This window comes from Vanacampus margaritifer, chromosome 1, assembly GCF_051991255.1.
Source record: "Vanacampus margaritifer isolate UIUO_Vmar chromosome 1, RoL_Vmar_1.0, whole genome shotgun sequence".
Classification (NCBI taxonomy): Eukaryota; Metazoa; Chordata; class Actinopteri; order Syngnathiformes; family Syngnathidae; genus Vanacampus; species Vanacampus margaritifer.
Window position 1 is genome coordinate 62,396,456 of NC_135432.1, and position 72,089 is coordinate 62,468,544.

Here is a 72,089-nt window from a genome sequence, read left to right on the forward strand (position 1 = left end):
AACCATTCCTATTTAAATTATGCAGCTCATTCTTATATAAAAAAAGAAGATTAAAAAAGGCCCAAAATTAAGTAGTTTTTTTTTTTTTTGCATTTACCTCTAATTTAAAATTCCTTGACCAATTCAAACATTCCAATTTCAAACTGTTTAGATCATTCCTATTCCAGAATTTGTTTCAAAATTTCAAAATAAAAGCCCAACATTTGACAGTGCTTTAAAAAAAAAAAAAAACGCAGTGGTGTATTTTGATGATGTTTGTATGATAATTACATTTTGTGGAGAAGGTGCGCCAACTCTGTCAGCATGTTGATAGCGGTGTTTTCATCATGTTTGCATAGAAACTGGCTATAAACAGGGGGTGCGCCAAGACTATACTTTGTTGCAGAAACACTACAATAACCAGTTACCTGTCCACTGTAAAAAATAACGACATCTACTTTGAAAGCTTCCTTAAAGAGACTTTTTCCAGTATTTTGGGTGCGTTTTTCCTCTTCGACTATTCAAGTTCGTATCGTATCAAAGCGTCTTGCGTCCGTCCGTCTGTCTCCTCTCTCGTGTGTTGGAGCCTCACAGAGAGGCAGCTCCCAGTGGGTTAGGCAGCAGCAGACGAGCCGCCCTTCCAGAGTAAACATGTAATCATCGTGGAAGACGGCTATCATTAGACGTGGAATAGGAAGGGAGACAAGCTTGGCAGATGCATGTCAGAAAGAGAGAGAAAAAGTGTGCTTAGAATTGGTTTCAAATCTGCTTGTGTTTGATTTAAGGTGTACCGTGTCGCAGAAAAAGACGTTTTTCGTTAGAAACTGAAACTTTGGGACTCAAAGCATGGAAAAATCAGTCCTGAATCTTAAGGAATAATGAATAAAGTTTCATGTTCTTCATTTTGTCTTCTCTAATTGCATAAATGTTCATCGTTCCATAATTTGTTAGTTTCGCGCCCTTAGCAAACTGAAACAGCACATACTTTTCTTCATTTATTTGTATGCTTTACTGTAATTTGTCCCTTTTTTTTTTCTTTTTCTTTTTTTTTCAGGAGAGCTCAGTATTGTTCATTCGATTTGACATCATCATTGCTCTCCTTTTTTTTAAAAAAAACAAACAAATCAATTAAAAAAAAATTAATAAATGTTTTTTTTTTTTAAATATATATACGTATATATATACATATACACACATATACACATATATATTTATTTATTTATTTTTTTTGTATGTGGGTGAGTATGTGTATGTGCGTGTGTGTGCGTGCGTGCGAGCGTGTGTGTATTCATCAGTTCACCTAAAGCCCATTAAAAAAAATCCCATACTAATAATATAATATAATAATAAATTGCCAAATGCAGAAACATCACTGTAATTTGTCCCTAATGTCGCGCCTGCATCTTGAGCTGAGGCACAGCTACAGTGAACAGTCACACAATATTCTTGAGATTTAGGACTAAAAGGTGACGCTCCTTCCTTCTAAATCTAAAAGAGAGAACTACTCGGACCTTTTAGCCTACTGTATGCAACCACATCTGTATGAGATGGTTACCTAAGGGTATGTTTCATTTTCCTTTTTTTTTTTTTTTAAAGATACCTTTCACAATAACCAGTGGGTGGTTCCGCCATTAAGCCTGTTCTTTAATCTGGCTTCTCCAGAGAATAAATTTTTTTCCCCATCGCCATTAAAATTGTATTCATCGCTCTCAAAAGCCGACGCATCGCTATCTGTTTTCCTTCGCATCAACCTGACTCACTTTGAAAGCAGCCAAGCCTTCTTCTTCTTCTTCTTCTTCTCCTTTTATGTAAAAGTTGCCCTCTAATTTGCTCCCGTTCTCAGATCATCTTGAAAGGGGGGCGGGACTCAGTGGTGACATCACGCCATTTAGGCAAATTAAACGCACGCAAACAGGCAGGGGAACAACTGAGGCTATTCGCCATTAGAGTTGTTTCCAAACTTTATAAGCTACCTTCAACATCCTAACACTGTCAAATATGCCCAAACAAAGCATTTTAAAAAACAATAATCATTCAAATATGATTTAAAATAAACACAACAAAAATGTGCCCTCCTTCCCATCACTACAATTTATGAGTATGAATATGATTCTGAACACAACCGCATCCCCAGTTATAAGGGGGTGTGCACACTTGTGCAACCACATTATTACATTTTTAATTTCCCTCTTGAAAAAAACCCATCTATTTTTATTTTGAATTGCGATGTGCAGGTTATAGGCTACATTAATGGTGGACAAAGTTTTACAATGATTTAGCTTGGTCTCATTTATTCAAATAACAAAAACCTGTAGGGGTGTGTAGACTTTTGAAATACACTGTATATTTTAATGTCTTGTATTTTTTAAACCAGATTTTCATAATTATTGCTTTGTTTTCTACTTCTTGAAGGGTGTGAAGCAGTGCCCTCGCACCCAACCTGCTCCCGTTGCTTAGCGACAACCGTGACTCACTCAATGACCAACGAAGGACGGCTGTCGCTTCAAGGTTGTCATTCCGCAGTGAATTAACTGGCCGATATGCTTCCTGTTTGTTTTAATTATGCAGTAGAATGCAAGGTGGGAAGCAAAACATGTGCTTATGTCATGCTTTGACACGTTTACCTTTCTGAAGGCACAGGCGGGAATGACCTGTAGCTGTTAGCGGGCTGGAAATCTTGAGGGAAATCGCTAGCCAATGTAAAAAAAAAAAATAAAAAAAATCATTTATTTGTAAAGGTAATGTTGTGTTAGATTGTTTTGGGTTCATGGATTGCAGCATATTTACAGTTGAAACGGTTAATACAGGCAATTAAAAACCTTGAGGGTGAGGATGTCAACTTAAGTTTTTCACTTTTTGCCGCAGGGTTCGATCCTTATCCCCTGCGTAAAGCTGTATCCAACAGTATTGCCTAACCCAAGTTTGAGAATTAACCACTGTTGTAAACAAATGAATAGCTTGTTGCTGAATCTTGTATATTTGTAGATGTTTGGTTGTAAACTACTCAGGGAGTTTCTAGTTACCCAATTTCCTGAACTGTAGCAAATAAATAAATACACGCTCTTGGTTTGGCGAAATTCTCCCACCCTTCCTTATCCCGCCTCGGGCGCGCGGACACTCCTTTTAGCTACGGACGCGCTCAAGCATCCGGGCTCGCCTCTCTGCTGTCGGCGTAATGGCAGAGAGGACGATAAAGAGCCGGGGATAGCTGGGCCTTTATCTGCTCTGCTGAAAGTCAGCCATTGACACCATGCACTTTAGAGGATGTGTCACTCAGTATGGGGACCCCATCCAGCCCCCCCCCCCCCCTTGGACCGTCACTGACGGCGACACTTTATGTGGCTGGCTTGATTTCGCTAAAATATTTGGAAAACCTTTTACGGATGGGAAAAAAGATGGTTGGTGAGGAAAAAGACCTAACAAAATAACCCAACTTTTTTAATGGACTTTTCTTGTTGGTATGGTTGTGGAAGGTTCCTGGACCTCCAGGGCCTAAAACTGGTCCGTGTTTGGAAATACACTACAGTAGTGGCCCAAAAATGGCCATATTGTCACCTGTAGTGTAGTGTACTTTTTGCCATTCATAAGTCTAGGTGCCGGGTATGGAAAGCTTCCAAACCAACCTGAGCCAAATTGGGGCACTGCAACTATACAAATATTAAATTTTTAAAATTTTAATTTTTCTGGGTGTGTTCAGGGACCCTGGCGTGAATGTTGAAGATTTCCCAGATCTACTGACCCCCCCAAATCAGCCCCATTAGAAAATTGATGAAATTATTATTTTGACTGTGAATGATTTTTTTTCCCCCTGAGGAACCCGGTGCAGTCATTGAAGTTTTCCCGGACTTGCTTGCATCCAAAAATAAGGCCTCCAAAGAATGTTTCCTGCACTTCTTGGTTCTTTTGGGCCCATAAGGCCGAGCAAGTTGAAAAACTTGACATTTCCCAACAGGTATGAACAAAATGGCCAAAAATACGGCCCCATTCAAAAGTGCATTATTTAACCCCAACCCTGGCAAGCTCTCGTGGCCTAAACAGGAATGTAGCAGCAAATTCCAAAATTCATCTAAGTCCGAACCTGCCCCAAAAAATATTTTTGTTGTTGTGCTATTTACAAGTGCGTCCAGGTATGAAAGGTTTCCTGGCCCAAAAAGGAAAATGCCTCTTTTTTTTTTGTTGTTGCACCATTTCTGCATTAGTCCAAGGGCCCTGGTGCGGATATTTGAAGTTTCTCGCCTCCTGGCCCAAACAGTTGGCTGTGTTAGCAGATTCAGTAAATTGTAATTTCTTGACAGGTCCAGCCAGACCGGACAAATTGGCCCAAAATCATCAACCCTCCAGGTGTGTCCACAGTTCCCTGGTGTTTCTGCAGAAGGTTTCCCAGATTTTGGGCCCAGAAAAGGGTAGTGGCAAAGTTGAAAAATTCACAGAACGGTAAAATGAGCAACCTCTTGGAAAAAAGGTACTCTTTTTTTCTTCTTTTTTTTAAATTCCTGGGTTCGTCTGGGGTCTCTGGTGTAGATGTGGAAGGTTCCCCCAGACTTCCTAGGCCCAAAATTACAATATCCCCAAATGTTCATTTTATGACAAGCAAAAATCCTCAAAACAGTGGTTGTCCCCCATCCGTGAGGTTTTGGATTCGCTCCTCACCCCTGGTAACCATGCCGAAGTGTCTTTGAGCAAGACACTGAACCCCCGATTTGCTCCCAATGGACCTGGCAGCGGTCGACCATTGGTGTGTGAATGTGTGTGTGTGAATGGGTGAGAATGCGAGTCATTGTAAAGCGCTTTTGGGCACCGTATGGTGTAGTTAAAGCAGTCCATTTACCAAAACCCCTTCATTCAGGTGAGTCCGTGGTTCCTTGGTGTGGCTGTGGAAGGTTTCCCGGACCTCGGGCTCAAAAAGGCTGCAAGATGAGAAAATTGAAAATGTTTGAATCTGACAAAATAGCAACAAAAAAACAACAACAACAACAAAAACTAATGGGGTTTATTTAGCCTTGTGGGTCCCTTGTATGGATTTGGGTTTCGAGAACTCCTGGCCCAAAAACGGGTAATAGCAGCAACTTCAACAACTTGGACAGATTCGGACCCGAGTAAATGGTTGAAAATACTCCTCTCTTTGAATTTGAGTTCTCATTTTTGGGTCTCGAAATACTAGAAGTTGAGACAAAAAACAGGGATGTGATTTGACCAAAGTGAACAACAGCATAAATTTTCAATGTATATTGAACTATCCCATATAAAATGGCAGTTTTAGTCAACTCAAAATCAGTCACATTCAAAAACATTGGACTGCCTTTGCTTTTAAAAACTATCACTGAGAATATCATCATATCTAACTAATGTGATTACTAAGTTAACACATAAATAATGTTGAAGAGTTCAAATTTCATGAACAAATAATTGTATCATGACCAAATGAAAAGTAACTCATATTAGAGCATACCACAAATGTCTTTGTTATAGCAGAAGATGTTATCTGTCGGAGTCATGTGCATACACAATGAACTACTAAAAAAAAAAAAAAATGAAAATAAAACAAAAAAAAATTTTTTTTTGGGGGGGGGGGGGGGGGGTAGATAAAAAAAAAGCGGAATTCCACAAATTTGCGGAAAAATCACATCCCTGAAAAAAAACAACCTCTAACACTAGCCTTAATTTTTCTGTTGCTTCACTGAAATATTGCTGACATTAAAGGATCTTATGTCTTATGTCCGTTTCCAGTATCAGAGATTTTCACTTCTGGTAGAATCGGATCTAAATTGCATTTAATTAGGATAATCCCTTCGCTTCCCACAGCTGCCCCTCAACCGAGCGTCTGTAAGTGACAGGAAGTAGCGAGCGTGAATTCCTGGCTGACAGGGATGTGAGTGAAATCAGGAGGGCGACGCTTATCTGCTGCGTCCAAGCGGACTCACTTCAAGCTGACAATGACTCCCCATCTGCGCTCCTTATCCGTCCAGAGAGCTGCTGCTTTTTTGTCCGCGTTGTATAGTCCCGTTTCATTCTTTCGACGACGCACGCTGCACCGGTGGCAACGTCCCAAAAAAAAAAAAAAAAAAGAAGTCAATCGAGGGCAGCGCCCCCTGTTCACACCGGCGGACAAAAGGGGGCTAAACCGGAGTCAGTTGGTTTCCGCTTTGTGATTTTGATTGCTGACAAGTGAAGTTTTGTCATCGTAGCAACGATAGCCCACGAGAAGCAATCTCATTGTAAACATGGTGGGCACTTGATTGTTGGCTGAAGGACGGCGGGACAAAAAGGAGCAGCAGGTGGGATCGGGCATGGCCAAGGGCCCTCCCTGCAGTTCTCTACAGCAGTAACGACAGCCTAAGTGCCAACAGCAGGTGTCTTTCATTCAAGACAGGCCAGGTTAATAAAGTTTACTCCCGGCGCCCCCACACCACGACCGCCACTGCCACACACGCACACTTCAAGTCAATAAACAAGCGCTCGTTCACACACTAAAGCTAATTTCTCCTCTGCACTCCCGTGAGAGGCTCAGGTCTTCTTCCCCCCTCCCTAGGAACAAGTCGCTCAAATGTACCGATTTGGTAAGACGTTTGCGAGATCTTCAATCGTCAGGTTTACTGCAGCCCTTATTTGGGGCCGGAGGTCTGGGAAAGTTTCCACACAATTGCTGCGACTCAGAAGGCGCAAAAAAAAAAAAAAAAAAAAGCACTTCGGCAAAAAAGAACCTTTTTCGGCCAAATTGGATTTTACAGGGATGTGATTTGACCAAAGTGAAATTATCTGAAAATTTAGCCCAGGGTCTGGGGGACAAAACAACAGCATAAATTTTCAATGTATATTGAACTATCCCATATAAAATGGCAGTTTTAGTCAACTCAAAATCAGTCACACTCAAAAACATTGGACTGCCTTTGCTTTTAAAAACTATCACTGAGAATATCATCATATCTAACTAATGTGATTACTAAGTTAACACATAAATAATGTTGAGGGGTTCAAATTTCATGAACAAATAATTGTATCGTGACCAAATGAAAAGTAACTCATATTAGAGCATACCACAAATGTCTTTGTTATAGCAGAAGATGTTATCTGTCGGAGTCATGTGCATACACAATGAAATACAAAAAAAAAAAAATCGGATTTTTTTTTTTTTGGGGGGGAGATAAAAAAAGCGGAATTCCGCGAATTAGCGGAAAAATCACATCCCTGATTTTAGAGTTGCCGCCTTTTTGTTCGTTTTGGCATCTTTTTTGGTGGGCCATTTGGTCAGGTCAAGGCTTTTAGAAGTTCCTGCCAATGCCATTTGTTTATTCCAGGATGTCAGGGAAACCTTCCATACGCACACGAGCGACAGTGGATGCCCCTTTTTTTTCTTGTCAGGTTCAGACCTTTTACAAAGTCATTCATGTGGCTGCCACTGACCTTATTTGGCCCAAAAATGTCCTGCAAATCTTCCACACCACATTCCAAGAGGTCCTGGACTCACCCAAAAAAAATGCCCCTTTTTTGCCCAATTTGTCTTGAACTGTCGCAAAATTACAATGTTGTCCATGCGCTTCTTCTTTATTTGGTAGGTTTCTGTGTATGAGCATGCCTAAAATTGTAGCCGGGCCGCTCTTAAAACCAGATCAAGTGGTGCGGTTCCATTAGAAGAGACACATGTGGTAACTTTCAAAATAAAATGCCAAGCCACAGTTACTCAAGATCTTAAGAGCTTTGCCATGTCAATCCAGATGTGGGAAGAGTCGTGTGGGCATGTGTGAGGGCTGCTTGCTGCAGATTCCATAGTGGGTTTGCCCCTCTTAACTCTTTCACTGCCACTGACGTTTAAAGACGTCAAGTAAAAACCTACGGAGGGCTGCCAATGACGTCAAAAGACATCATCCAATTTTTTTTAAAAAAAAATTTGAAACTGGTGCTGGCAAGCCTTCCGCATCTGTTGTGAAAGTTTCAAGGAGGTCTCTTGTGCCTAATGACTATTTTTGGCCCCTAGAGGGCAGCGATGACTCTCTTTTGACAAGATCGGGTGGGCGTCAGTAGAGGCGGAGCTAGAGCGTCGAGCAGGAGATCAGAATGGAAAACAAAGGAAAAATGGCGACCGGTTGCGAGGAGCTCACGCCCGAGCCGTGTTTTTCAAAGACCAAAAGCATCGACCAACGCTAAAAGAGCACATTGATGACGACGATGATCATCATCGATGATGAAGATGACTCCGTGGTTGGGAAGCATTGACGCGGCAGTAGGAGACGTGGGGGGGGGGGGGAGCTAGATGGAGGACACAGGCAATGGCGAGCGGTTGCAAGCAGCTCTACATTTACAAGACGAAAGGCATCGACCAACGCTAAAAGAGCACATTGATGACGACGATGATCATCATCGATGATGATGAAGGTGAATCCGAGCTTGACGGCGAAATTGGAAGCGCTGACGCGGCGGCTATGACGGCTTCATAACGCGGAGCACAACCGAGCACACACAGGCGAACGTTCGATCGGACAACGAAGAGTGCCCCGAGTCCAATGCATATTCATCGGAGGAGTGTGTACAGTCTGCTACTTGCTATTTATTCCCCGGAAAAAAAGCCAGTCAAGAAAGTGTAACGTTTGCACGCGAAACGGACAAAGTGAAAGTAAACTGTTGTGCGAGTCCAGCGGCGTCTCCTTGCACGCAGGAGAGCGTTACAAAAAGAAAAACTGTATTTGAAACATCCACATAATTGTAAGTAGTACCACAGTTGCACACATTTGTAAATAGTTTGCGAAAGTGTTTTGTCAAATTGTTACACTGTTGAATGGAAATAAACATATTTTGCAATCAAAAAACACTTTTTCATTGTTGGTGAAAGCGTTTTACAGAAGTAAAGCACTATTTAGGTGTTTGTGGCATCATTCATGGACAAAAAGAAGTGTACAATTCACTAGAGTGCATGAAATAACATCGTTTCACAAAAAGCTCTTTTTCTCTGTTTTTTGTTTCAAAACAGAGAATTTCGGTGAAAGTAACCATTTTCTATTGTTGATTACTGAAGAACGGAATAAAGTAGAAACAAACTTTTTTTTCTGATGAAAGATGAGAGTCCAATCTTTCATTTGAGTTTCAATAGTCCAAACACAACATTTTCTGTGGACCTTGAAAGATCAGTCAAAATGCTTAAATCGGCTGGCACTGGCGACAACCCGTTTCTGAAAACGTCTGGCAGTCAAAGAGTTAACTGATGTTGTTAGGATTAGGACCACCTTACCCTTGAACCTTGAGGGTCACTCCATGCCAAATCACCCCAAAAATAAGAAAATTTCAACCAAGCAGATTGTAATGAAAATTGCTGTACTTTTTGATAGTGATGGCGCAAAACAAAATCTCAAATTTCAGGTCAATCAGAGCAGGGGTTTGAGAGCTACAGGCTGTCATATTTTGACATTTTCCGAAAAAAGAGATGTGGCCGCCTTCCTTTGAACCCTCTCAAGAACTGCTAGGTCGCTCTTCACAAAAAAAAAAAAAAATCGGTGGTCCCCCTAATCTTGCTTAGAGCCTGCTGAAGCACAGGACAATGAACAAACCCATTTTTTGAATGGCTGAGGCCTTGTTTAAAACAAAGATGGATCGTACCAACATTCACCATAAAACGGCATCGACGTCGTACGTGACGCATCGCCATAACAACGAGCATGGCCAATAAGCCTCGGAGGCTTAAAATAAGAGATGACAGCTTCCACATCAGAGGACTATCTGGGGATTTTCCCAAAACCGCACCATGAAACTCCCTGTTGTTCCAAGTTCCGATGCAAAACGCAGGCGGGGGCTCAAAGTCAACGGGAGTGAAGTGGTGAGGAGGTCAGGGCCGCTGCACATGCAAAGCCGACCCGCGTTCATGTGGTGGCAAAGTTCACGTCCCGTCCAGCCCTGCAATTAACTCGATATTTCCTTAACGTTGACCAAAAGCTTTGGTGGCCAAACCCATATCTGATCGTGTGTGTCTGTGGATTACAAATATCGAAGGGAGCTACTTTTTTTTTTTTTTTTTTTTTTTTAGGGTACCAGACTCTCTGAAAAGGTTGAAGAACATATCTGACCCCTAAGGAGTTCTCTATATCACTCTACCCAAAGAGACAATCATTTGCTTCTTATATTTAGAGATAAAAGAAGCAATTGTGGTAAATGTTCAGTTTCTAGGGTAACGCCACAATATTTACGATGTTGCGACCCAACACTACCAGAAACCCCGGGTACAGTCGGCGCTGTCGTCTGCAACCGTGCGCCCCATTTCAAAAGGTTAGCTAAGTAGTTTGACGATACCAGCCCAAGTGACAAGGCATTGTACCCCCTAAAGGCTGAACTTTTTGTTCCGTTCCCTCGATAGGAGCTGAGGATATTGAGGCCTAATGGGAACAATATGGCTGGTAATGAGAGACATGATGGAGGAGTTGACATGGATTACCAGCATTCCTCTTGATGGGTTTTATGGAAAAGGGAGTGGGGAAAAAAAAGAGAAAAGAATAGAGCTCCCTGGTTTATTTGATTTGAGGGGTTGTGGTCGTCCAGATGCAGGTTTCATCAGGGCTAAACATTTCCACCCTGCGTAAGAAAAAAAAAAAAAGCCAGAAAGCAAACACAAGCCAGATTGTGGACGATTGTGGGTATTTGTTTACATGATGGTCTTTGTGTGTGTGTGAGTGTGCGTGTGTGTTATCCCTTGTAAGTAAATACCAATTCGAGCCATGTTGCATGTCATAGCAGGTGCTTCTGGAACAATTGCGCAAGACTACGGTTAAAGATTTTTTATTTATTTTTCTCCTTTTCTATGGAGAGATGGAAAGATTTATTTTTTACACGGTGGCAAAAAAAAAAGGTCACTGCGGATCAATATACTCGCTAACCGCTAACCACTTTTTCTAACACAGCTGTTTGAGAAGGACATTTAGCAAGCTTTAATGCTGTTATTACACAAAAAGCTGCCAGTTCCACTCTCAAGTGTTTAGGGCTGGTTTGGACATCCATTATTTATTAGTTTTCCTGAAATACTACACAGGGAAAGTCTCAACAAAAAAAAAAAAGGAAATGTGCGGTTTGTCATGCTGTTTAATGTGTGAATCAGTGAAAAGCCACAAAATGTCCAATAAGGCCAAATAAATAAACAGAAAGAACAGCATTACTCAAGAGAAAACCGTTTCACTGTTCAGCCAAACCCCCGTTTGTCACTCATCAGCAGCAGGACATAAGTACGCTTTACCAAATTCAGCCGCTTCTCCTAAAAAAAAAAAAAAAAAAAAGAAAACGAAGAAAACAAGCTTTTGTGAAAAGAAACCTATCAGAGGCTATAGAACAGCTGAAACGTCACTAAGGAATGGCTTTTTATAGCAAAAATAATAATAATAAAATAATAAGCTAACTCACTGGATATCATGTCAGTCACAGATTTGTATTGTTTAGTGGCTAACGATCCTCATCATATAGCCAAGATCTCTGTTTTACTTGGCCACATTTATGACCCTCACTCACTTCTGCTACCACAACACATTTTCTGTGAATACTATACAATGTATAGTATATTTATTTATTTATTTTTTTTCCTGGAGAGCTCAGTATTGTTCATTCGGTAATTTTACCGATTTGACACGTCATCATCATTGCTCTCTCTCTCTCTCTTTTTTTTTTTTAAATTGTATTTTTTTTTTTTAACTCAACGAGAGAATTCTTTCATCCAGTCTGTAAATTGTGCCAACACTGACTAGCATTTGGAACGGTTAATAATTCCCTCCACTTGCCTTGACTAAGCCACTGTTCCTGCTGAGTTCACGCCAAACACAGTTTCTGGAATTAGAGCCAACGTTGGTTAAAACGGGCCGTAACACATTTCCTCACACGTTTTTTTTTCTTTTGTAAGACAAGGCTTCTGTCTTGCCAAACTACACTATAGCCCAAAGATAAACCGAACCCTTAACTCTAGTCCTAGTCTTAACCCAGATAGAGAGAATGTTGCATCTGTAGCCTTGCTGGAATACCACCTGCATATTTATGATTAGGGAGTGTCTTGACAATGACTACATTTATAAACTTCAGTAAAACCCTTGTCGTAATAGCTGCCATGTTTTCCCGAGCTCATCACCGTCATCGTTCATCCTGCCTTTTTCTTCCATTGCCCCCTCTTCTCTCCTCCCTTGTTCCTCCTGCCCCACGGAGGCCGAGCCAGAGCACCTGCAAATGCTCACTTTGAAAGATGTTGCGGACTCAAGAATGTGTGCCGTAAACACACCAGAGTTCTATTTATAATAAATCAGGTTTATGGGCCTCTGATGGAGGTGATATCAGTGAAATTTATGCCGGGAGACCTCGCCGTCCCGAGTCAAACAGCTGCGAGATAGCACTACAAAACACCCAACACACACACACAACCCGCACTGACCACCCCCCAAAACCCTTCCCATTCTCTAGCCGATAAGCTTTGCCAATTAAACATAACTACTTTTTTTTTTTCTGGAGAGCTCAGTATTGTTCATTCGGTAATTTTACCGATTTGACTTTTTTTTTTTTTTGTGGGGGGAAATGTGTATGTGCGAGTGTGTGTGTGTGTGTATTCATTAGTACACCTAAAACCTATTAAAAAATCCCAAACCGTTCACCTAAACCGAACACTTCCAGCCAGAGTCGCGAGGCCGTCAGGAGACCCGAGGAAGGACCAAAGAACATCACTACCATGTGCACCCCTAAATGTTTTTTTTTTGTTGTTCAAGTTGATATTCTTGACCTTTAATAGAAAGGAACTTAAATCAGACAAGAGTACTGTTACTTGAGAAAAAAATTAAGTACAGGTGTGAAGGCATTCATCAAATAGTTACGTGGGTAGGATTTTTCAGTATTTAATGACAAAATGATGGCCAAGCGACGGCTCGCGGATGGCAACTATGTTCTGGCCGCCTCAAGAGTGGAGACACAGTGGGCTGTATGCGGTGGTGCATGCGGTGTCTGCACGAGTACTGTCCGGACTGAAATAGAGTGCGGGTAGGACATTTTTCGACACGGATCTGATAGCAAGTAACTACATATCGCTCATAATAATGTCGCCACAGAGAACTAGACTAACTCCAGTTTCATCAGTTTTGCAGGAGAGTGAGTTAAAGTTTTATGACTTGCAGTAATATCTGACGGATTGATATCTTGATTTATGCAGCAGTGATGATTATTTTTGGATACTTGTTTTTACAGAAATTGTGGTTTTCCTCAGATATTAGCTCATTCCAACATCCACCAAGTATTATCAACATTTGGTGAAAGTTACATGGCACCCAATCTTAACTCTTTCACTGCCATTGACGTTTATAGACGTCAAGTAAAAACCTACGGAGCACTGCCAATGACGTCTAAAGACGTCATCCAATTTTATTTATTTATTTTTTTTAAACGGGTGCGGCAAGGCTTCCGGAGCTGTGGTGAAGGTTTCCAGCCAGTCTGTTGTGCCTAATGACTATTTTTGGCCCCTAGAGGGCAGCGATGACTCTCTTTTGACAAGATCGGGTGGGCGTCAGTAGAGGCGGAGCTAGAGCGTCGAGCAGGAGATGAGAATGGAAGACAAAGGAAAAATGGCGGCCGGTCGCGAGGAGCTCACGCCCGAGCCGTTTTTTTCAAAGACCAAAAGCATCGCTGAAAGAGCACATTGTTGACGACGATGATCATCATCGATGATGAAGATGAGGGTGGTGACTCCGTGGTTGGGAAGCATTGACGCGGCAGTAGAAGACGTTAGATGGAGCTAGATGGAGGAGGGAACGGGCAATGGCGAGCGTTTGCAAGCAGCTCTACACTTACAAGACGAAAGGCATCGACCAACGCTAAAAGAGTACATTGATGACGACGGTGATCATCCTCGATGATGATGAAGGTGAATCCGAGCTTGACGGCGAAATTGGAACCGCTGACGCGGCTGCTATGACGGTGTCGTAACGCGGAACGCAACCGCGCACGCACGGGCGGACGTTCGATCAGACGACGGAGAGTGCCCCGAGTCCAATGCATATTCATCGGAGGAAGTGTGTACAGTCTGCTACTTGCTTTTTATTCCCCGGAAAAAAAGGCCGTCAAGAAAGTGTAACGTTTGCACGCAAAACGGACCAATGCGAAAGTGAAAGTAAACTGTTGTGCGAGTCCTGGCGTCTCCTTGCATGCAGGAGAGCGTTACAAAAGGAAAAACTGTATTTGAAACATCCACATAATTTGCAGTTGCACACATTTGTAAATAGTTTGCGAAATTGTTTTGTCAAATTGTTACACTGTTGAATGGAAATAAACGTATTTTGCAATCAAAAAACACTTTTTCATTGTTGGTGAAAGCGTTTTACAGAAGTAAAGCACTATTTAGGTGTTTGTGGCATCATTCATGGACAAAAAGAAGTGTACAATTCACTAGAGTGCATGAAATAACATCGTTTCACAAAAAGCTCTTTTTCTCCGTTTTTTTTGTTTCAAAACAGAGAATTTTGGTGAAAGTAACCATTTTCTATTGTTGATTACTGAAGAACGGAATAAGGTAGAGACAAACTTTTTTTTTCTGATGAAAGCTGAGAGTCCAATCTTTCATTTGGTAGTATTTGTGTGTTTCCATAGTCCAAACACAACATTTTCTGTGGACCTTGAAAGATCACTCAAAATGCTTAAATCGGCTGGCAGTGGGGACAACCCGTTTCTGAAAACGTCTGGCAGTCAAAGAGTTAAGCACCACTTTGCTACTACTTACTGCGTTCTGAACCTTCTATCAATTTCCGAAACCTCACGCAGGTGAAGTCTGGTTTCAGAGGTTGCGGCCATCCTGGAAATTCATCATCATCGCACTGGTATCAATACCAAGGTTGTGATCAGGATTGTCAATATCTGGTATGATCCCACCACTAAGGTCTAGAAAACCAACGGTATGTGGCATTAGCAATTTTCCTGATGGTTTCCTCTCACTGGACACGGGGCCGAATTTAGGCGCCGATGTCACGGACGTGCATACGTTGTACGGTTTCACCTTACAACACCCCCCACCTCTCCTCAATCCCACCATCCCTGCCCCCGATTCCCGTTATTCTATGATGAAAGGTGACCACCCGCTGTTATTTGGTTTTCAGCAGATGCAGGCAATATTAACAACGGCTGCTCGCGCTGCGCTCTTCCTCCCGAGCGACTAAAAGCGCCACAGAAACAACGAGCGTAATGGAGCCCTGAAAATGAAGCGCGTAAACAGCGGAACGGCTGTCGGCTGATGTCATGCTTGTTCTGGGGAGGAGGTGAGGCGGCTTCTGTACGTGTTTGTTGTTCTTTTGGTCAGTCGTCTCCAGCTGAACTACCAACTGACAATTCCGTTGGATTTCCTTGGGAAAGTTGCATTGAATTCACAAAATGCAAACCTTTCCTCCAGGAGATGTTCGGACTAAAGTGCCACAGTAGCGCGAACCCTTGACTGCCAACATTTTAAGAGCCACCAATCCTAGCCTCAATTAGTCTTAGGCTGGATTCCCACTACGGAGTTCAAGTAATACAATTCACCCAAACGGTGCAACTAAGCCTTTCCATTCTCACCAAACCTAAGCCCTAAACATAAACGCGAACGATCTGTGACCCTTAACATAACCATAACCCCTAACCCAAATTGTAAACCCAAAATTTTAAACCGACAGCAACTAGCCGCTAATCATAATCCTAACCGGTTAACCTTATCATTACCCATTCCATTCTATCCCTACACCCTAACCTGTAAACCGAACCCTAATCCCTACACTGAACTAATCCTAACCGCTTAACAATGACCCCTGAACCAACCCCTTAATCCAAACCTGCAAACCTGACCTATAGACCAAATTTTAAACTCATTTGAACCAAACTACAAACCACTAATCCTAACTTGTAACCCCAAAACCTTATCCTCACCAGTAAACCTTAAATTGACACCCCCCCATCCCGGCCCATACTCCCATCTATCCATCCATTTTCTTAACCGCTTGTCCTCACAAGGGTCGCGGGGGTTGCTGGAGCCTATCCCAGCTGGCTTCGGGCAGTAGGCGGGGTACACCCTGAAATGGTTGCCAGCCAATCGCAGGGCACACAGAGACGAACAACCATACTCACGATCACACCTATGGACAATTTGGAGTGTCCAATCAACCTGCCATGCATGTCTTTGGAATGTGGGAGGAAACCGGAGTACCCGGAGAAAACCCACGCAAGCACGGGAAGAACATGCAAACTCCACCCAGGAAGGCTGAAGCCCGGACTCGATCTCACGTCCTCTGCACTGGGAGGCGGACGTGCTAACCAGGCATCCACCGTGCCGCCGCCCATACTCCCGTATTGGGAAATAGTAAAGCTTGTTAGTGGGGAATACTTTAAACATTCGGACCTCGCTCATCCCGTACTACAAAACAGAAACATCCTATTCGAACGACGTTCCTAGGAGTGCTTGGAGAAGCTTTGGACCACCGCGTATCAAAGTGCAATCCGGCCTGTCGCCTGTAAATGTGCTTGTTGTTTCCTTGGTGGAGGAAACGGTAACACTGCGTGGCAATCTATGCACACACTCTGTTCCATTCCCTATTTTACAATTTCTAAACACAGCTGCTACCAAAGACAGATGGGAATAAGGATAAACCACCGTGTTGCCCTAGTTTCCCTGTTATTCCCCGCACCCGATTCCCCCGCTGATCACGAGGCTCCCCGAGGGTGGGGCACAAGGTACTTGAGGGGAAACAGCGGAGCGGGGAAACACATTTTGGCAGCAGATCTGATGCCAACCAACGGCATGTTTGAGCGGTCGTCATGGCAAAGCGGAGGCGTCTCTGGGGGTTCTTCCTCGGGACGGAAGTCAAGATGTCGGTTACTCCGTAGGGGAGAAAAAAAAATCATGAGGAAGAACACATTTTTTTTGTCCACCCGGATAAACCAAACATTCCCCTCAGAAACAATTAAAAGTGAGCCAAACCAAAAACAACAATAAAGTGACGTGTTTAACTAAAAAAAAATTTTTTTAAATCCATGATTTTCGACATGCGCGGGTGCACAACATCCAACGTGTTAACATGACCAATTGGGTAATTTTCTCCCAAAATAATAAAGTGACACCGGATCCTGAATAAACACACTAACGGTTACTTCGGCTTATATTCGACACGACGTTTGCCGGAAAAAGAATATCCATTGTTAGTGGTACCATTTGCTCCGCTTACCCCGGCCAGGCAGAAGCCTCGAGGGTATTTGCTTGCGAGCAGGAATACGCACAATCAGCCATAAACCCCTTTTTTCGGAATTGTTTGCTTATTTATTCGTTTCGCTGTCAGCGGAAAATTTGTGTCATGTCACAAATGGATCCCCCAGGGGCCGCACCGGCGAGCAGGGGGAAATGTGGCTCTAGTTAGACAGATCTGTTTCCAGTTCCAAAAAATAAAAAAAGGGGTCGGGGGTGGGGCGGTGTAGTCCAGCTGCCTCGGCTTTTTTTGCGTAGTGGATTGATTTGGTAGCACAGGTAGCATGAGTCAGCATTTTTACGAGCTTCCCATCAGTTGGCCAAAATCCTCATTCTAAGCCTGCTAAGATATCTGCTTCTCTTTGTCCCTGTTATTATTGTTGTCGTCAGGTAGCTACACAAAAATGTTGAAGTAGAATTTGTGTCCGAATGGCCTAGCCTTTTCTTTCTAATGTCATCAGCACCAGGCCCAGCAGAGGACGTACTCCCTGCGGCTGCTGAGGAAGCACGGAACCGAGACATGGGCAGGCAAAAATCCTCATGGACCCTCAACACCCGGGTCACTCCAGTAAAACCAACAGACATTCCAATAGTTTCTTCCCTCTTGCCGTCAATTCCCTAAACAATTGACTCACATTTCCATAGTGCTACTTTGCAAATGTTTGCAAAATTTGCACATCCGTGTGACAGTATCACTGTATTGTTGGTTTGTCATAGTTGTTTCCGCATTACTCGTGTAACTCATACTGTAAAATTCCTTTTTTACACACTTGGCCAATCAAAATGATTGTCCTTCTAATTGAAATTTCGTATTACAACAGGCCTGTGAACTCCTCAGCTTTGCCAGGTTACTTTGACCGTTGGCTTCGATGCCAACCGTTCCTGCTAAGGCAATTGCATGCCGCTCGCCCTCGGGTTCTTCTCTTCAAAGTGTTATGTTCTTTAATGATGCGGTCCAGGGTGCAACCCAGAGGCGGCAACTGCTTTAAGCATTTTTCCACGTGTAAAACAGGGCGACACGTCGGAGCAGCAACCGATTCTTAAAACCTGGGTGACAGCATTCCTGGATCTTTCAGGGGTGAGCTAATCAGATGGCCGCTGCCAAAATCTCAGGAAACGGCCCGCGGGGAGTTAAATTTCAGAATGCGCCTTGAAGTATATTACGTCAGGAGCGAGTCATTGCTTTTACACCTTGTTGTTTTTATAGTATATTTCTGGTGAGGAAGAGATTGTTCTGAGCAGATACACAGACCTCAACGTCTGAGCTAACATGGTGAGCCTGCCTGCTAACTTTTCTGGCCAACGTGCTAACTTCACTAGCCTCTGTGAGCTCATGTGCTGCACATTAACTTTACTAACCTGCATGCTAACAAGGTGGACACATGCTAACTTCCCAAGAATCCGGATGAACTTGCTAACATGGCAAGCCTGCATGCTAACGTTGACAACTTCTGTGCTAGCCTCTGTGCTAACATGGCACATTTTTATGCTAACTTTGATAGCTACATTTATCAGAGCCTGTGCTAACATTGGACTCTGCTGTATTGATTTTGCTAGCCTGTGTGCTAACATGGTGAACCCTTGTGATATTAACCTTTGTGTTAAATTTGCTCGCCTCCATGTTACCCTCACTTGCCTCCAAGCTAATATGGAGAGCCTCCCTGCTAACTTCAAAAGTTAAAGGCCGTCACCAGGCATTTTAGTTTAGTCTCCTTTCAAACACACTCCCCCTTCCTCACTCCCCCTTTGCCCACACAAGGGATGTTAGCATATTCCAACTGCTTGGAATTCCTGGCCCGCCGTCCCGCGAGCGCACACTGCGTTTTAAAACTTGTTGGGCCCTTTCAAGTTTTTATTTGAAAGTATGTAATTGCATTCTTGGCTGAATAACAGGTCTCTGGAGTGATTTACTCACCGTATTAAATGTCATGGTTGAAAAAAATACAGTACTGTCGACACTCGGCGAGCGTTTAAGAGTGCTGTTGATAATCCACTGAAATGGCGCAATAGTTCCGGGGGGGGGGGGGGGGGGTCTAAATGTTATACATGGGTGGTGTGTTGAGAATTACAATCGATGTTCTGACTGCTGTGTAAAAATGTTGTGTTGATGTCTCACTTTGCAGTTGATGATTTACTGCGTCAAGGCATTTGAACAGTTTTCCTTTACAGGGTTAGTTAAGGTTGTCAAGCGGTCCCACGATTCAGCTATCTATCAAGTTTGTTTATTTTGTTTTGTGTGCCCTGGCTTCCGCCCACATTCCAAAACAATGCATGTTCGGTGAATTGCAGAATGGAAATTGTGGATCGATTTGAAAGTGAGTTTGAAAGCTTGTTTGTCCCGCGAATGCAACTGGTCACTAACCTGTTGAGGCCCCACTAGTCTAAACATGGCATTTTAATTAATATTGCGTTTGTAGAATATGAATGAATATGAAGCAGCAAAATGCACCTGATCTGATGTCTGTGGATCTCACTCGGCTTCATCTATCCTTCCTTCCTTTCCTCAGTCTCTCCTTTGATCTCTTGAGGTCTCCCTAATTTGTTGGAATTTAGATGTTTCTGGGATTGGTGAAAGACTCTGGTGGGTAGTAGGTAATGTCTGGTCGGTGCTGGATTTCACTTTCCTTTCTTTTCTTTGATCCTTCCTCGGGTCTCCTGACAACCTCACGACTCTAGCTGGATTCTGAAGTATTCGGTTTAGGTGAACGGTATGGGATTTTTTAATAGGTTTTAGGTGAACTAAAAAGCACACACACAAACACACACACACACACACACACACACGCCCATGCAAAATAAATAAAAAATTTAAAAAATTTAATAAAAAAAGAGCAATGATGATGTCATGTCAAATCGGTGAAATTACCGAATGAACAATACTGAGCTCTCAAGAAAGAAAAAATAAAAAAAAATGCACCCGATTTTATCCATCTCAGGAGGCGGCCACTTTTATTATTATTTTATTTTTTTTACAGTTTTATTTAACAAATGCAAATCACAATAGCAAAAACAGAATCACATGCTGCGTTTATAAACAGCGAACACAAGAAGTAATGTTTTGGATGCATTATAAATTGCTGTCACTAGTTTTCAGGCAAATATTAAACTAAACTGGGATATTTTTATTTATTTAATTTTACATTTTATTTTGGTAAAATAATCATTACTGTTCTTAATATTTTTGGGCTCCAGAATATTTTGACCAGAAATAAAGAGCGGGCGAAAATATGAATCACTGTAAACGTGCTGTGATGTTGGCTAAGAGGGTATAGCTTGTTAGCAACAATTGTAATAGCATCAAAAATAAGACAATATGGTATCCTACATCAGTTTGGTGGTGGTGGTGGTCAAGCGACCACCCCCCTTCCTCCCACCCCCTTCGCTCCGATGACGACATTATCTTCGAGTGTCAAGTGACAATCCACATGGTGATAAAAAAGCTTTTTAATCCATTGACAAAGTATCCCCCACTGCCTTTGGCCCACTCACACTGCGTCTGGACAGTGTTGAAACCAAAGGAAGACCTAAAAAAGGAGCCTCTCGCACGACCACCACCACCACTTGACCAAGCGCCTGCTGATAATATCTGGCACGGAGCAAGTTCGTAGCAGCACAAGAAGCACATGGAAAGACATTAAAGCAGCATCACTCTCTTGGTAAACTCGTAGCCGTCGAGTGCCGGTGATGCCCGCTCCTTCTAATGGGTCCCACCATCACCCCCCCACTCCACCTGAAAGCCATGGTGTCGCATGAGATGACCACCTGACAAATACTGCTGCTCTTCATTGTTAATAATATCAACAGTGGCCATGAAAAGTGTATACACCCCTGTCAAATATCAGGTTTTTGTGATCTACAAAAAGAGTTTCCACCATTAACCCATATGCTCCCAAAAACGTAGAAATACGTTCTATTTTAAATATTACCATGCTCCCAAAGACGTATTTATATGTTTGTTTTTTTAATGCTAGGGCATACATACAGAAGGCTGAACTGAAGAGAATGCTAGAAGCAATGGTAGTTATTACAAAAAACGGCCAGCAGGTGGCAGCAGAGTATAAGAGATCAACCAGGGCCATGTTGCAAACAAGCTGTTTCCCCCCCTCACTGTTTTAAACAAGATTCGTGAATAATGATGAAACTTAGTTATATTCTAATGCTAATTGCTGCAAAACGTAAGCAGATAGAAAGACTCTAATCTTTTTTTTGGTATGTTACATGTTTTTATAGCAATTGAACACATGTTCTGTAGGCCTTGCAAAAACAGTAAAACAGCCGTGAGCGAAGGTGGTTGCTTCAGTGAAAATAGCTGGGAGTTAATGAGTTCATGTGTCCTGTAACTTGTGGAACAGGCTGAGTTGGGTTTAATCACTCGATTAATATAGATATAGATAAATATCAAATATCCACAAGTTAACACTTTCATTGGCAACCCTCAACCCATTATACATGAGTTTGAATGTAATTGGTTAATTCTGAACACAGCCACATCCTGAGGGTGTGCACACTTGTGCAACCCCATTATATCAGTTTCTATTTACCTCCCGTTGAAAAGATTTTTTTTTCTCAATGAATTGCACAAGTTACAGTCACATTACTGGTGTAAAAAGTTTTGCAATTATTTATATTGGACTCGTATTTTCAAATCGCAAAACCTTTTGGGGGCAGAATTGGACGGATGGATTATTCAAAACAGGCTGTGATGTTAGCTAAGAGACTATAGCTCATTAGCATTATACTACAAATGAAACGATATCCTACATTAGCTTGTCAACAAAGTGTTTGTATTTACAACAGCGGCTTGCAAGTGTATTACAATTCATGACAGCAGGGGGAGCTCATGAGCAAAACATGTTTTTCCTTACTGTTACTTTAAAAACAAACCTCAAGTTTGAGCATAAATATTCTTTGCGGCCAGAAGGTTGCCGTGTTTATCCAAACTGGGAAATGCGCTTACAAGAGATGGTCCGGAAAAGGTTTTAAAGTATCTTGTGGTCTGCTCGCTCTGGGAGGGAGAGGCGAAGGAGGGGTTACGAACCGTGAGTTTCAACACAGATTTTCCCCTGGAAAGCACATCCATCCCTATCCATTTTCCCTCTGTTTACTTCCAGCCTCTTGAGTTTACAAGCCAATTCCATTAAAGGGATTAAAATAGTTTGTCCGACCCGTCCGTAAACTTTTCTTGTCCGTTTTTTTTTTTTTTTTTTTTTTATACCCCTCCTGTCTTGTCTGAGCACGACTTGCACGTCGCAGAGGATGCATTACAGGACAAGCCTTGCAAACGCAAATTAAACTGGGCGGGACAAAAAAGGTACAGGTGAGCGGCTGAGAGAGGTTTAGTGACAGGAGGTGAAGCCACCTGATTCAAAGCTACGACGACAGAGGTGCATTCTGATGCAGCGAGGCGAGTGCGACCAATCCCTAGCAGATTTAATTTGCCACCACCCTTACTTTTTTCTTTTAGGTTCTCTCCCTTTGCTGGCTGCGACAGAGATGCGCCACTTGAAAAGAATCTCCAAAAGGTCACCGAAAAAAATTTACTTTTTTAAAAATGTCCCATGACTCCCTGGCGACACAGCTAGTCTAGGAGATGCTGTGGATCAGGTCGACAATTAGTCTTCAAGACAGTAAAATTGGAAAAAATACTTTTTAATGCAATGTAGATATTTGACTTTTTTTTTTTTTTACAAATCTGAAGGCCGAAAAAGTTGTTATCTAACTTCAGCTACATTTTTACAAAAAAAATTTGATTTTCATCAGGTTTTGTAAAACGTTGCCAATATGTTCACAAACAGTTTTTGCTTGTCACAAACACGTTTTCATGTCACAAAGAAATTTTGAATATGTTCGGACAGTTGTTCACTATTTGCGGACATCTTTTGAAAACTTTTACAAACTTTACAAGAGATGCTGCTGACACTTTTTGCTTTTGTTCAAATTAAAACTTTACTTACTATAGAGAAGTATTTACTTTTGTGTTCAAATTGTCAAACAAAGCTGTTTATTTTCTGTATGTTTAAATGAAAAGAAAATCGTTAAACATGTTGAAAATTTGAAAAGTTGTTTTTACTTTTTTACATTTGGATGCTAAGAATTTTTCTTTTACTGCAAAAGAATATCGGCCTCCTTGCCTACTAATAATGAGTATCAGCATCGGTCCTTAATAATTCTTACACCAAATTTAACACTACTTCACATTCACACCAAGACCTGTCAATTGAACTAACTTCAAAAATGTAGTCCTGATTACTTTTTTTTTTTTTTGTAGGGTGCTTAATGGGTTCTTAAAAGGTCTGGTCTTTCTTTTCTTTGGTCCTTCCTCGGGTCTCCTGATGGCCTCACGGCTGTGGCTGGGTTGAACGGTATGGGATTTTTTAATAGGTTCTAGGTGAACTAATAAATACACGCACGCACTTGCACATACCCACATACAAAATAAAAATTTATAAAAAATATATATATATTAAAAAAAAAAAAGAAGAGCAATGATGATGACATGTCAAATCGGTAAAATTACCCAATGAACAATACTGAGCTCTCCAGAATTTTTTTTTTTTTAAAATAAAAATAAAAAAAGGTCTGGCCCATAAATATTGGGGACAGCTTCACAATCCTCGGTTTGGAGGTGGCGGTGCCATTTTCCCCCCTCAAATCGAATTAGATAAAGATATAGAGACGTATTTGACCAAATGTATTGGCCAAAATCACTTTTTTCCCTTCAAGTGTATTTCATTTCCACTTGATCTGCTTTATTCCAGAGTGTCGTTAAAATATGCAAAATACCATGTAATATCCGTATTAACATTGCATTATATTGTCTAACTTTAGAATGTTATCAGAATGCAAGACATTAGTCTAACACCAGCATCCTGTTTGATGAGGGCAAGCTGCAGCAGTTCCCCGTGCGACATGCCAGCATTTACTTATCAGGCCATAACAAATAGCTCCATCACTTTTATGTGACGTCTTATCGGGGCTTTTACATCTGCTGCTCTGAAAGTTGTCTCCGTGCTTGTCTTTGACGCTTCTGCGCTGACGTCACATCTGATTCATCCCATAAAGCATCGGCGGCGCCCTCTGCTTTGTGTTACAATAACAAGGTTTGATTACGTCTCATTGTTTGCTCGTACATGTCAACGATGTGTTAAATTGCCTTCCCCTTCAGTCAAAACATTTCGGCCCAAACGTTTATAACGTCTCTAATTTCTGACATCGGCCAGAGCGAGCGTTGGATTATTTCACGTTTCATCTGTTTTTCATTCCGTTTCCAATATGAAATCACGCAGGGAGCGGTTTTTTTTTGGAGGTGTGGACCACTAAAAATAAGCATGGAAGAACACAGTTTTGGCAAAGACGTCCAATAGGACAATCTTTGCCATGCGGCATCATGCAGAAGGCATGTGTCCTCGGGTGAAGAACCCTGAGTCACAAAGAACATCGCTAAGTGTATAGCATGCCAATTGTGGCAAAGGCACTCGCGCTCTTTACCTAAGCAGAAGTACAGATACTTGTTTAAAGAAATATTGTGATAAAAGTCTAAGTACGGATTCAACTCTTTTTCTCAATTTTAAAAATGTGCAGAATTTTACAAGTGACTTCATGTTAAAGATTAGATAGCTCTTAATATGAAAAGAAAAATGCACTGAGCTGTCACCTACGTCTTACAAATGCAATTATGCCATCTAGTGGCAGAAAAATGACCTCAACGCAACTCAATATGATATGTTTTTTAACTAAATTTTCTGAATTATTATGAAATCAATGACTAAAAGATGCAGCCATATTTCTATTTTTTCCACTTTTATGTTAACAATATGAAACTTAGGGAAAAAATTATTGTAGATGTTATTGTACATTTAGAACAGATATAAAATTTGCAATTAATCGTGAGTTAACTGCAATTTCTCAATGTTAAAAATGTGCAGAATTTTACAAGTGACTTCATGTTAAAGATTAGATAGCTCTTAATATGAAAAGAAAAATGCACTCAGCTGTCACCTACGTCTTACAAATGCAATTATGCCATCTAGTGGCAGAAAAATGACCTCAACGCAACTCAATACGATACGTTTTTTTAACTCAATTTTCTGAATTATGAAATTACTGTATCAATGACTAAAAGATGCAGCCATATTTCTATTTTTTCCACTTTTATGTTAACAATATGAAACGTAGGGAAAAAATTATTGTAGATTTTATTGTACATTTAGAACAGATATAAAATTTGCAATTAATCGTGAGTTAACTCTTGAAGTCATGCGATTAATTACGATTAAAAAAAAATATTGCCTGACACCCCTAATATATATAATAAAATTAATACATTAATAAATAAAAATAAATTAGCGTAAAGTTATTTATTGCACTCCCCGATAATTCTAATGCTAATTAGAAGTCATGCTGCATTGCTTTTACCCTTTAAGCAACAGATTGAAACCAATTGGTTCAGCAAACATCTAGACAGGAAATAACAGTACTCAGGCTTAAATTCTTTATCCTCTTCGCAGAGCAACTAATATTACTGTAGTGCTGCACTGATAAGATCAGAGTTGAGGTGTTATGCATTCTACTTGAGTTCTAGGCAGGACTTGCCCCACTGCAATATGATTGGCTATACTATACAGAGACAAGGACTGCTTAGAAATCGAGTGAAAATCATATTAACGCCTCTTTGAACAATATATTTGTGTGTTATACTGCCACCAGGTGGCCAAGGCGGGAACACCAGAAGAAGCATCATCAATGCAGTGACAAAAACAGTTGAATTCTTTGTCATTCTATTGACTTATTAAATGATTATGTTCTTATGCAGCGCAATGTTATGCAGCATTATTTTTCCTCATTAATAAAAATTTACATTTAATTTTTGGGTGGGAAAGGCTGGAACTGATTAATGGCATTTCCATCCATTTCAATGGAAAAGATGATTTGAGATTTGAATGTTTTCAGTTACGAGTGTGACCACAGAACAAATTAAACTTGAGTCTTAAGGCCCCGCACCTTATTTAAAGAATTGACTTTAGTACAGAAACAAAGTATTTGCTCATTTGCACCACTTCCAATTCTCTGCATGGCACCAGGGTTCGGCCCAGAGGCTAAAGCAAAAAAAAAAAAATCCCTCCTATCAGGTTGACTGAGATATGAAATAATTCAATGAAAATGAATAATGACATGAAAGTAGGCCAGAGGGTACAGCTCATAGCGTTTTTCATCCTGAGCGCTTCCAAGCCTTAATGTCTCGTCCGTCAACATGGTCCTGCTCAGGAGTGCTTATTCAAACCCGACAAGTGGAGCCAACAGCTGTAAATAATCTGCGACTTTCACACATCATCCTTCTGTTGTGATAGTTTGGCGCACGTCTGCCTCGCATTGGAAAAGGGGAAAGTATCTTTCTCTGGCCGACGATGTCTTGTAAATCACCCGGCATTGAGATTTTATGCGGACATTCGGGTTGTGAAAATGCGCTCGTAAAAATGAACGGATGGACAGATGGGTTGTCGGACGGATGAGTGGACGTCAAATGATACAGGGTGAAGGTGGTTCTTTTCATTTCAGCAGAAAGATGCAACTCTTGGTGGTCAGGAAAATGGATGAACTGGCTGGTTGGCCAGATGATGGTTGGAAGGGTGGGTGATTGAAAGAATGCTTGGACGGATGGACAGTAGATTGGGCGGATGGATGGATGGAAATGGCTGGAAAGGTGAATAGATGACAGACTATTGGATGGATGGACGGAAAGGTGAATAGATGACAGACTATTGGATGGATGGATGGATGGATGGACGGATGGAGATGGACAGAAAGGTGAATAGATGACAGACTATTGGATGGATGGACGGAAAGGTGAATAGATGACAGACTATTGGATGGATGGATGGACGGATGGAGATGGACAGAAAGGTGAATAGATGACAGACTATTGGATGGATGGATGGACGGATGGAGATGGACAGAAAGGTGAATAGATGACAGACTATTGGATGGATGGATGATGGATGGATGATGGATGGATGGGCGAATGGATGGATGGACGGATGGGTGGATAGATGGACGGATGGATGGAAATGGCTGAAAAGGTGAATAGATGACAGACTATTGGATGGATGGATGGATGGATGGATGGACGGATGGATGGACAGATGGAGATGGACGGAAAGGTGAATAGATGACAGACTATTGGATGGATGGACGGAAAGGTGAATAGATGACAGACTATTGGATGGATGGATGGATGGACGGATGGAGATGGACAGAAAGGTGAATAGATGACAGACTATTGGATGGATGGACGGAAAGGTGAATAGATGACAGACTATTGGATGGATGGATGGATGGACGGATGGAGATGGACAGAAAGGTGAATAGATGACAGACTATTGGATGGATGATGGATGGATGGGCGAATGGATGGATGGAAATGGCTGGAAAGGTGAATAGATGACAGACTATTGGATGGATGGATGATGGATGGATGATGGATGGATGGGCAAATGGATGGATGGACGGATGGGTGGATGGATGGACGGATGGATGGAAATGGCTGGAAAGGTGAATAGATGACAGACTATTGGATGGATGGATGGATGGATGGATGGACGGTTGGATGGACAGAAAGGTGAATAGATGACAGACTATTGGATGGATGATGGATGGATGGACGAATGGATGGATGGAAATGGCTGGAAAGGTATTCACCTTTCCAGCCATTTCCATCCATCCGTCCATCCATCCACCCATCCGTCCATGACAGACTATTGGATGGGTGAATGGATGAATGGATGGATGGGTGGATGGACGGATGGATGGAAATGGCTGAAAAGGTGAAGAGATGACAGACTATTGGATGGATGGGCGGATGGATAGACAGATGGAAATGGCTGAAAAAGTAAATAGATGACAGACTATTGGATGGATGGATGGAAATGGCTGGAAAGGTGAATAGATGATAGACTATTGGATGGATGGATGATGGATGGATGGGTTAATGGATGGATGGAAATGGCTGAAAAGGTAAATAGATGACAGACTATTGGATGGACAGAAGAATGGATGGACACAGACAGATGGACAGATTGGGCGCAAGGACAGATAGACAGAGACTAAAAGTTGTATGGCCGGATGTGCTGTACATTAAGTTGAATGAACCGCTGCAGAAACAGATTGCTGAGTGACAGATGAGTGGATGAAAGAATACTGTGATGGATGGACAACAGGTTCTTGGATGGACGGACAGACAACTGGACAGCCCGTTGGATTGATGGATAGATGACAGAAAGGTGGATGATAAATTGCTCGATGGATGAATGGTTGGACAGATGAATTATTGGATGATTGGCCAACGGATGATGGATTTAATGGATGGAGGGACAGACATTTTTGAAGAGGTGAATAGATAAACAGACTACTGGATGCATGGATGGACGGACAAATACTCATGGTTGGATGGCTGGATTTACCTACTGTTGAATAGATTGGCAGATGTAGAGATTGTTGGATGACATATGAGGGGATGAACGGATGAATGGATGACAGGACACATGGATGGCTGGAGAAAGTAATAGATGGATGGCAGACTGTTGGGTGGATAAACGGATGAATGGACAGCCAGATTGGAAGAAGTTTGTAAATATTGTTGAATGAGATTGTTGGAAAAAAGATAATTTAGATGCACAGACTATTATTGGATAATTATTAATTGGATAATTGAAAGATCAAAGAAAGCAAATTTTTCGATGGACAAATTAATGGACGGCTGGACATTCAGCTATAAAGATTAAAACAATTACACACAAAAAACAATGTACAAAGTTGATCATTATGTTTTGGACAATTAATATGAGAATCAAAAAACTAGAGCGCTTATAGAGGAGGGGCAAGGGGGGTGTCGTGATGATGGTGGGGTGGGGTCGGGTGGGGGGGGGGGTTATTCAAGGTGTCTTGAGACAGATGAGGGAGAAGGTGGGAGTCGCATGGAAGAAGCGAGAGGACGAGGAGGAGGAGGAGGAGGAGGAGGAGGAGAGGTGGGCAGGAAGGTTGAAATTGGGCGGATCCATAAAAAGTGCACGGGTCTTCGGATGCTGGCTCATTTCGGACACGTCCCTCCCGCGCACCGCTTCGTTCTCTCTTTTCCCCGTCCCACCCCGCCATCCATCCCAACCTTCGGCCGACGAGCGGCGCCGGCTGACGCGCGCGGAGCCCCTCGGACACCTTGGAAGGGATTTAATGAGCCACGAAGACGCCCCATTTCACTTTGAGGCGCACTTTTTATACCCTTGTTGATCATTCCTGGACTTTATGACTGCATCGCGTCAATCTTGATACTTGCTTGTTCGGACCTGGACCTCTACTGATGGTGAGTCTCGCTCGTTATTTGACGCTGACGCGTCCTCCGTGGTGAGGCGTTCACGGACCGAAGCAACCTGTTGCTTTTGAGTGTTTTTGTAATTATTTTTTTTTAGACTGGTGAAAACGCCCGATTTAACTTTTGAGTTGGGGATGCAAAGTGAACGTTTCATGTGACAACTTTTGAATGTGACGTTATCTGCCATTTTAAATGACGAACAAACTCATCAGTGGCATTTTTTTGATTTACGCTCGAATGACAACGAAACGTCATTAATTGTTCGCACAAGTCGCGCACATTGCAAAGCTGTTGTGCAACATCTGTTCTTTGTGAGCAACACATGAGGGTTGTTACATTCTTTTACGTCACCAAGTGTGGATGCATTTAAGAATCGTGGAGTGTGTGCGTGTGTGTGTGTGTAAAATGTCTCAATTGAGTGGAGTGAGGACAAAGGACACACACTCACTCACGCACACACATGCAGACACACACATGATGACGTGTAAGCAAGTTGCAATAACAACCAGCATGGGTTAAACCTGTGAATTTTAGTTATATAAGAGTGGGTAGGTTCAGTAATGTGAAATAAGCTGTCTATTTTCAGTTTATTTGAGTATTTTTGTCTAAAATGGAAAGAACAGGAAAAAAGGAGTATATTATTTAGTCATACAGAACCCCCCCTCCCTTCCAGAAATATATTTTAACATGTTTTTCTTAGTCTTGCTTATATTATTTATTTTGTTTATTGTTTATATATTTTTTTAGATGTTAGTGCATGTGTTATATTATTTTGTATTTTTTAAACTAGCTAATTGTAATGTCTAGTTTAAGGAGCTTGGGTTATATAAACATTTCTATACATTTTTTTTTTTTTAGTCTTTAATATTTTGTTTTCAATTTTATAATTATTGCATGCCATCGTTGCTTGTTCAGGTACAATTAATTTTTTGGGGCTCTGCAATCTTGTTATGCAATTCAGCTTATAGTTTGGTTTTAGATCAGGGTTGGCAACCTTGATCATATTTTGTCACAAATTCTGTACGGCCCTCGGAGGACTTCATGAAAACTAAAATGGCCCCGGAAAGGCAAACTGAGTTTTTCCGTAGCAACTTAAGCCAAAGCAACATTAAGACGGAACGTTTTGTGCCACATTTTGCTCGTTAGCTGCTGATATCTGAAGGCTAATAAACAACAATACTAAACATCCAACCAAACAATGGTTAACTTTCTTGTAATGGCTTTGAAGTTTCCTTTTGATATCCAGTTGCTACTGAATAGAATAACAACAAAACCAAAGCGACATCAGCTAGCACAGACTACAGTAGAAGTAGCCAATATTTGCGGCTCACTCCAGCCCACGTCTGCTTCCGTGACTGTAAACCAATTAGTGACAACTGAAATGATAAAAATCAGGGGCTAGCAATTGGTTAGCTTGCCCCATCCCCAACCCATCCCCGCTAGTCAAATTCCTCAAGAAACGCATGATCTCTGCTTTCGAGAGCCAGGCTCTTAATTGCGGCCTGCTCTTGGGTTTGTCGCCGCAAAATGTCCGCAGCTGGGCCATGTGTGCTGACGTCCTAAAAATAACAATACGGTAACACATAAGTCATAAAATGGCATAGAAGCCAAGCACCTAATGGTCTTTCATCATCACTATTTTGTTACGGTTACAAGATGTTCTTATGGTCGCTGTTTTCAATTCCCTGTAATGATGGGAGAGGCCCCCATCTCTCTCTCTCTCTCTCTCTCTCTCTCTCTCGCCCTGTACAATGAATGCTTGTTGTCACTGATGCACACACACACACACACACACACACACACACGTTATTCCCACATACACACACACACACCTCCCACCCCATGGGTAATAGAGCTGATCATGTTCCGAACCGTCCTCGCTTGCTCTGTTCTCACAAACATGCAATGGCTGCCGATTTCCCGCCAGTGTGTGTGTGTGTGTGCGTGTGTGTGTGTGTGTGTGTGTCAGTACGCAACACCAACACACACACACACACACACACACCGGATTTAGTGTCATGACCGAGCAAGCCGAGGGTCGATGGCGGGTCAAAGGCAAACGAAAAAAGGTATCCATGAATGTACAGTTGTACCTTGATTGACAAGTTTAATTCATTCTGTGAGCAAGCTTGTTAACTGCATTTATTGTATATCAAATTGATATTTTCCATTGAAATGAATTGAAATGCCAGTCATCCGTTCCAGCCTCCCGCCGCAAAATGTGTTGTTTTTATTGAAAAACAGTAACATTGTATTGTATAAAAAACACGAGAATGTAAAGAAAAATGGTTTTCTAGTTATGTCACTGTAATGTGGGCGTGGCCGAGTGAGTGACATCATGGACATTGCCAGTTAGATCGGCTCTCAAAGGGATACTTGACTCATTGAGCCATTTTTAACAGCAAGAAGATAATGATTTGCCTATAATTAATGTGACAACTTCATTAATTGTCATGCACGATTAAAAGATTAAAAAACAAATTTTGCAAGTTGCTGTCGACTGAAGATGACATCACCTGTGCTAACTGCTGAGGAAACATGTAACAACCAATCATAGCTCAGTTTGTTGACCAAGCCCAGAAAACAGGTGAGCCGTGATTGGTCGTTACCTATTTCCTCAACACAGGTGATGTCATCTTTAGTTGACAGCATGTGGCAAAGTTAGTTTTTAAAGGTATTAATTGTTCATGAAAAATAATGATGTTATCACATTAATTATACACAAAATATTATCTTCTTACTGTTGAAAAGGGCTCAATGTATCAAGTATCCTTTTAAGTTTGGCCTACTCAGCTGTTAATATTAGTGACAGTGAGTCTCCTTTTTTTTCCCACTCTCTCTGAAGCCAGCTCGTAAATCAAGTTTTGGCTCGCAACATGAAGAAAAATTTTTTTAGACAAATTGGGATGCTCGTAAAGTCAACATACATGCAAGAGCAGCAGTGGGTACAATAAACGATGTTCGTAAAAAAAATTCAGCGATGGTGCGACTTGGACGACAAATGCGAAATGACCTGAAAAAGATTCAATTACACGATTCCATCAATTTGCCGTGTCTTAAAGCAAAATGGATTGCACTCTTGATGTGGTCTCAACTTCTATTCTATATATTAAAAAAAAAAAAAGTAAACGGACAATTGCTGTTTGACTAGGAAAGCAACTTCTGTAAAAAATAATTAAAAAAAAAATTGTTTCTGACAATTAAAGGTGGTAATAAATATATAACTGGATTAACATCTGAAAAACGTAAAAGTAAAAAAGTAAATACAATTATATATATATTTGTAAATACCATTTACAAAAAGTAAATTTATTTTTCTTTACGTTTCAGCTAAACTTAATATTCATTGGATATACAGTTGAACTAGTAACAGAAGTTGAGGTAATAAAAAAAAAATGGTGTGCACTGCTTGGCTGCTACCAGCAGAGGTGCTGTTTCAAGTTTTGTCCAAAAGAAGGGGAGCTGGACGACATCAGCAAAGGGACTTTTTGTGAACATTTTGTTTGTACTTAATTCTCCAAATAATTACAAATCTGAAATGATAAAAACAAAAAAACTTCTACTAGAAATCTACATATAATTGTCTGCAGCCAAGTCAGCATCTAAATTGCCTAATCTGGATAATTAAAGGCTACATTTGATGATGATGATGATGACGACAATAACAATAATTAAAATAAGTGGATTCCTGCTGGGTAAAAATATTGCTGTAAATCAAAATGTTGAAAATATTGAGATATTTCCTGCCATCTATTTTTTCCAATAGACTTTTTAACCAATCAAATAATTGTTAACTTTCCTGCGTATGGTTTGGTTTAGGCTGTCAACTTTGTGCAAGAACAGAAAAAGAAAAAAAAAAACTGTATAAAAAAGTGCTTGATTTTTATTGAGTTTTTAGGTTTAGAATCTGTTTTTACACATTTATTTACCACCATTATTGGCTTTGTGCAAGTAAAGACCAAAAACATTTATTTGAAAAAAAAGAAAATCGTCAAATTTGCATTCCTGGTTCATACACATATAGCCCACTTTTTTTTCTATAAATGCATTTGGCTTCAGCATCCAAAATGATGACAAAAAACCAACGTCACTCATGAGAGTAACCTTAATAAAGTTTTTTACGATTGTGATTCAACAGTGGTGCATTTAATGACCCCCCCCCCCCCCCCCACACACACACACACAAAAAAAAGGGAAAAAAAGAAACACACCCAACACTGCTTTCGTCCTCCGCGCCAGACGGTAAATCAAAACCAGTATTCCACCTTACGACATAATTTCACGCGTGTTGCTTCACTTGACAAGTCTATTAATACCACCATTTTTCTCTCGGAAGCCTGCTTCTAGAAGTGTCATGCTTTTGATTAATTTCACAGGCTGGAGATGCATGTTTGATTTAGACGATGCCCAAGTTTTCCCAAATAGCACAGGATCATAGCAGTGCGAAATGATGTAAAGAGAAGTGACTTGTTTGGTATCATGTGTTGTCGATATGTCAATTCTCTGCTGCACTGTAATGAGCCTATGTGAGGGTTCGATACCCCTTCAATACAGAATGGCTCAGTTGCTTTGGTACCCTTCAGAAACATAAGACGATTAAAATGGAATACAATTCGGTACTAAAGGATTCTGTGTTTGGTCTGGAAGAGCTAATAAGGTTGAATGTGCTCATGTGGAAAAACTTGAATCTAATTTTGACCCCAAATTTGTATTGTTCAGTTGAATTGGTGCCAGAACGGGTGTCTGCCCACAACCTCGTATAAGCATGGTTTTATCTCTGCATTTCACAGTCAGCTACCTCGACTTGGCATATTTTCAATTGGAACAGGCCAACAGCTCAGCTTTGATGGATTTTCTTCATCTTGAGCTTGTGCAATATCTGATAGAATTCAACATTTTATATTGTCGTTATTAAGCTTCAGATGCAAATGATTCAGTTATTCTATATTTTTTAAATTTTTTTCTTTGATTTCGGCTTCAAACAGGAACATTTAAGATTCACAAAGCTAGTACAAACGTGAATTGTTTGCATTTTTATTTGGACACATTTTAATTTTTATTTAGTCTCTGTTAGCTTTATGAACAGGAACAGACAGAGCTGAAACATTGTCATTTTGTGCTTTTAAGCTTTAGACCTAGACGACTCAGTTTTGATGTATTTCTGATCATTAGCAATTGGAACAATGATAGCACATGGTACAAAGTAGAAAAGTTTTGCCTTTTAACTCACTGTGGCCCCTCACAGGAAAAAGCAAAAGTCACTTTTTATTCTTGTTTTTCTGCAATTTACCAGAGGTGGCAAATCCAGGTACAGAAAGTAAAAAAAAAAACTGCTACAGTTTGGCTTTAGCCCCTTGTGCTAGCTAGCCGAATACCCGGGGAGCTAGTTAGGGAGCTGGCTAGCTAGCAGCTAGGGCTAAAGCCAAACTGTGGCAGGGTTTTTACTTTCTGGACCTGAATTTGCCACCTCTGAATTTAACAGATGCAAACGGACATTTAAAAAAAAAAAAAATGCCATAAACGTCTGCAATTATGTGCTGTAATTAAGTTTATAAGTTCTTTGTGTGTGTGTGTCTCTTCCAGGAACAGGCTCACTCCTACGTTCTCCTGCAGCCGCCCAACGCCACCTAACATTTCCTGGAAGAACGTGTCCGCCGCCTGCTCCCAACAAACATGGACTGTTTTCCCATGCTTTATTTTCTCTCGGTAAGCAAGTGGCATGTGACTTTGTTAAAGTCACACATTAAAATGTTTATAAAAAATCCATTTTTAGTTTGGCTAGTGGCAAGTCGTTGAAAGTACAAGAAGTGAAAACTGCTGCGGAGAATCCATCCAAAATCTGGATTCAGTCAATCAAAATTCTTACTTTTGAAGTCAGCCAAAACCAAATGCAAGTCATCTACTGTAAAACGGTCTCACTTACGGTAAACAACAAAAAAACAATCCATTTTCTGTGGGTTGGCTGTCCAACCTGTATGAGTTGAACTCCGGGTGAACTCCGGGTGTTACCCGCTAAACCATTCAGCCGCCACCAACACTTTCTAAGATTATTTTCCTTAACTTTTGTAGAGAAACGTTGAAAATGGCGACCATCTTCAGCTCTTCAGTAGTGTTAATTATCTCATGAACAAAAACGAAAGGAAAATATCTTCGTCAACTAACATTTTTCGCCGGACTGAATTGGCATTTTTGTTGACTCATGAAGACGAGACAAAAATGTCGTCCACTTAACAAAGACTGGACTCAAATCTATGGACATTTTAGTTCATGAACAAAGACGAGACAAAAATTCTACGATTTTGTAACAAAAATTTTTGTGGTGGTTGTTTATAATGTAACATTAATCCAAAGGCTATAATATTCCAACAATAACGTTAATCTGACCACTAGCTAATGCTGGCTAATTTACTAGCTCGTAGCATGGAGCCATAGTAACCACTTAAGATACAGAAATTGTGTGTGAAGTTGTTTATCAACGAAAATGTGAGATCAAATTAAATTGAATTTATGTGAAATAGTTTTAGATCAGATGGAAATTTTCAATGTAAAAAGTGAAAATGAATGTCCTGACTAAAATTAGACTAAAAAGTTGACAGTTTTTGTTGACTAAAACAAGATGAATATTATGTTTTCTTGGACTGAAATAATGACTAAAATGCTCGACTTAATAAACACTACTCTTCAGCCTGCCCAATACCAATCTTCAACCCAATCTACTGAACCAAATAATTAACCCAACCTTGGGTAGAAGTAGAAGTATCCCAACCCCCAAAATTTGAAAACAATCGAAAATTAGATTTGATCTTCCCTTTGAAGTATGTCACAAAGATCAAATGCAAGTGATATGAGAGGGCCTTCTTTACTGTAAACAAGCCAGACTGGATCATTCAAGCCAATTAAGTGGGCGGTTATGAAGTCCGGTCTCCGGGCGGGTCAAAGTTCAATTTCTAATCTTGTAAACCTGTGTCCCGTCAGAGACATCATGATTCCTGGTAATCGAATGCTGATGGTCCTTTTTATATGCCAAGTCCTGCTGGGAGAGAGCAACCATGCCAGTCTGATACCTGAAGAAGGAAAAAAGAAAGTGCCGGGCCTGCAGGGTCGTTCGGACGCTCAGAGCCATGAACTGCTGCGGGACTTCGAGGCCACCCTGCTGCACATGTTCGGCCTCAAGAGGCGGCCCCGGCCCAGCCGCTCGGCCGCCGCCGTGCCGCGATACCTGCTGGACCTGTATCGGCTGCAGTCCGGCGAGGGGGAGGAGTTCGGGGGCGGCGACGGAATCGCCTTCGAGTACCCGGAAAGGTCGGCAAGCCGAGCCAACACTGTGAGGGGCTTCCACCATGAGGGTAAGGATGGTTGTGGAATGTGTAGTTGGGATTTCCTCAGAGTTGGCTAGCTCTGTAGCGTTAGCGTTAGGGGAGTAATAAAAAAAAAAAAGGGGGGGGGGAAAGACATTTGAAAAAAATAAAAATTAATAAAAATTTATTAAATTATTATTAAATTAATAAATTAAATATAATTTAACTCTTTGACTGCCAGACGTTTTCAGAAAAGGGATGCTGTGGGTGCCAGCTGATTAAAGCATTTTTGACTGATCTTTCAAGGTCCACAGAAAATTATGTGTTTGGACTATGGAAACACACATACTACCAAATGAAAGATTGGACTCTCATCTTTCATCAGAAAAAAAAGTTTGTTTCTACCTTATTCCGTTTTTGAGTAATCAACAATAGAAAATGGTTAGTTCCACCTCTGTTTTGAAAAAAAAAACGTCTTTTAACGTCTTTGGCACTCCTCCATAGGATTTTACTAAACGTTATTTAACGTTTTTGGCAGTCAAAGAGTTAATTAATTAATTGAAATTAATATTTGAAAAAAATTGGAGGTTGACAGCTCCACCTGTCTCGCTATAAGCAAAGCTTTTTCAGGATGTGATCATCAAACAGTGCCTGACAAGCTCCAAAAATCTGCTAGAAAAACTCAACAGCCTCCTGGAATAAAGTTACCGTAAAGCTTAAGGAAAAAGCATATCACCTTCATAGTATCCATCTTTTACGGCAAACCACACCCAGCAAAGAGCAGCATTCCATCTTAAAAGGAAATGGGCTCGGCATCACCTTAAATGTATAGTTTTGTAATCCATCTCTTAATTTTTTTTAAAGTATCTCCAAATGTAGCTTTTTTTTTTTTTTTACTTTTTCAAACCAAAAATTTATTTTGTGGATTTTTGGTATAAAGAAAAAAATAGTTTTTTTCATTTTCATTTGTTCGTCTGTAGCAGAATACTGAAACTCCCGAGTTCTTATCATAAGTGGCTAAACGTTTGCACACATACCAGTACAATGATAAGGCTCTTAAAATGTGTTTCTTCGTTTTATACAATTCTTTTTCATTGAATTCGGGTGATTTGGGCTTTTCCCACACACTGCTCTGCTAAATTGTTAAATGACACATAGTTTTATTGTCCACGCCAAGTTATTTGATAAAAACAAGTGATTTTAATCAATAATTCTAATTTTATAGTCCCTGGAATTGCTGTCCACCCTGTCATTATGGGGGAACTGCCCTTTGAAGAAACCCTCTTTATCTTTCTGCAGTGGAGGCTGAAACAGTGGCTAGTTTTATAAGTGAAGGTCTACCGTGTGTTCATTAAATGCTAACTTAGCCAGAAATGTCCATACTGTCATTGTCAACCCTGTCGCAAGCTCACTTATTTTTTACCTAACAAATATGCATCCCCAACAACATAACATCGACTTAATACTTTTTTTTATTTTTATCTTACCTTTTTTGGTAACAAGATTAAGTCTCAAAGGAACCTTTTGGTGATAATAGTACATTTAAGTTTATACTGTATGAGCGGTTGCCACCTAAAATATGTGTGTGGGGGGGTAATAACTTTCATTCAAACTTGAACTTAAAAGTCACCAAACATTCCCTGACTAGTTGCAAAATCATTTTAGTATCTCCAAATCTTGTGATGTATTATTTTTAACCCGACAAAACAAACTTTCAGCTTTTTTCGGTTCACTGCCCATCAACAAGATTTGTTGGCTTTTGTTTTGATGCTCAGTTTAAAAAATATTTTATGAATACATTTGTAAATGAAAGGTAAGGGTATATAATATAGTGGCCGAAGGAATGCTCAAGTGGGGCCTAAAATGTGCGCAACCTGACATTAACATCAAATTGACCTGAAAAATCATCAAACGCTGCAAAAAAAATTTGGCCATTGCCTTTTTTGTTTTCTTTAAACCTGAAAAATACAAAAACACACAAAAAAGTAATTTCTTTGTAGGTTTTTTTTTTTGGATCCATAGCGACAAGATTTGTTCGTATTCATTTCAAGGTGCCGTCGCTGAAAAAAAGAAAAGAAAAAAAGAAATCACAATTGTAAAAATAAATCTGGTCAAGAAAGTAAGAGTAAGTTTGCTGAAAGCATGCCTGAGCGCCGCCTAAAATATGCGCAAAAGATTAACCCCCAACCTGGCATTCTCCCAGATTTGAATGTGAAAGTAACCAAATACTGCCCTGATGAGCTGTGAAAACCTGCTTGAAAAACTCAAGAGCCACATTGGACTAACGGTTTTCGTTAACAGCTTTAGCAAAAAAAAGTCTACCTTCATATTACCGACGTCTACGTTTAACCGCATCCTGCGGGGAGCAACTTGGAAAACTGGACTGCAGCTCCCCAGTTTTGAAAAAAAAAAAGGACCTTCCTCAACGTGCAATTATCTTTAATGCTACTCTGCCGCGTTCTAAATAAAGAAAGCCACTGCTAACAATGTGGGTGCCCGAGAGCGGAGGGATGGAAAAAAGTGCCTCAGAGGCCCGTGCGACGCAGGGGACGGGACGTAGTTGCGGTGACCGAGGCGGGCGGCTTTCGATTAATGGTGAAGGAACTCGTGGTTGACTGAGCTGCTGGAGGTAAACTGTGGTTGGAAAAGCTTTAAACCAGTCGGGTAAATCTTTAAGGGTCAAGGAACGAATGAACCAGAGGGGAGACAAGTGTGTTGAACTTAGAAACCTTGGTTTTACTTTTAAGTCCAAGGGAACAAGCATGAAAGTAAAAAAAAAAAAAAAAAAGCAATCAGTGTTCAAATTATAAGATTTTTTTTTTTTTATATATATATATATATATATATTTCTTACAAACTTGTACGTGAGAACACCTCTCAAGTTCTCCAGAAATGTAATTATATGTTTTCATGGGGCAACACTGAAGACATGACACTTTGACACAATGAAAAGTAGTCTACAGTTTATGTAAGTGAAACATTCATTGTTCTATCAAAATAACTCAAAATATTGCCATTTATAGCAAAACCCCTGGCAAAAAAAAAAAAAAAAAGTCCAGTCATGTGACTTGTTAGTGACATATAAATGTGTGGGGCGTACTCACTTTTATGAGATACTGTATAAGTATAAAAAGGTAGTATCTTGATGGCCTACTTTTGGGCTACTCCGTGTACGTAAAGTAAGCAAATCTTCTTGAGAAAATATGCTAATTTCTGATGAACTATGGCAGGTATAATTTAGCTACAGAAAAAAATCAGGTTTATATAATGTTTAGTTTTAAATGAAGTTGAATTTGAAGTTCAATGGATGTCTTAACTAATTTGCTCCCCCAAACGTATAAATACGTTGTATTTTAAATGTTTTAGTTGTCCCAAAGACATATTTATACGTATTGTTTTTTTTTTATGTTAGAGCACACAGAAAGCTTTGATGCAGCCTCTCAACTGCACAAAACGGTTGAAGCAATGGTAGTTATTACAAAAATGGCCAGCAGGTGGCAGCAGAGTATAAGAGATCAACCAGGGCCATGTTGCAAACAAACGGTCCCCCCCCCCCCCCCCCAACCACACTGTTTTAAACAGATTTGTGAATAATGATAAAGCTATATTCTAATGCTAATTGCTGCAAAACGGAAACAGATAGAAAGACTCAAATCTTTCTTTTGGTATGTTACATTTTTTTATAGCAATAGAACACAATATTCTGAAGGCCTTGCAAAATCAGTCAAAATCCAGGAAAACAGCCGGGAGCAAAGGGGGTTGCTTCAGTGAAAATGGCTAAGAGTCAATGAGTTAATAGTCAGGTGGAAGTGGCTGTATGTGATGTAATGTATATGTTAGAAGAGTTTCTACTGTCTGGTCTAAGAATGTATGTTTTTTTTTTTAAGGCTCTAAACTATGTTAATATAATGCTTAGTTAGTTCATTTGATTGGGAGTACCTGTACTCATTTTCAGTTTCAACATCCGACTCAGCTGACTTAAAAAATACATTGACAAGTATATCTCAAGCGAACAACCAGCGCTAATCAGAACCACAGCGGGTTTTAATAATCAGAACCACCTGGGCAAGATTAGGTTCTGGGTGCGAAATAACAGGAGTGGATTGTGCAGGAAAATAGTAGACACAACATTCCTTCCCCGCCCGCACCTCAACAATGGCGATCTCGCCAGATTTCTGCAGCGTGAGCGCGCAACAGGGAGCCTCCACTGTAGCTGTGGTACGTTAATCGCCACGCTCCTCGGGATGCGTGTTTCGGCAAAGTGCTTGGAGAAAGGCAAACGAGTCCACGAGATACTTTGGGAAAAGACGTACAGTTGTTAGCTTGACTTGCAAGTTTCATTCATTTCGGTGGCCAAGCTTGTAACGAAGTTATTTGCATGTTTAACCCCTAGGCGTTATTGTGACCATTTTTTGGCTTTTTGTTGGTTCTGACATTTCAAAATAAAATACTGCCCACGGGTTTTAATCAGGTTTCTCCTTTGAAATGAACTGAATTTGATCCGTAACATGCACTTGGAAATGTTCAAAGCTGATGGAACACGATCCACAGATTTTTTAAATAGTTTTCATAATAAAATTCCTAAGAGGAAGTGCAGTGTTAGTTGATTTAATCTTGATAACTCTAACTTGTTTACAGCACTTTTACAATACAGTCAACCCCGAATACTCGTTTTCAATTAAAAAAAAAACTTTTTTTTTAAGATTTTGGGAGATTTTTGTTCCGGTTTTTCCAGGATCACCGTGGTAGCGGGAGTCGACTTTAAATTCCTAACAACTTTCATTTTGTTCCCTTTCAGAGCACATGGAGAAAGTGCACGAGTTGGATGCCGGTGAGGCCACGCCCTTACGTTTCCTGTTCAACCTCAGCAGCATTCCGGAGGACGAGCTGCTCTCCTCGGCCGAACTGCGCCTCTACCGACATCAGATAGCCGAGGCGGTCGGCGACGACAACAACAAGACGGGCCTCCATCGGATCAACGTGTACGAGGTGCTGAAGGCGCCGCGGCCCGGCCAGCTCATCACGCAGCTCCTGGACACGCGGCTGGTACGGCACAACACGTCGCGCTGGGAGAGCTTCGACGTCAGCCCCGCCGTGCTGCGCTGGACTCGCGAGCGCCACCCCAACCACGGACTGGCCGTCGAGGTCCTGCACCTGGACGAGACGCCGCGCCACCGGGGCGAGCACGTCCGCGTCAGCCGCTCGCTCCACCAGGAGCCCGGCGAGGACTGGGAGCAGCTGCGCCCCCTCTTGGTGACGTTCGGTCATGACGGCAAAGGTCACCCGTTGACCAAGCGGACCAAGCGCAGCCCCAAGCAGCGGGGACGCAAACGCAACCGCAACTGCCGGCGTCACGCGCTCTACGTCGACTTCAGCGACGTGGGCTGGAATGACTGGATAGTGGCGCCCCCTGGCTACCAGGCCTATTACTGCCACGGGGAGTGTCCCTTCCCGCTGGCGGACCACCTCAACTCCACCAACCACGCCATTGTTCAAACACTAGTGAACTCTGTGAACAACAACATTCCCAAAGCCTGCTGCGTGCCCACAGAGCTCAGCGCCATCTCCATGCTCTACCTGGATGAAAACGACAAGGTGGTGCTGAAAAACTACCAGGAAATGGTGGTGGAGGGCTGCGGCTGCCGCTAAAGCGCAAGCTAACCTGGACTTGGACAAAACAAATCTCTACAAGGTCTCTTACAAAAAAAAAAAAAATCACATGGACGCTTATTTATAACTTTTACGTTGAGGTGTACGTTTGTCTCACTTTTTTTGTTTCTTTGATAATATGATCATATATTTTGACAAAATATATATATATTTATATCGACATTTTAAAAAAATAAATTGAGTCCTTATTTTAAACATTGAAAAAAAAAAAGCTGTACAACTTTTCATCATGTACATTAGATTGTATACGTTTTTTATTGATAAAATAGTAAAGATGAAAAAAAGAATCTATGGAGTTTATTTACTGGCAATATTTATTGCTTTTTATATATATATATATATATATATATACACCCTTTTCAATAATTCACATTTGACAAATTCCTGTGTTTTCTTCCCTTATCGACATTTAACTCAATTTCAAAGACAGTAGCAGGCCTTTAGTTCGGCTCCCTATTGTTCTCCCGTTTCACCTAAATGTCAATTAGGCTAACATGTGCTGGGACAATCGCTAATCCAATTGCAAGCAGGCCGCGGGTGAGGGTGAGCCTATTGTCCCCCCCCCCACTCCCCTTCCTACCCCACGTCCCCACGTTAGGGACATGATTACGGACGATGTGTCCCGGGCTGACGTGATCCTCTGAAGAATCAAAAGGTTAGACGCGCTGTCTCCTGCCTTTGTCTCGTGCCGGCAACAGCAAAGACGCCTGTCTCCAACCTGTGCCCCCGCCACACAATGGACCTCGACATGACTTATTTACAAGCCGACGGCTGGCCCAAATTATATGATAATGTTTGCAGAGAGCAGCTCCTTTGAACTGCTGCTGGAAAGGGGGGCTAATGGGGTTTGGGGGGGGTCATTGCCGGCAGCTCTGCATTGTTTTGAAGTGGGTCGTGTACATCATGTCATCGGCCACCGCTGCACTTTGTTTTGATCACAAACCATTCATTGAAATGCGTGAGAATTCCAATACTTTTTACAGAAATTTTGAAACTAAATTTGCATAATTACATTAATAATGTTGGCAGGTTTTATATTGAACACACTAATGGATCATGTGACAGAGATAGGAAAAAAAATTACAGTAGCGTATTTACAAATATATACAAATTAAAAATTTAATTAAATTAAAAATATATAATAATATTATATAATAATAATGATAATAATAATAAATAATATAAAAATAAATAAATAAAAAAAGATAAATGGATTGCTTTTTATATAGCGCTTTATCTACACCATATGATGCCCAAAACCGAACAAAGCCTCACATTCACGCACACATTCATACACCGGTGATCGGGTGCTGCCATGCAAATCGAAGTTCAGTGTTTTGCTCAAGGACACTTCGACGTAGTCACAAGGGCTAAGGGTCGAACCCGCAACCTCACAGTTGGAAGACGACCACTCTACCGCTGAGCAATGCCGCTTCCCTGATTCTGTGAATTAAAATACGAAAATATGAGCGGCTGAAATGCAAATAAAATGTATGGAAGTCCTGGTATTATTGCAGTGATTTAAATTTCCTTTAAATTTTCTTTATAAAAATGATGCTGACACTAGGGACTCCCTACACTATTTATTTAAAAATAAATAAATAAAATTAACTAATTTGGTCCCAAAAACGTATAAATACGTTCTATTTTAAATGTTTTAAGTTAATCACTCCAAAATTTATGATTTTAAGTTTATTTTTTTTGTTGAAATGGGATACAAATCACAAGATATGTTAATATTCCATGCTTTTCATTAGACAACAACGATATCTTAAAGTGAACACATACCACTGCCCAAGAAAAAGCAGAACTCTCGTTGTCTGCATAAATTGGTCATAAAAATGTAATGTGATCTTCAAGTTACAGCAATAGAGAAACGTATTGGTTTTAAATAAATCCCACACAAATAATTATGGTTTCATTTTATTTTAGTAGGTTGAAAAAACAAAAGTTTGTGGACCCAGGACTAATGACTTCTGCAAGAGCTAATTGGCGGCAGGAGTCAGCCAAGCTAGAGTCAAATCAATGTGACAAGATGGTGGAGGTGTTGGTTAAAGCTGTCCCACCCAATAAAAGCAAACCTCAGTTTGCGACGCTCAATAAGCATTGTCTGCAAAACAGCTCTCAGAAGTGTCTCTGTCAATGGATAAAGTTCAACAGTTTTGCTACTTTGGTTAGGAGTGGCTGTCGTGGAAAGACGAGTGACCGCGCGGAAGACAAGGAAATCACAGTGCATGAGACGAAGATTCTAAATGATCATTTCTCTAAAAATTCAACCAACAGCAACTTAACAGTATAAAATGAATGCATGACTAAAGTGAAATCTATGTGCTTAAAAAAAAGATTGCAAGATTATACTCAATGAGATCTTATCTATCACGTTATTGTCAAATTTAGTTAATACTTGACGAACTATTGATGGGCTAAAGTCTCAAGCTCATTTAGCTAGCTTAGCTTCACCGTTAGCACAGCTAGCTTACCTGCGTCGGACAGATGATTTCTTATCTTGGAGTTTTAAACAGTTAATGTTGCTCTTTTCTTTTTCTTTGTTTCATCAAAAATATAAGAAACACATCAAATTCATCTTTGTCAAAGGCAGACTAATACCCCCCACCCCCCCTCACAGATTTCCAAAGTAAACACAATGCTTTGTCAAGTCATGGGAGAAAGTCAAACAAAGTCAAGTCGATTTTTTTCACACATTTTTTTGCCAAGCAAGTCATCAAATTTGCGACTTACAGACTCGAGTCCTCCAACTCAGCATGGCGGAGGGGGCATCATTGGTTTGTGATCGCTTTGTTACTTCAGGGCCTGGACTGGATCAACGACTGAAAATGTCTCAGTTGTACATAACATCTGATTGCCAATTGAAGATTGGCAGAAGATACAGTAAGTGATGCAGCAGGCCGGTAACCAAAAGACAGAAATAAATCAACAACGGAATGACTTCAGCAGAAGAAGGTACACCTTAAAGTGGCCAACAGAAAATCTTGATCTTAATTTACATGCCGCAGGACCTCAAGAGAGCAATTTACACCAGACGTCCCAGGAATATTGCTGAACTGAGAACGTTTTGTCAAATGTAATGGTTCGACATTCTTTCTGATGGTTGTGCAGGTTGGATTTGCAACGACGAGGCTCAAATCCAAAGATACATAAGACTTTTTCCACGCAGCATCGTGAATGTTTTGAACATTGAGTGTCTAATAAAAACATAAAAAACATAATTGTTTTTGTGGTATGATGCCAAGCAAACAGTATTTTTTTTCTTGTGGCAACTTATTATAAATTAGATGACATTTTATCAAGTTATTCCAAAGGAGGTCACATACTTTTTGATGGTGCACGTTTTTGTACATGTTCAAAAGATATTTTTGTCAAAAGCAAAAAAAAAATATGTTGAGTTATGCGTAAAAATATAAACGTAAATTTGAAGCATGAAAATCATGTGTCTCCAAAATTCCAAAAGCAACATAAGATTGTGCTTTGGGTAAAAATACAAACTCACACAATTTAAAACATTAAAAAGCATGCATCTCAAAATGTTTAATTTTACTTGAATTTATTCAGATAAGATAAGCTTTATTGTCGTTGTAAAATACAATGACATTTTGTTTGGTTGCATCTCTCAATAGCAGCAGCGAGTCACAATAAAATACATAATCAAACTGAAAAATAATAGTAATAAAATAAGTAAATAAATAAATAATTTGTGATTCAGTGTGCATACTGTACGTGTAATATGAGTTCAGGGTAGTTGACTGTGTGTATATTTGGTGGGCTAAACTGAGTGCGCACTAAAACACATTTTATTTTTATTTTTTTATTGATTTATTTTTTTATTGTTTTTTTTTTTTTTTAATGAGAACTCAGTATTATTCATTCGGCAGACTTCCCGGGTCAACGTCATCATCGTCACTCTCTCTCCCCTTTTTTCTTTTTTTTTTAATGGTTTTATTCAGTAGAATTGTTTGTCCTTTTTTTTTTTTGTTTGAGTACTTTTGTGGAGGCTTTGAAACAAACCAACAAAACATAATTTTGCTTTACAATAAGTGTACATTTTGCCCTGTCACGAGAGAGATGCCATTTATTTCACTGACATGTTTTTGTCACAAAAATGAGTTGAGTTTCGCTAATACCAAGCTAGGTTTGTTAGTTTTTACACCTAGAGCACATATAGGGAGTCTCTAGGGTGGGGGCTAGAGGAGGAGGAGGGGTGGGGGGGTAGCATCTAATGGCCACTGGGCGTCCCTTTGATGCCTTGCATATTAGTGTCAAAAAGAGAGAAAAAGGAGGGAGAAGAAGAAGAAGAATTTCATTTTGAAGTGGCTAAAGGCCAAAGGGGGAGAAAAAAAGTGGGAGGAGGAACATACATGGCGATGTGTCCGGGAACAAGCTCGGCGTTGGGGGCCGGTTGGGTGGTTGACAGTGCAATTACAACATTTCAACTGCTCGCCCCCCCCCAAGCCCTCCAACCCCTGAAGTGGCGATAACATCAGCTAGTTATGGTAATTGTCTGCCTGTTCATTATCCTGCTACTCCACACAAAGACGACATGCATGTTGGTTTCAAGGCCCGAAGAGGGATGTTTATGTAAGATCATTGAGTTTACCAAACGCAGGTATGTTTCAAATGTGTTTTGGGCTTTCCGTCTGTTTTTCGTTCCTAAAAACTATGAAGTGTCACGGTATGCCGAAAAAAAAACTCATGGTTCGGTAATTAGCTTAGTTATAGCAGCGGAGACACACTTTGATCTGCGGAAGCCGAAAAAAAAACATAATCCTGACAAGTAAATACAAATTCATCAATAAAGTCAAAGGGCTCCGTGATTAAAAAACAGTCCGAGGTCCGAAAAGCAAATGTAGAGTCGAGAGGTGATCGATGATCAAATTAATCGAAAACTTTCTGCTCAATGAACCATTTAGCAACATTAGCTTGTCCAAATCCTCTGAATTTCAATCTTTCACCGGGAAATAGTTCCAAATTTCTCAACGGAGTCCAACCCAAGACACGATTAGGACCGCCCCCTCATTTGAATAACATTTCGTCCTGGCAGTATGGACCAAAACTGCCAAAATTTAAAAGAAATAAATAAACAAATAAATACATGAATAATTGACAAAAAGTGAAAATATAAACAAATAAAATTAAATACAAATGTATGTGTATATATATATATATATATATATATATATATATATATATATATATATATATATATATATATATATATATATATATATATTGTTGTTTTTATTTCCATTTATATTTATTTTTGGGGATTTAATTTTTGAATTATATTTTTTATATGTGTTTTTATTTTCACTTTTAGTCATTTATTTATTTATTTATTTAGTCATTTATTTATTTAGAATTTGGGCAGTTTGGTTCTTCCATACTAATGGTGCCCAAACGTGTTTTCAAACACTTTTAGCGTTGCTCTTAAAAGCACCCATGGACGTACAGTACATCACATTTAGCAACATGACGGTTCGAGTCCCAAAGTGTCATCGGCCACGTGATTGCCAAGAATTCAGCAACTCGAAAGACGAGCGCGAGAGTGTGTGAAGAGAATTAAGAGTGTGTGGGGTCAATTGCAGTAGGAGTCCTTAAAAACAGATCGAGGGCTTTGTCATTCCTTTGTGACGTGCCCCTCGGTCTCCTGTAAGTGCTCGTTTGCACGCCATAACGGGTGAGTCATTATGCAGCGGGGGGAGGGGGGGGGTCTATTGACACTGCTCACCTAATTGACCGGGTGAAGTCTTCAAAAAGCTTTTTTACTTGAACGTCCCACCGTAAAAAGCAGAGTGTTTATTTGATAGTAAACCTCCCGACAGGAACAAAGAGAAAGGATCCGGACTGGCCTGGTTTGAGCCGGGGGGGCACGAGTCATGAGTCACGTGATTGTCCTCTTGATATGGTGACACAACACCATTAAGTGGTTTCAGTCAAGTGTTTTGTCTGATGACAAATGTGGAACTAAATCCTTTTGGATAAAACATCATGGCATAAAATGATGTTTTTCAGAGGATTGTAAAGTGTAAACGTGACCATTCATAACTGAAAAACGTACAGTGGTGTTTTGAGGTACGAGTTAAAGCAATTGAATGAGCGTAAGTTATTTGCAGATTTTCCATTTTTAAAAACTTGTCATTTTTATTCTATAGCTTTCGAATCAGCATTTGTCATTAACTCATTCACTGCCATAAATTCATTTAAAAAAAAAAAAAGATTATTATAAATTAGGGGCAAGAGGCGATTACAATTTTTTATTGTAATTAATCGCATGACTTCACGAGTTAACTCGCGATTAATCACAAATTTCATATCTTTTCTAAATGTACAATACAAAAAATCTAGGTTTTCATGCTCATACTTGTTAACAAAAGTGGGAAAAAATGTTAAACTAATAGAAATAGTTGAAATGAATTTTTGACGTTTATAGCCGTCAATGGCAGTGAATGAGTTAATTTACTGTGTTAAAATGATGCTTGACTCATTGAGCCATTTTCAGCAGTAAAAATTTAAATTTTTTGTATACAATTAATACCTTTAAAAACAAATGTTTCCACTTGCTGTTAACTGAAGATGACATCACCTGTGCTGAGGAAGTGGGTAACGACCAATCAGGGCTCAGTTTGCTGACCAAACCCAGAAAACAGGTGCGCCCTGATTGGTTGTGTTAGTATAATTTGACCTTGAACTAAGCTGGAAGATATTGTTTGGTCTAAAAAATTCCTTCTCAGTGTTCTGTGCGAAAACACATTTAGTCCTTGAGAACAAAATTTGCTTCGAACACACACACCCCTGACTCTGTTTTCGCCATCGCTCACGGAAAAGTACCCAGAGAGTACGTTTTGTCTACAAATGAAAGAGAGGCGGTCTGTTTAACTATAAGAAGCCATTTTACACGCGGAAGAGACACATTCGGACTCTGAAATTCCACCTGTTACGTGATGTTTGGAGTCTGTCACGATGTCCAGAGATCTCTGTTTTTTTTAATTAAATCATCTTTGCAAAGGTGTTTTTTCTTACATTAAATCTGTCTTCATATTTTTGGAACACGCAAAGAGGACAAATATATTTATTCCTCTTCAGTTGTTACCCACTTCCTCAGCACAGGTGATGTCATCCTCAGTTGACAGCAAGTGGACACATTTGTTTTTAAAGGTATTAATTGTATACAAAAAATCCAACTTTTTACTGCTGAAAATGGCTCAGTGAGTCAAGTATCCCTTTAATTGTCTTTGTTTGTTTTTCACTTCATGAAAAACATTTTGTATCCAGCTATGGTTGTTTTTAAATGGCTCTATAACTAATGTTGAGTTGAATAAATTTACTAGATATTGCCTTTTTCTTTGTGTACTCTCAAAATCTACTACTATGTCATGCACACATTCGCTATAGCTAACAGCTAATCGGTGATTAATCATACGGCCAATTTGAATCATATCTAAAAAAAAACAAAATGACACTATTCACAATTATAAATGTTTCTCCTCTGCACCACAGTATCACAATAATCATAATCCTCTCCTGGGTGGCCAGTGGGGTGGCCACCATTAACTCCGCCCCTGGACACAAGTAACCACACAATACCGCCATCAACTGTGACATTTGATTCGCGTTACGGAAAAAAAATCTTTCCAAGCATACAGAATGCAAAACAAGACAACAAACGGCTGCTCTTCAACTCGCTCGGGCTTCTCACACGCACACACACAAAAACTACACTAATCCGTGTATCGTTTTCACAAAACGCAGGCCTGAAATTTTAGAGCCATCTCGTTGTCCGTCTGTAGGGGTTATCTGGGTGGCACCTTCGATTGTGACAACACCCCCTACACTCATCTACCCCCCCAGCCAGTCATCACACAGACACACACCGGCACGTCAGCCACGGGGATGTTGGAGGTGGGGGGTGGGGGTGTTCTCATCGACGTAAACGTTTGACCTCGCCGAGGCGGTAATCTCACGCAATGTCACAGTTACTGTTTATAGTTTGTTTTTTTATTTATTGCCTATAGTGGATATAAAAACACATATACACACCCCTTTTCCAAATACCAGGTTTTTGTGAAAAACAGTAAAAAAAAATTTTTTTTAAAAAAAGACCAAGATAAATTAATTCTAAACTTTTTCCACCATTAATGATTAATGTGGCATGTAAAAAATATATAATAATTTCTGGACCAATTAAATAAAATTGGATCATTTCCCTTACATGTTGGAAATCGTTGATGTACAGTAGAAGGTATATAAATTTGGTAATGTCAGTGAAATGGAATATTGTATCCTGGAACAGATGGTGGTCAAGTTACAAGGTTACACTGTACAAAAGCAAGTGTAAATTGTAATGGGGCCTGTCAAAAAGTGTGAGAAAACACACACAAGCCTGGGGGGGGGGGGGGGGTGATTGGGTGCGCTCTCAATGAAAGCTTAATAACCGTAATTGCTGCCTGAGTGATTCGCAAGAGTATTAGATATTTCCATCTTGACAACTGTTCCCAAATAAAGTGCCAAAAAAGGGAGCGTTGGCAGGGAGGGGGGGGTGCTTGATTATGTGACCCCCTCCCCGGCCCCTCCCTGTCTCCCACGACAATCCTCCAATGAGGAAGGATCCGTAGTGGAAATTTCCACTGCGGCGGCAGTTGAAAATTTGGTGTCAAGTGTTTCTGTCGCTGCGCCGACGGAATTCGCTTCTATTGTGCGGGCGGGCGCGAGGTGCAATTTTGGGCAGGGCAGGGTGTCCCCGCGGTGGGTCTTTCTTTTCTTCCTTCCTCGGACGCCGAGTGGTTTCATTAGATACGGCTTATGAAAAGATGGCGGGCGCTGCGCTGCTCTAAGAGCGTTGGCCTCGCCCACTCGACAGGTGTGGACCTGTGACGGACCCCCGGCACTTACTGGAGCACACTCAACACTCTTTACCCTCATCTTTGATTTATGCAAGGTTGCCTAAATACCATTTAATATTAAATTGACATGCTTGACTGTCATACGAGTGTAAAAATAAGTTGACCATGATTTATAGTTTTCGCTATTGAAATAATGGAACTGGAACTAAAAAATAGATAAATAAAATAAAATAAAATTAAATAAAATAAAATAAAATAAAATAAAACTAATAATCAACACAAAATCATGGAACTAGAAATAATGAGTTTCGGATTTGCAAAAACGTTTTTGCATACTTACTGAAGAAGAAACGAAGACTGTGACTGTCATACAGTATAAGCGCAACAAAGGTACTGTAATGGTAGACTTACATGCAGTTGGCTTTTGTGCAAACGGTGCAGGCTCAATTCACGGCCAGTGGCCCAATAATCAGCCTTTGTAGCTCCAGGCCTAAAAAAAACAAAAAAACATGGGTGAGTTGGATCGGTAAACTTGTGACTCGCTGTGATGACCCCGAAATGAGACAAGCTGTAAGTCGCAATAATTGTCAAACAAAATGGAATTTGTGATACAGTGCGATACATTCAACAAATGATTGACACAGGCCGACAGCTATTCATATAACAAAAGAGGTGAGGCGGTGTTTGGAGCGCAGCCGTGTTTATTTGCAAACAAACTCCCTCTGTGTTTCCGAGCCCGACTCTTTTGTGTGCCGATCTCAGGTGGGTTGCGCCCTTGGCTGAAAGCGACAGCGTGAAACCGGAGACGTAAGGCGACGCAGAGGCAATTAGGCCCACAAAAAAAACGTATTTTTTTCTTCTTTTTTTTAAACTTACATTCACCTCTATTGTGTGTAGTTAAATTCTATTTAAGGGAAAAAGCTTTTGTTTGAGTCTTCCTGGCTAGCGTTATTTGTCTACAAGCATGTGGATGGAAGGGGGGGGGGGGTGGCTGCTCCCTGAATACAACATGTCTACCGGATCTGGCCAGGATGAAATGTCATATCTTGAAGTGATCCTTATCTCTTAATCGCTTCCTTTGTCTCCCGTGATTCCCCCAGACCCTCCCGGACGGACTTCCCTCCTGGACGATCTGCTTTGATGTGTCAGCCGCTTGTTAGGGAGCGGGGCCTGCTCCGCTGGGGGTGGGAACTCTGTGTGTGTGTTTTCAAGGCTGGTTCTTCTCGGAAATAATTTGAGGCCTGAAGGTTATTCTGATGCAACAAAGGCCACTGGAAAGGCTACTTGTATGACATTTGCATTTCTGGTAGCAAACAAAAATTCACAGGCAGTAGCGGTTTTTGGTATGTGCGATATGTGCGGCCACACAGGGTGACATTCTCAGGGGCGGCCACGGACCAATCCCTCCCCCCAAAAATTGGTGCGTGAATTGGTTTTGTATTGGCGTAATTTGTAGATCATTGGAATTTGTATGGGGAATGTATGCCCTCTTGTGGAGACAAAAGGGTTTTCCAGGATTTGCCAAATGGACATTGAAGCGGTGGCGAGCAAGAGGGCAGCTGACGGGATGGGGAACCTGGGCCTTATCCAGCCTCCCTCCATCTGTAGACAAAAAAATTCAACGAGCAGCAAAATGTTTTGTTGTCGTTTTTTTTGCCACGCACATGTTAACCTAAAAAAAACAAATCTTTCTTGCACAAATGGATGATCGTTTCTGTAGGGGCATCCATTTGGGGCTATGTTTTATTATTTGCATTGTGTTACTTTGCTGTACTAAAAATGTACTGAACCTTAAAAACAAGATATGCACCCAACTGGGATTTTTGGTGTGCCTTTCCAAACCTACGACATCCAGAAATGTATTTGACCTGTTTAGTTCCCCAAACAGAATAATTATTTAAAGTTTCCTCCAGTGCGCTCATTCATTGAAATCTTCCGCGCATTTCAGTGCAGAAATAATATACAAATAATAAAATAATTCTCTTTGCATCTCCCAAACGCATCATCCAAATGAAAGAGGAGCTTTTGTATGCTATCATCACATCAGTTTGTCTGCTTGCCTCATTGCGTCCATGCAACATCCGGAGGCTTTAGTCCCAAGCCAGTGGGGGTAACCAGGTGGTGATGGGGGCACATTGTCTGCCCCCTCTGGTGGCCGGATGCAACAGCACAGCTTTTGTGCATGTGGATCTGGGTTGAGAGGGACAATCAAAGCATGTGTTTTAGGTGAGTGAGATATGAGTGACGTACAAAAGCAGCATCGGAGGCAATGACCGCCACTTACGGGTGTTTGGAGCGAAGCAGTGAAGTCCTGTTATAACCACCTGGTAATGGAGAAAGGAAGGAAATCCACAATAATCAGGCATGATTATATGATTAATCAGGCATCAAATTAACAATAATAGTCAAATGTCATCTGTTTTCTGTATAATAAGACAAGAATGAAATAAATAACGGACAGGGAACAGGAGGGTTCTTGCAAAGCACTACAGTCCCCTAGTGACCTTTTATTGGCATTGTTGAACAGCTTCTCTGGTCATGTCACGTTGAGCAATATGCTAACATCCAAGATAATAACATAATACATTACAAGGTTCTATGACTGTCATCACACTTCGTCTTTTGCCATCACCGGTGGCTTTCTGTGGTGGCATCATACACACACACAAAACCCAAATAGAAACTACACACTTGTTGACTCATTCCTTTAGAACAGGGCTGGGCCAACATTTGACTGATAAAAAAGAAAACATGATAGAAAATATATTTAACCATTCAAATGAATTCAAAATGCAAAAAAAAAACAACATTTCAATTAAACATTTTTTGAGTGGAACAATTACTGCAATCTCATTAGATTTGTTGGAGTAAGTAAGTAAGTAAGACATATTTTAGTATTTACCACTACTAACTGTCATACAAGCATACATTTGCCATTGTAACGTATTTTCTGTTCATTATTAAACATCACACGTGGAAAACGAAACGTTAAAACCCACCTTTTGATCACGTGACAAGCGCAAGTAGCCAATCTAGCTCGCTTAGCTAGCGCTAACACTAGCATAGCAACTACTTCGTCATTCAGGGCTACTTCTAGTCAAACAGTGTACACATGTGGACTTAACTGTACGACACCACTCACAAAAACAGAAAATTGAAGTCAATTTAGTCCACACAAAAAAAAAACGTGTCTGTACGAGTGCCAGAACTCTCAGCTAACCTGACCGGAAAAGGAACAAATGAAAGAGGAAGTTACCAAAATAAAACCGACAACCTCACACAGAGAGCTGCGACTCCGTCAGCATTGACAAAATACTCATCACCCCATGTGCTAAAAAAACAAACAAAAAATAATTAATTAATTAATTAAATAATTGTTGATGTTGTAATAAGCCCTGCTGCAAATTGACTCTAACCCTAAAAATGTTGATATCATAATTGACTCTTCCACAGACCACAGTTTACAATCTGTTTACTGTAACATAATTTCAAATTAATTTTACAACATTACCCATAAAGTTAAACAATTTGAAGATTATTTAATTTTGAAAAAACGTTTCTGTCAGTCCAAATGTCTCATAATTTCTTGGCAGCTACTTTCCTATTATGTAGGGCTTTGGTGCCATCTTGGACCTTTCAGAAAGAGCACTAAAAATGGGCTAGCGATTGTGGCAGAAAAAAAAACAAAACACCAATAGGTAAATTTGTGAATGTTGAACTGCAAATACGTGGTGTCACTGGGGGTTAACTGAGATGGCATCACTCCTCTGGAAGACAGGTGACGTTTTTTTATGCCAAATGGTCATTCGAGTTGCCAATATTCCAGTCACTTGTGCATCAGCGTGTAGTTTCCCAGTTTAAGGCAGCAAGCAGAGAGTACAAATATTCCAGCTCATTTGGTCCAGATTTCGTATTCTATAAGCTTGAATCAACCTCTTCCAGTTGAATGATTGTCAAGAGGCTGTGTGTTGCTTTTGGCATGGCCATACACAACTGCATACATTTAGCCAATTTAGCCAAAAAACGCTGCGGGCATTGCAGAGTGAGCTCATGAACATGTGGTACGGGGTAGTTAAGACCTGCAGTCACGAGCCCGGAGGGACCGCCCGGCTGTGTAAGTCTATACCGATCATATACTTTTAGTGCATGGCAACAACATGTGCAAGAAACATGCTTGCTAAGTGCGCGCAACAGCGTGAGTGAGATACACGTATACAAACAAACACATCAGGCGAAATTGCACTTGTTATGAGGTTTACGGATTACGATTTCTCCCACTAAACATTTGGAGGTCTGCTTAGATGGTCCGATACACCTCGACTGCCGCAGAAATGAAATTTTTAGCAGTAGATTTGTGACTTTGATGGGAGATCTGGAACAACTTCACACACAAAAAAAAGAAGCAAAATCAAAACCAGATTGACAATTACTTTTATTTATATACAGTATTTATTTATTTAGTCAGTTTCCTCACTTTTTTACTTATTTATTTAGTCAGTTATACTAGTTTTTTTTGTTGTTGACATTTTAAGTTATTTGGATTTTCTTTTTCATTTTTATTTAGTCAATTATACTAGTTTTTTTTTTTTACCTATTAAGTTATTTAAATAGTATTTTTCATTTTCAATTTTTATATAAAATTATTTTTTTATTTACTTAGTTGATAGTACAGTACTAGTCATTTATTCTACGTATTTATTAAGCTATTTACAAGAGCCTTTTTTGACTGAAGTTATTTAATATTTTCTTTTTTTTTTAATTTGGTTGATTATACTAGTCTTTTTTCTGCATATTTAAAGTTAATTATTTTGTCTTTTTAATTTATTTTTTAACTTATTTCTTTAGCGTTTATTTAATAAAAATGTTTTTGTTTTTTTTTACTTATTTTGTATTCATTTGTTTATTTAGTCACTCATACTAGTCATAGATGGTAGATAAGTCAAGGTCAAGGTTTATTTAAAATATTTAAAATACAGTAAAAACTGCCCAAAGTGTTAAAGATACCAAACAAAAAAAGACAATTTAAAACAATACAATGCAAATGTCAAGCTACATGTCCTGTGCTAGCAACAAATGAAAGGAAGTTCTCAAACATGGACGCTGGACCTGAGAAACGAACTAGCTTAGCAATTAGCTAGGATGAGGCTAGTAGCAACGTAGATGAATTTAAAATGGGACCAAACAGAAACAAACAACCACCACATAGTGTGTCCAAAAATGTGTTGCGGCCTCACCCATCTACCGTTGAGTAAATGATTTGTGTGTGTGTGAGGAAGAGATGGGTCCTTTAAAGCCCTCAGTGGGCACACTAAGGTGTGACCCCTGTGGTCCGGCCCGCTATACATCACGCTTCTAAAACACTCCTTCAACTGATTCGCATTGACTTTGAAGTGGATCACGGTTCAGCGAGCGAGCGGTCGCTATCCCGCAGCTCGGAGACACGCGGCGAGAGAGAGAGCGAGACGGACGGACCGACAGAACAAGTCAGCATCCAAACTTTATGGTCCTCGACTCCACACGAAAAGGAGCAAGCAGCAGATGTTGAGAAGACCAGGTCTTGTTTTTCCTAAAAATCAGCCTGCTGTCTTTGTTGCGGTTGTGCTCCATTCAGTGACTGATTAAGTGCCTTAGGAATGACATCATGGTCAAGGGGAGTGAAGTGCAAGGTCAACGTAGGTGTTTGGACAACGACATATTAGTGGTGTGTGTTTGTTCAGAGAACATTAGTTTCCTTCTTAAATGTATGTGTAAATAAATACAACCAAACACTTGATGCAACGTTAGCCGAACAACCGTTCACACTCACAATCACACCTATAGGCAATTTAGAAGGTTCAATTAAACTCATGTTTGGAATGTGGGAGGAAACCGTACTACCCGGAGAAAACCCACGCAAGGCGCAGGAAAAACATGGAAACTCCACACAGACAAGCCCGGATTCAAACCCACCGCTTCAGAACTGTGAGGCATATGTGCTAACCAGTAGCTCACCGCAAAGTATTATAAATAGGTATATTTAGAATCAGTCTCCACTTTATTGCAGTGGTCTTGCCCTCAGTCTCCTTTTGGATAAAATTTGAAAATAATGACACACATAAAAAAATACATAAAGATCCTGAGCCTGGCAGTATTAAACTCCACAGTCTACCCTTAGCTGCGGGGCTAAATTTTCTTGTTGCCCACAGTCTCCTCTTGGATAAAAATGGTGAAAAATAGTAATGTTCTAACAGTCTTATTGCTGGGCACTGTGGCAATATACTCTGTAGTGTCAACTTCCCAACATTTGCCCCGTTTTTTGCTACCCTTAGTCTCCTCTCAGGTGAATTGGAAAGAATGACAAAAAATAAAAGTGAAAAATAAACACACATTCTTAGCCCTTATGTTGCAATATTAGTCTCCACAGTCTCCCCTTAGCTGCAATGGTCCATTTTCTTGTTGCCCTTAATCTCCTCTTGGATAAAAATGGTGAAAACATGATGAAAAATAGTAATGTTATTCCTGGGCACTGTGGCATTATGCTCTGAAGTGTCCACTTTCCTACATTTGCCCCGTTTTTTGCTACCTTTAGTCTCCTCTCAGGTAAAATTCAAAGAAATGACAAAATTGAAACACATGCGAACATCCATAGCCCTCAAACTCCACATCCTTCCCTTTTGTGCGAGTTTCTTTTTTTTTTTTTTTTTTCACTGGCCGCAGTCTCCACTCGGATAACATTTGAATAAATAATGAAAAATACACACACGCTCACATCCTTAGCCCTTAATGCGGCAATATTAGACTCCACAGTCTCCCCTTTGCTGCAATGGTCCATTTTCTTGTCGTCCTTAATCTCCTCTTTGATCAAATTTGAAGAAATTACAAGAAATAAACACACAAATGGTCCGTTTTACTGTTGCCCTCAGTCTCCTCTTGGCTAAAAAGTAAAGACATTATGGAAAATAATAATATGCTAATATTATTAGTACTGTTAATTGCGAAATTATTCCCTGCAGCTGTCCTGTCTCTCCTCTCAGAAAAAAATGTCTAGAAATAAACATAAAGCCTTTAATGATGCAGTATACTCCGCAGTAGTCACTCCTCTGCAGCTGCCCGCATTCTCTTTTCAGCTCTTCACACAACTAACAAAATGTGTCAAAATTCAGGTGATTACCTTTTGTGAATGAAACCGGTGTGCCAAATGACCTACATAGAGAATATATACAACAAAAAAGAACAGCATAGTATTCCAGAGACACATTCTCGAGTATGATGTCAATCCTCATCAATAATAAACATGTACGTACTTCAAGTCCCGCCGGCAGGAGGTTGTTTATATGCTCCCTGTACATGAACGCTACCACGGGGGTCTCCCCAACTTTCCAATCCCAAAGCCTGACCCTGCGTGTGAACCCCCTTTCCCAGACTGCTACATCAGGTTGCGCCCTGAGGGACGCCCTTGGGAGCCATGTTCGCGAACCCCACCTCCATCGCGCCCCCTTTTTGACTGCAGCTCTCTCACCACCAGGAAACGGGGGCCTTCTCCCGTGCGTCTCGGGCCGCAACATTTGACAGCTAATATTTTTCCGGCCAATGCGCGTCGGTAATCCGCACGTCCACGCCGGGATCCCGTTACGACCTGTCTTGAGCGGGCCAGCTGTTCAAACAAGGTGATTAATTAAAGGAATTCTGTTTGTAAAACAATCCGTGACCTCTTGCGCTTTCTCCACCGTCTCACGCTCTACCTTCATCATCCTCGTCTCCTTCTCGTTTAGTTCCCGCTCCCATTGGACCATCCATCCAGTCTGACCATTGCTTCAGACTAGAGTATGTCTGGAATCCGGCGTTTCTAGTATATATTAGCATAGTATATTAGCAGGAGTTTAACCCCCAAAAAATCTGTTTGAATTGAAAAATTGGTTTGCAAGATGCAGGGTGTATCAAATCGAACCAAATCGTTCCACTTTAAAATATATCGAGACACACACCGATAAGTTATTTCATATTGTAAAATGACAAGAACTCGTTGCATCATACCCTCTCAAATTATGCCGTATCATATCAAATTGAATTGGAATCCCATTGAATCAACCCGAATTCTTCTAACTTTTGAAATGAACTCTCCCAATTTATAGCGATACGTGGAAAACCGTCTTTTTATACGAGAGATTCGCAGCTGCTCTACCACTTCTTTTTGTTATCGTAGCATTAAAACGTGCTTAACTTATTTCACGCGACATTCGGATTGCTTTGTCTTAAAATTGCGACTTGATCCGAGAATATTACAACTTGTTTCTTGTACACCTGACATCTTTATGGGGGTTTGCTCATAGTCGTATCATTACAATTTTTTCTCTAAATTTAAAGACAGCTTTCGAAAAAGGTAGGACTTTTCTCATGTGATATTACAGCACCCCCCTGTAATATTAGACATTTTTTCTCAAAACATCAATATTTTTTATGGTCTTGTTTCACTTAACATTACAATTTGTTCTCTCATTACTTTAAAATTTCTTTCTCATGTCTCCGACAACAACAAAAAAACTTTCAAAAATATATAAGTTACTTTCATATACTGATAAAATGTCTTTACGCATCTCGAAATGGGAGACAGACTTGTCTATAGCACCGGAATCTGACTTTTGGATTCAAGTTTGTGAAAACGCATTTAAAATGACAAAACACACAAATTTACAACTTATCCAATATAAAATTATTCACAGAACATACATTACTCAATATATGATGAAGAAAATGGGACTCTCAGACTCCGACATTTGTCTCCAATGTTTACAAAACACTACAGACGCTTATGTTCATGCTTTATGGTTATGTACTCCGGTTATGTATTTCTGGACTAAAGTCTTAGAAAAACTTTCCGCTATTTTGGACTGTAGGATACCTTTATCTCCAAACTTGTGTTTGCTAGGTGACCTAACAACAACTGACTTACCACATAAACAATTTCAATCTACACTTGTAGCCCTTACTATCGCTAAAAAAGCAATTCTTGTTAACTGGAAAAATAAACAAACTCTGAATATCGACCAATGGTCTAACCTCCTCATAAATCACATTTTAATGGAAAAAATATCTGCCTCAAATAAAAACCAAATATCAATATTTATAGAAACATGGTCTACGTATATAGAATTTTTTAACCTAATTCTGGTTACTTAATTCTGTCTGTTAGCGAGAGCCACTACATCGTGATAACTTGCATTGATGTTTCTGCATTTGGCAATTTATTATTATATTATATTATTAGTATGGGATTTTTTTTTAATGGGCTTTAGGTGAACTGATGAATACACACACGCTCGCACGCACACACACACGCACATACACATACACACCCACATACAAAAAAAAAAAATATATATATATATATATATATGTGTGTATATGTATATATATATATGTATATATATTTTTAAAAAAAACAAAAAACATTTATTAAATTTTTTTAATTTATTTGTTTGTTTGTTTTTAAAAAAAAAGGAGAGCAATGATGATGTCAAATCGAATGAACAATACTGAGCTCTCCTGAAAAAAAGAAAAAAAAATTCTTTCTCATGAAATAAAAAATAATAATTATGTTTTGTTTTTGTTTTTTCACGAAATATTACAACTTCAATCTTGCAAGATTATTCATCCGATCCAGCCAATCCCAGAGCATTCCCCGTTCTCCCTGAGATTTTCCACATTGCCGAAACAAACATGTTGAGAGCAGGCAGTACAGCTGGCTGTGTAGTGTGTGTGCGAGTGCGAGTGCAAACCCGATAGCAGCTGATAGCGAGTGAGGGATGGACCTCAGAAAGGGAAGTTAGCGGATGAGAGGATTTTTTATTGCTCTGCCTTGTAGCAGGTGAGTCCTCTCCTTGCCAATTCCACAGAAACGCAAGCCCCCCACTCCTCCCCTTGTTTCCGCCATCTTTCCATCTTTCCGTGAGATGTGCAGGTGCTCGCGATTCATCATGCACTCACACGGATGCCGCAACTCCCAATAGGCAACGGCGCATGCTAACCTAAACTGTGTTAATGTCCCCTTGGCTGTAGTGCTTTGTTCCTTTGTTGCCCTCAATCTCGGATATATAGTTTTTAAATGTACTAAAATAAATACAAATGTCTTATGTTTTTGCATTAGACACTGCAGTTTTGTACTCCACAGTCTCCAATTTGCTGCAGTTGACCATTTTTTTGGGTTCTCTCAGTCTCCTTATGGATAGTATTTGTAGGAATGACCAACATAAACACTTAATTTAAAGTCATTAGTTCTAGACTGCTGTATAACTTTTCTACAGTGGTTCATTTTCTTGCAGCCCTCAGTCTCATTTTGGATAACATTTTAAGTAATTTAAAAAAAATGCACTGTGGTTATAGTATGCTTCAACTCCAATACAACAATATAATACATTCTTCACTGAGCTGTAGCACCCTTTTTTCCCTGTGCCCTCAGTCTCCTTGTGGATAAGATTTGTACACTCTAAAAACTGTTGGGTCAAAAATAACCCAACTTTGAGCCAAGAAATTGGTCTTTCAGTGTAAAACAACCAAATATTGGTCAGATCCATTACTTGGGTCAAATTTTTTTGTCATTTTGTATAAAACAACCCAGAAAGTTGGGTCAAATTGACCCTTAAAGTGGATCGGTCCATTTTTAATCCATAATTGGGTTACTTTTGACACAACTTTTTTTAGAGTGTCGAATCAACGCAAAATAAACACATATGATTAAGTCCTTAGTTCTAGACTACTATATAATCCTCCACAGTATCTACTTTGCTGTAATTGCCCATTTTCTTGCTGCCCTCAGTCTCCCCTAGGATAAAATTTTAAGAAATAACACACACAAAAAAGCACCGTTGTTATGGTACGTTTCAACTCCAACACTGCAATATGATACTCCAGTAATATGCCAGAGTCTCCACTTAGCTGCAGCAGCCGTTTACTTATTGCCCTCAATCTTCTCTTAAAAATTGCCCGAGACCCGATGATCTGATTTTAAATTCCTGTGGGACTTCTATACAATTCATTCGATCATTGAACGTCTGAAAAGAAATTGTATCGTAACAGGCATTACTGAGATGACATAATTGGTCAAATGTTTTCCCTGTAGTTCCTTTGGTGACACGTTACTCTCAAGAATGGCAAAAGCAGAGCGGACTGCGGAATGAGAAAACACAAGTGCAGGCTCGGTGCAAGATGTAAACAGCTGGGGCCGCACCTCGTACACATGAGACAAGCATGCACCCGCTGCTCTCAAACTGCAGTCTTGCGCACAGATGTTTCATCACAGGACACAAAAGAGGCCATAAACCCCCCCGCCAAAAAACCCATTGCACACACGACCTTACATACGCCTTGGAAAGCACTCTCTCCCTAAAAAGCCAACAGGGACTTTTCCAAAGTATTTCTATGAGGAGTCTGGGTTTTGTCCCGGCTTGTGCGGAAGGACTTGGTGAAAGGATTAAAGCCGGGTTCTGGTCAAGAGGCCTCGCTACTTGGTTTACGGAACAATTCCAAAATCTGCGCCACCTGGTTAGTTGGGGTTTTAGGTCAAACACGTGCTTTCCCGAACTCTCGATGCGACCGTCGAATTGTGTCAACACTTTTCAACTGTGCAGATGAGAAGGAAGCCCTGGAGAAAGTACTAAGTGCTGAAACCAGAAGTGTGGGACTCGAGTCAGACTTGAGTTGCGTATTTTTGGAGCTTGGGACTTGTTTGACTAAAGCTTAGGACTTTAACTCGGTGTTCTTGGACATAAAAGCCAATGTCAGTGATAGTGTAATGCTACACACAGCATCGGCTGGATTCCCACTTGAGTACCTCCTGGCAACCAACCAATCCAGGGTGTAGTCCTACCTTTTACACACAGTCATCAAGGACAGACTCCAGCTTTTCCCGCAACCCTGACAGGACCAGAAGATAAATGGACGGATAAATCAACCGCAGCTACGATCGTTCCGGAAATCGGATCGCCTTGATTGCGTGGTAGGCCGGACGACATTCCTCGCCGGAACACGGCGAACGACAATAAGAAACATGCTAAACAGTCGCAGAGGTCCATCTGTGGGAAGTCCGAATTTAATTTGCCTGTGCCACTCCCCCGACTTTTCAGGACTGATCCAGATCCAGATGCCACATTCTGCACCATCTGAAAGGGATTCACAATGCATGCTGGGAAAGAATCGTCTGGAGACCACATTTTGTTGAGACATGCAAGAGTGCAACGTTATAACGGAATGCAGAGGAGGTGCCTTTGGTACACTGATAGAACAAAAAAAAAGCACATCAATGCTAATTTTAGCTAGCTTGCGATATTATAATCCACAGTCTTCAATTTACTGCAGACTGACTAGTGTCTTGTTGCCCTCAGTCTCTTATTGGATAAATTGTATCTCATTCCCGAGGCGACCCTGTTTTTTTTCTGTGAAAAAGTCGCTGTTCCAAGCGAGACGGAACAAAAACAGGTACTACTTGGTTTTGGAGATGTTTTGCGCGTTGCTCTAGTGCTCGGTTTTCCCGCAGTCCTAAATAACGAAGTTTAATATTGATTGGCGAAACTGCGCAAACTCTTTACAAATCGACTCAAGCCGTAAATCCTTTTCTTCAGCACAACCGCTGTTAGCTTATCTCTTATACGCTGCCTTCATGCCCGACTGGCATCATGTGTCTCCTTTCCCGTTTCTAACATGCTAGGCCCCGCCCTGTTCCTCCTATCGTTCCGTGCGTACCGGCAGAAAAGAAAGGACGTGATTGTAAACAGGCCCACGAATACTTTTTTGGCAAATTGGTGATGTCACAATTTTGCTCGGCCAGCTGCCCGACTGCTTGGAGGAGTGAGCCAAGGGGCAGCAGAGAACTTGGGCCTGCTTTATGGGGGGGGGACACAATGACAAACTCAGCCTGGTTCCACACAGAATAAAATGAAGAAGTGAGAAATCATGATCATGGTCATGGAGAATAATAAGGAGGTCAAGGGCCATTTTTTGGCCATTTTGTTTTGCAAAAATTTGTCATGTTTATTTTCAGTCTTGTTTAGTCCCTGTCATGTTTAGCCTCTGTTTTCATTGTGTGTTCCCCTTGTCGTGTCATTTCTTGTTTTATTGTGAAAAGTCTGACTCCTCTCGTTTCAGGTCACTTGCCCTTCCTTGTGTGGTGTCTGTGTCAACCCTGATCCCTGATTGTGTCCACCTTTTCCCATTACCCTCATGTGTCATCCAATCAGTGCCCTCAGCCAGGTGTGTCTTGTTATGTCATTAGTGTTGGTGTATTTAGTCGGTTGTCTCCCCCCTGTCTGTGTCGGTTCATTGTTGCCACTGTCGTAAGTCTTTCGCCACGTCACGCTGACCTTTTTTGCCTGATCAGGATCCATGTCATGTTGTTAGTCTCGCCTTAGTTGTTTTGTCATGTTTAGCTTCATGTTTTGTTAGTTCAGTTTATTTTGTATTTTGAAGTTAGTTTTTTTGATTAGAAATTAAAACCTCTTTTTGGACTGCACCTCTGCCTCCTTGCTCTGCCTTCCCGCATCTGGGTCCTAAAGCCCCCACCTTACTGACAAAATTTGAATTCTGGAAGTTGCCACCATGCAGCAACCACCAACTCCAAATTTTGGGGGCTTCATAAAACCTTCCAGACCCTCACCAGGGGACCCAGCCAGACCCAGACATGGCAATAAAAGGTTGCAGGGAATCCAGTAGGTGTGAAGTAAATTCACAAACTTTAGAAGCTGTTTCGAAGCCCTCACTCCAAACTTTATTCTTGGGTCCAGTAGGTCCAAGACATGTTTCAAAGCCACACTATGGGGGTAACCTGTCAATCATTTTGTCAGGTTAATATCTAAAAAGTGCAAGAAACTATACACACAGTGAGTCCTGAAATAGCAGTAAACCAGGGCTGGAAAAATGACCCTGGCCTTTTGACTTGAGCCCTCCAACCCAGCTCGGTCCGACTCCTAATCACTTCGCCTAACACATAGTTCTGCCACTGATATTGACTTATGTTGATTCAGTTTGCTGGCTATATTCGAAATGGATTAATGGTCGAGTCCCTCTAAATGGTGGGCCAGTTTCTTGGGGTAAAATGGAGGAGAATAATAGTCAAAAAGGATTGCATCGGCCTCATAAGATGTCGGCCCACCGGGCATCTGCCCTGTACGCCAGATGGCCAGTCCAGCCCAGCATTAAACTGCACTTTTACATGAAATATAATTTACATTGCCATTGAAAATCAAGATTTTGCAAACCTTTTTGAAGAATCCTTAAGAGGACCATGAAAACATGAGCTGGTGGAAAACATGTTGAGCTTCATCCTGGCCAATCTCTGGCTGCACCTGTGATGACAACCCCTTGTGTGCACTCCATTGATTGTGTAACCTGGAATGAGACCGGAGAAAGTTTTTTTTTGTTGTCATTTTTGACAGATTCCCGCAACTTGTAAATCCACGACAAGACCCAAAAAGTCACCCCTCCACTCGGTGTTCTTCGGCAGGGCACGGAGGGGGCTGGGGGGGGGGGCGAATCCAACGCACCCCGCTCTGTAGCCTCAACCCCAAACTCCCCCCTCCCCCCTCCCCCTCAACCCCCGATCGCCATTCCGCACAAGTGTGTTGTTTCAAATCATAATAGTAACCAGACTGTAATCACATTATTGCACACATGGTGATTTTTTGACAAGCGGTGGGAGTCATGTGCTGAGGCTTTGGCAGGGTTCGCACACCACTCTCCCAGCTGCGAGCTCAGACGCACCCTACCCTACACCCCCGTCACTCCCTCCACTCCACACACACTACTACAAGCATCTCTCAAATTGCTTTGTTCCACTGTAACCTGCATGCATCTGCGCCCAGATCAGACTTTTGTTCCGACACTTAGTGCTGCGTATTAACACCCCCCCCCCCCCTCCGACCACCACCACCACCACACCTTGACAAGAGAGACCCCTCGTGGGTCGTTCCCATCACATGCGGCATACATGTTACAAGAGTGCCTCGTAAAATCGTGAACACAAGCTGTTATTTGTTAGCGACCAGAACAAGAGGCTATAAATAGACCTCGTCTACAGATTGTAAACAAGCTAACAGGGTGGTCAAATGCACGTCTTCCCCTCACGACACGTCATGCAAATATCCGTCGACGTCCGCGCAAACCCGCTTCGTGGTTCAACTCAAAACATGATGGATGATTAGTGATTCTGCAGATGGGCCGCAGTCAAGATCATTTAGTTAAAGTCCAAACTCCAGTGAGGTTGAGGCCAAAGAATGTTGCAGTCAGCCACCTCGTGTCATATGTTCTTGTACTACACAGTTCAACCTTGTCGGATCTTTGACTCTTCACCCGTCCCCGAAACCCAAAGCCAACCGCCACCTAATACATCAGAGATGATTGAGCTTGTCACGGAACCCTGCTCGCGAAGCACATGACTCAAGTCCAAATGTGTAAAGTCTTCATACAGTGGCTGGTTGACATCCAATTGCTCAGATAGCAAGAGAATGCGACTTTTCCCACACAATTTGTCTTAATTTTGCCATAATTTTGGGGCATTTTATGTCAGGAAAATCTTTCAAATCCACACCACTGGGGGTAATTTTTCCATCATTTTATTAGGTTTAGGATCCACTTTGGGGTCCAGTAGGTCCAAGAAATTTCCACACCAAGTGCCCAGTCCAACACAAGAAGGCAAAAAAAAAAAAAAAAAAGCACTTGTTTGGGAAGTTGTCAATTTTCTGTCATTTTATCCTGCGAATTATGGAAGGTACTGCCTTGGTCCCTATTTTGGGTCCTGTAGCGAAGAACCATTTTACACCATTTTAGGAACTTTTCAATAATTTTGTCATGCCATGATCTGTTGTTGCTGCCATAACCATCCCCCCCCCCCCCCCCCAATTTTCAATATGTCAGGTCTGGACCCGTCATAGATGAAATAAAATAAAAAAATAAAAATAAAAAATTAAAAAAAAAAATATCATCAAATCTGGGTCCAAGATTTCACAGACCTTCTGGACGCCATGACAGTAGCTTCCAAAATATGAGAGAAATTGACGCCCTCCTGGAAAAGTGTTTTTTTTCCCCCCATGTCTTGGTCAGACTGGGGTCCCAGGCAGAGCCACCCCTCCCGACACACAGATCACGCACTACGCATGGGGCCCCAACCTCCTTCCGTGGGGGATCCCATTTTGCGCAAGGGGGACAACATGCAATCCGACCAATGTGTGAGAACGCCCCGACATGTGAAATGCCCAAAATTCCGCCTGCACATTCCCCCGCTCCCCCCCTCAAAGATGGCATGAAATACACCTATAGAGGGCCCCAAGATGAATTCTTACTTGGGGCCACATTTTGCCGAAAGGCAAAGCTCTCGATTTACCGGTCGATCTACGTTCCTACCCTCACCTATGGTTACGAGCTGTGGGTCGTGACCGAAAGAACAAGATCCCGGATACAAGCGGCCGAAATGAGTTTCCTCCGCAGGGTAGCCGGGCTCTCCCTTAGAGATAGGGTGAGAAGCTCGGTCATCCGAGAGGGACTCAGCGTCGAGTCGCTGCTCCTCTACGTTGAGAGGAACCAGTTGAGGTGGCTCGGGCATCTGGTTCGGATGCCTCCTGGACGCCTCCCCGGGGAGGTGTTCCGGGCATGTCCTACCGGCAGTAGGCCCCGGGGACGACCCAGAACACGCTGGAGAGACTATGTCTCTCGGCTGTCCTGGGAACGCCTTGGGGTCCCGTCGGATGAGCTGGCTGAAGTGGCTGGGGAGAGGGAAGTCTGGGCTTCCCTGCTAAAGCTGCTGCCCCCGCGACCCGACCCCGGATAAGCGGAAGAAGACGGACGAACGGACGGGCCACATTTTGGTCAGGGGCGGTTGTTGTCCCTGTTGTGGTTGTGAAAGGTGCCCTACGGGACCCCAAAATGGATCTTTCTTGGACCTAGTGGACCATAAATTGTACCCAAAAACTGTAAAATATACATATATACTTATATATGTTTTAAATGTGATTTTATGGGTGTAATATGGTAAGCCATTCTTGTTCCTATCTAACCATTACGTAGTCAAATTCCTATGAGTATTTCGACATCAGGGTTCGGTATTTTCCTTTGACTTTGTTCGAATTGGGTGCGGGTTCCCGTGCCTGTATGTCTTCATCATAAATATAAACCCACTTTATTTGATTCATAACAATCCCCTTCACAAAGATGTAGTGTGATGTAATTAAACAATACGAGCTGATGGCCCACATTGCTGACAGCTTTCATCAGAGGCCCGGGATTGTACGCTGGTGGGAATGTATTGCACAAAATCTGATTAACATTGTGTTTTTATGTAGAGGACACATTGTTATCACTGGATCGTTCAGTAATTTATGAGTGTTGTAAACAAACAACAGCTTTCCTAAAGCTTAAAGGTCAGGCTGTGGTAGGGGGGGGAAAAACTTGCCGTAATGTAATTATAGCGGCCACAATTATGTCATCAACAAGGGGGATTTAATCATTTGTACAAACAAACACACGCTATTTTCCGTGCACATTCGTAAAAAAAAACGATAAATGAGACACCGATGGGATACTTTGACAAATCTGCAGGTTAGCGCTCATGCACGGTGGTCCTAACATCAGATAATAGTCCAGGAATCCCCGGAATGGTTTTGTTTCACGTTCCCTCCGGGGGCGGGAAGAAAAAGAAAAAAAACAATTGTGACAATCCCTTGGAAATATGATGCTTCTTTTTTGAGAAGTGAAAACATCACTCCATCCATCACAAGTTTAAGAGGCAAAACCAGCTAGCAACACGACTGCGGTGGCGACGTTATCGCCTCTCCAACGTGCTGGATGTGTGCGAGAGGGACCGACGGGACGAAAACAAGTTGGGAGGAACATCCACGCACGCACGCACGTATCTTTACCGCGAGGCGTGTTAAAATGCGACGGCAGGAGAATGTGTGGTGCAAAATTCACAATATGATACTAATAACGAATGTAATTATGTGAAATACGTCGAATCTTTTACACAATTCAGTGAGATAATATTAACAGAACCCAATAAAAAAAAAAAAGTGTGCAGATTAAGTGGAAATGTCAAAATTATAATAAAACTAAAAATGATAACTGTTCCACATTTTTCACTACAAAAATAATGAGAGAAATGCACAGAAAAATGTGAAAACAGATGCTCTTTTTCCGCAATTTTACAACTTTATAATGAGAATATTAATTAGAGAATACAAATGAAAATTTGTGAATGACATTTCAATCCTCAACATTACAATAATAATAATAACTAGAGAACGTTTAAAGATGTTCACTTGAATTAAAACTATTGCTGTCAAAGTTAAAGCGTTGACTGATTAATTCATCACAAAAAATTATCGCATTAATCATAAATTAACGCAGATTAATCGCACTATTAATTTTGACCGTAGCCTTTAGCGTGACAGCGGATGGCCACGTTTAAGCTAGCACAGGTTGTGCAATAAACGTTATCACGTGCATTTAATAAATGTTTGCGTTTCACATTTAGAATATTTGTTCATGTCAAAATATTGGGGTCATTTTTTTCCATTTTAAATTATGCAAGTGATTAGAAAAAGAGGAGGATGGATCAAAAAAAATTTAGAAGACGTCCTCATAACATTAAATGTCAAAAGAATGAACACATAACCGGTGCGCTTCAAATTTGGCGGGGAAAAAATATTGACAAAAAAAGCCTCTTTTTTTTTTAACTCATTCACTGCCATGAATTCATTAAAAAAAAGAGATTATTAAGAATTAGGGGCGACAGGCGATTAATCGCATGACTTCACTAGTTAACTTACGATTAATCACAAATTCTATATATGTTCCAAATGTACAATAAAAAAAAAATCTAGGTTTTCATACTCTTGTTAACAAAAGTGGAAAACAATGTTAAGCTAATAGAAATAGTTAAAATGAATTTTTGACGTCTATAAATAAAAATAAAAATAAAAAAATAAAATAAATAAAAAGAAAAAAGGAAAGCATTATTAAAAATTTGGGGCGTCAGGCGATTAAAATTTGTGATCATAATTAATCGCATTACTTCACTAGTTAACTCACAATTAATCACAAATTTTATATCTGTTCTAAATGTACAATAAAAAAAATCAAGGTTTTCCTACTCTTGTTAACAAAAGTGGAAAAAATGTTAAACTAATAGAAATAGTTCAAATGAATTTTTAACGTCTATAGTCATCCATGGCAGTGAATGAGTTAATTGAGCGATTAATCGTGATTAATCAAAATTCTAAGATGTGATTAATCTGATTAGAAAATGTAATCGTTTGACGGCTCTAAATAAAACCTAAAAGACGCGCATAAAAATGAATGAAAGACAATAGCCGTGTCGAGGGCAACATGTGCTCCGTTGCTTTTTCCTATTTGCCTGTTTTGCATTTGTGGCTGCATTTATTTCAGAGCCCAAGAGGGTATGCCAGGCCTCAGTTAGGACGCAGGCTATAATTTCTACTCGCTTTGATCATGCATGTGTGTGTGTTTTGATTCCAAAATATATGTGAGCGCGCACGGTATACTGTGATACCTAAAGGTTACGCGAACAGTTAAAGTCAATGTATGGACTAAATTACAGTGCGGCCCTAAGTCTGACATTGCCATGGAGTTTGTATCAACAACGTAGGCCTGGACAAAGGAGGCCATTGTGGCGCGTTGCACAGGTGGTCGTGATTTTTTTTGCGTCTGTTTACTGTCGCGCGTATTGACTTTTTCATCATGTCGGCCACGCGTGCGTCCAACTTGAACCCTTCTGAACTTCATGCCACTCTGTCATTGAGGTTGAATAGCAAAAATAAAAATGCGAGAACACACCCACATCATCCTCGTCCAGATGGCACGGTCCTCTTCCTTAGCTTTCATGAACATAGTATCATTACATATGTCTATATGTATAATATTATATCAAGATAATAATGGAAGAAAAATGGTTAATGTGCCTAATGTGTTTGTTCCTACATTCTGAAGACTCCCTGAATGCACTATGCTGCTTGTATAGCAAGGATGTAAATGTTTTTATTTTGCCCTCCCTGATCATGTGCTAAGCTATTTAATGACACCCCAGTTGGACTTTACTGTAAAACAAGACAAAAAAACACGACAAAAAGAATTACATATTGTATATTTAAAGCCAAGACCTACATTTGTTTTAGAAATATTGCCAGTGCAAATGCCAATACAAAATCCCATTGACATGCTAATAGACAATTAGAAATGAGTTCAGGAAGTGATATTTCTTCAAATAACAAATAGTCACACTCAAAATCTATAGTATTACACATAGACAGGTAATATAACAATACTCAAAGGCATGTATTCTTCCTAATATGTTTAAAAAAAAAATCTAGTTTTATTTTACACAGTTGGATCACAACTTTCTTCTTCTACTCATATTAAGCGTGGCCCAAGCTTGCATGGCACCACACTGTCCTCAAGAGGTCAAGGTGAACATTGCAGGAACAGCCGGTATTATTACATATTGTTTGTTTTAAAATTATTATTATTACCATTATTTTTATTACATTGTTTTACTTTGTTAATAATTTATTTTCTGGTTATTTCAAGTTATATTTAAAGTTGATCTTTGATAGTTGAGTAAAAGTTTTTAAATCATTATGTTTATTAATCGCTATTTCAATACCAAATCAAAGCAAAGGTGATTTAGTTTTTTTCATAGCCACGCAGCAAATTAGAGCGTAGAGTTGGCTGTTGTGAGCTCAGACTAGCGGCTAACTGTTAACTGG

General features: G+C 40.6%; 1 protein-coding gene and 1 long non-coding RNA gene across 4 annotated transcripts; one reads left to right on the top strand and one right to left on the bottom strand.

The window, feature by feature from the left end:
• The first annotated feature begins 18,131 nt into the window (after nucleotides 1-18,131).
• On the top strand, nucleotides 18,132-42,816 carry bmp4 (bone morphogenetic protein 4). Of its 3 annotated transcripts, XM_077559951.1 has the most exons (5): nucleotides 18,176-18,242; nucleotides 18,372-18,437; nucleotides 35,109-35,231; nucleotides 36,501-36,871; nucleotides 41,622-42,816. In XM_077559951.1, exons 4-5 carry the CDS (start codon nucleotides 36,508-36,510, stop codon nucleotides 42,470-42,472), a joined length of 1,215 nt encoding a protein of 404 aa, XP_077416077.1. In that variant the 5' UTR covers nucleotides 18,176-18,242; nucleotides 18,372-18,437; nucleotides 35,109-35,231; nucleotides 36,501-36,507; the 3' UTR covers nucleotides 42,473-42,816. The 3 variants fall into 3 exon arrangements, with proteins under 3 accessions (XP_077416078.1, XP_077416077.1, XP_077416076.1); XM_077559952.1 differs by lacking the exon at nucleotides 18,372-18,437 and having other exon boundaries at nucleotides 18,132-18,242; XM_077559950.1 differs by lacking the exons at nucleotides 18,176-18,242; nucleotides 18,372-18,437 and adding an exon at nucleotides 29,265-29,516.
• Nucleotides 36,759-54,557, bottom strand: LOC144045545 (uncharacterized). Its single transcript, XR_013291885.1, has 5 exons — nucleotides 54,348-54,557; nucleotides 53,633-53,672; nucleotides 53,409-53,538; nucleotides 51,760-51,838; nucleotides 36,759-36,923 (listed from the first exon to the last, which is right to left on the bottom strand). It is a non-coding gene; the product is annotated as an uncharacterized LOC144045545 (long non-coding RNA).
• Nucleotides 54,558-72,089: the final 17,532 nt, after the last annotated feature.

Coding starts and splice junctions, on each gene's coding strand:
- bmp4 (XM_077559952.1), top strand. CDS start 36,508: ATGATTCCTGGTAATCGAATGCTGATGGTCCTTTTTATATGCCAAGTC. Junction 36,872..41,621: donor GAGGGGCTTCCACCATGAGG/GTAAGGATGGTT, acceptor GTTCCCTTTCAG/AGCACATGGAGAAAGTGCAC.